We start from the raw sequence: 72089 nt of genomic DNA on the forward strand, positions 1-72089 counted from the left end.
CCATTATCACCAGGCGGCAGTAATGACCCAACACATGACATGAAATGACTTCAAAGTAATGTCCTCCCATTCCATGTGGAAGTGGTAAGGGTTTAGATTCTTACATTTAGAAGAAATTAATTTTAGTGTGCAGACCTCACAGCGAGGAGACCCGAGTTTAATCCCACCCTTCTCTGTGTGGAGTTTGCATGTTCTCCCCGTGCATGCGTGGGTTTTCTCCGGGTACTCCGGTTTCCTCCCACATTCCAAAAACATGCTAGGTTAATTAGCCACTCCAAATTGTCCATAGGTATGAATGTGAGTGTGAATGGTTGTTTGTCTATATGTGCCCTGTGATTGGCTGGCCACCAGTCCAGGGTGTGCCCCGCCTCTCGCCCGAAAACAGCTGGGATAGGCTCCAGCACCCTCTGCGACCCTCGTGAGGATAAGCGGTAGAAAATGAATGAATGGCTTTTGCACTTTTTTGTGGGGAACTGATATTTCCCTGAAACTTAACTATGTTCTACTGCTGATTACTAAAGAACAAAAGAAGGTAGGAACAAACTTTTTTTTACTGATGAAAGATGGGGGGGGGGGGGGGGGGGATTTCTGCACAGCGCCCGAGTAATTAGCGCGCAGGCCCCACAGCTTGGCGATTCCAAATTGTCCATAGGTATGAATGTGAGTGTGAATGGTTGTTTGTCTATATGTGCCCTGGGATTGGCTGGCCACCAGTCCAGGGTGGACCCGAAGACAGCTGGAATAGGCTCCAGCATCCCCAGATAAATAAATGGTAAATGGTAGAAACCCGAAGCGGTTCTTCTAGACTCTGAGTGCACTGACTGAGTGCACTGAGTTGGTTTATCGCCCCTCCAGTTACTGTTAGTCAGCGATATCGGACTATAAAATACAGAGAAATGTCCCAATTGTAGGCGCTTTGACAAGCGTGAGCTGGAAGGTGCTTGTCACTGCCATCCTTCCATAAAGAGATGTTTTTATGGTCTTTAGATGGAGCCAAGATGGAGGATTCTACATCCAAACTCCCCAGAAGACGATCAAACTTTTACAAGTATCACATATGAGATGTTTTCCTGTACTTTATATACTATATACTGTACATAAAAGGGAAAAACACAAATGTTTTTCCAGCGGATGAAGTACACACAGTACTTGACAAGAGTTTGACAACTTTTTAAACCGGTTCTTATTCTGTTCATCCTTTTAATGAGCGACCATTATTGACCAAAAAATACCCTCCAAAGGAATGAGTGGCTCGGGAGCCGTGAACCTTGCGGACGATACCAATGATGACACAGACCCGTATCCCTTTGTAAGTATCCAAGTGAATAATGGTCCTAAATCCCTCCTACCTCTCGGCTTCAATTTAACTGCTGCAGGCAAAATGAGTTTTTACTGCGGACCCTAAATCAGCGACTAAGCTGCTGTAGTCACCTCCTGATTATGTTAGCACTAAGTGCTGATAAGGAAGGAAAATAAGCACCATGAATGGGAAATGTGGCTCTGCAGTCAGCTTAGGCAATACGGCAGATGTTGCTATTGATTCAATAGCAAGTAAGTACAAGAGCGGTACTGCTGATACGCATACTGATACTTTTTACTGGACAATGTTTACCATCGTTGAATGATGTTACCTTTAATTTGTTGATCACGATTGTAAACAGAGTTGGATAAAGAGTTGAGATCAACTTATCCAACACATCCTGTGGTGTGAAAAAGTCTTGGCACCCTTCCTTGGTTCTTATTTTTTTTGCATGTTTGTCGCACTTAAATGTTTCAGATCATCAAACAAATATAATTATTAGTCAAGTAAGAGAGAAAATAAAACCAAAGCTACATGTGGAAAAGCGATTGCCCCCTAAAGCTAATAAGTGGTTGGGCCACCCTCAGCAGCAACAACTGCAATCAAGCATTGGTGATGACTTGCAATGAGTCTATTTTGGTCCACTCATCTTTGCAGAATTGTTGTCATTCAGCCACATTGGAGGCTTTTCCAGTCCTTAATGGGATTCAGGTCAGGACTTTGACTAGGCCACTCCAAGGTCTTCATTTGGTTTTTCTTCAGCCAATCAGAGATGGACTTGCTGGTGTGTTTTGGATCATTGTTGTGCTGCACAAGTTGGTTTTAGCTTGAGGTCACCAACAGATGGCCGGTCATTCTCATTCAGCAGAATTCATGCTTCCATTTATCACAGCAAGTCTTCCAGGTCCTGAAGCAGCAGAACAACCCCAGACCATCACACTACCACCACCATATTTTTCAGTTGGTACGGTATTTACCCTCAATTATCTCGCAGTTTTACACAATGCGGGCATAGATATAAATGGTGGTCATTATTCCATTGAGAACATTTCTTCAAATAACTAAGATTTAAAACTATGTATAATAAATACACAAGAGAATATATGTTGATTTTTTAAAAAGAAATCCAATAACAATTCTGATATGGACTCCTATTTCCAAATTATTACCTACATTTTTAAATGATCTGTCCAATGAATTCCAAAAACCGCTTTGTTCTTCGACGACGGCAAATCCTGTAAGCCCGCCATCAATTCTTGTGTGCCGGGATGGCACGGACGAGTTAACCGCCATCAGCGAGGAGTCAAACAGGAGCGTGAGGTCACGTGGAAGTAAGGCAAAGTAAGTCGGAGGAGGACGAGCCGGGATGATGATGAATCAATGGCAGCGGTGTGGAGGGATTATGTACATAAGAAGTGAGATTATTCTCTTGATGACTAAAAGTATGCGGGTCTGTCTGCTCGGTGGTAATAAATGAGGAAATCCAACTCGGAAGCAGACATCACATACTAATCAGTTTTACTTGAAAGACGACAAATACTGTATGTACAGTATACATAGGATGTACTTTTATATCCTGGACAATAGCCAAAACATTGTGGCAGCGGTATGGCGGACCGATTTGGACCGAGTACTAGCATGTGCAGTCCAAAACCGGCGCTTATGATAACGTGCGTCTGTAGTTCTCTTGATGACTTCCTGTTCCTGCTATCCTTCGCTGCCTCGTTTTTCAAATGTACAGTTTGAAGGGTTAAAAGCCGCACTTGACTTAGCATCTGCATTTCACTCGTGTGTTAAAGCTTTGCCTGAGGCGGGAACATGTTCGACTACTTCTTCTTCTTCTCACACACATACCTTTGGAGTCTGCACTAAACGCCCTGCGGCGAGTATTTGAGTCTACCTCCTAGAAAAACTCTTGAAAATACAAAAAGAATGAATTCCCTCAACACGGAGGAGTTAGTATGTTCTCTGTAGGCGGCATTATGAATTATCCTTACTGACCTTTTTTGAATTGGCTCATCGTTGTGCATTGTTTGATTTCCTTACTCAATCCATTCCATAGTTTGATTCCACATACTGAAATGCTATGGCTAGCATAACGTAGTCCTAGCATAGAAGTGTTTCAAATGTACTTCTTCCCTGAGATCATATTTCTCCTCTCTTGTAGAGAAGTATTGGATGACATTTTTAGCTCATTGCTTATTTTTAGCCTTATGCATTATTTTAGCTGTTTGAGGATGAACTACAGTAAACCTCGGATATATCGGACTCGGATATATCGGAAATTCGCTCACAACGGACAACAGATAAAAAAGAACCGATTTTTCTGTAATGCATTTCCAATAAAAATTCATTGCATGTATCGGATTTTTTATAACGGATTTCACCTATTTTGGACAACATTTCCAGTCCCGTTCCAATGCATTTCCATGAAATTTCCCTGGCATATATCGGATGGCCGCATTGTGGCGCTTAGATTCGCCGAATCGTGACAGGCCGCTATACGACATCATTTGCAGCGTTTGCAGCGTTGCCTGCGCGTCCAGGTACATTGGAAACATAGTCAAGGAAGTGCCTTTTTATAACGGATAAAATCCCATTTACGCATATACCGGATATAAATCCGATATATGCGTAAAACAGACATTTTCCGGTATACGCATATAACGGATTTCGCTTATATCGGACAAAACCAGTGGGAACAATTGAATCCGATATATCCGAGGTTTACTGTATATCAGCAAGTTGAAGTATTTGTGATTTTACAAATAAGGAGTTAGTATGTTGTCTGTAGGCGGCATTATGAATTATCCTTACTGGCCTTTTTTGCAGTACATTTAGCCAGTGAAGATTGCTTTTATAGTTATTAGCCCATATTTCCACACAATAAGTAAGATATGGTAGAACAATAAAGAGTGTGGAGTGATTTCTGATTGAGAACAAATTTTGCTTTGTTCAATATTGAAATATTTCTGTCCACCTTATGTTGTATATTTGTAATATGAGGTTTCCAGCTCATATTTTCATCTATTGGGATCCCCAGAAATGTATTTTCCTTCACCCTTTCCATGTCTAAAATGTCTTACTTGTTGTGTTTTAACCAGAATGTGAGTTCCAGTTTGGGAATTTTGCAGTTCCAGTTGGTGCAAATGAGGTCACCGGAAGCTTGCGTGGCGACGTCATGATTTCATCGATTATTTTACAAGATAATGAGACGTTTTACACAAATTGAAATGCAGTAGCATCATACTTGGATGACTTGGTTCGTGGGGAATACAAAACAATGTGTTTTATATTGTTTTTAGACTGTAATTGCACTCAATTACCGCCCCCCATCCCGCTTGGATTCACCCATCCATTTCCCGAAAAGAGTTGGATAACACAAATTATTTTGTCACTTAAACATGAGCAGACATGAGTTCACTGATACGAACATACGTAGATATTTGTGTTGTTGTCATACTCATGGCAACAGCTGCACACACACATACACACACATACACACACACACACACACACACACACACACACACACACGTGGACAGGCACATTTGGGATGCTGTTTCTTATGCATGAATGCCGCTCTTCAGTGTTGCTGCTTTAATAATCAGTTTTAATGAGCATCACTCATTTATTCCCTTTAGCAGGCCTCCCTTTCTCTCTCCCTGCGTCAGTCTGTTGCTCACTTTTGGCCGTTCTTATTTGTCCTTGTCTTCCTCTGTCATACATTGTTAGGTCATCACGTTTTATGCTAACTTTAGCCAGACCCTAAGCGCTTGTCTGTGTAGCATTATAGAGTGCGCATACAAGGAGTGGGTTTGCTAATAGCAGTTTCCCACCACAATTAGTCCAGGGGTGGGCAAACTACGGCCCGGGGGCCACATCCGGCCCGCCAAGTGTTTGAATACGGCCCGCCCGTTCTTTCCAAAGTATTTCATTTAAACTCAACATACAACCTGGCATCATGGCTTGAGCCAATCTTTTCATGGTTGAAGTAGCTGACTTATCAATTTTCGTTATTTGATCCTGAAAAAAGGGACACAAGCACATAATAATAATCATAATAACAATAATAATAACAATTAGAATAATAATTATCATTATTATTATTAACCAAATAATAATAATAATATTACAATTTAAATTATAAGGCACTTTACATCAAATAAATGATCTCAAAGTATATATATAGCAGACTCCATGACACTCAAAATATATAGTCTGATCCCCCCACGTCAATTTTCTTAAATCAATGCGGCCCCCGAGTCCAAAAGTTGGTATAGTCTATACTTCTGGATCGTGTTTGGGATCCAACACATAGTATAGTTTTTTAAAAAGATACATTGCCATTTATGATAAAGTTAGCAATACAAACCGGAACTCTTTCTATGCACTTAGTGTGTCCAACCACACTGGCGTAGACGGGCCATGGGCGGAATATATTAAAACACACTTTTCATGGGATGCACGAAATCTGAAGAGATACAGATGAATAGGTGCAGATTCTGGAGGAACTAGAAAGCTTTGTGTGCTGCTCTACAGGAGCCCACAACTCAATACAAAGTTATTATTATTTAAAAAGTGTAGAAAGCCCCCGCCAGCTCACGTGAGCCAGAGTACTGTTCCACGTAATCCTGTTTGGCATCAATATTTGTACTGGTTTGTGTTACTAAGTACTGGTGGCCAAATACGTGTACGGTATGTTTTGTTGTGGCACGGCGAGCAAATCAGTCATCAAGTGAGGTCTTTCAGAAGTGTGCAGCATGGTGAATGGCTTTGTCGTGTAGACAATCATCAAGAAGGTCAAACTATCCAGCAGGGTAAAGGTCACTTTGAAGACAATCGTTTATTTCTGTCTGAAGGGGAATGAGTATTGACAAAGAGACATTTTACTGTCATGCCGTGCAACGAGGCTTATTAAAATGTTATTTGGCTGAAATTCTATGACGTTTCTATTCGAGTTGGACAATACGGCACGTTTTGGTATGGAATCGAACATATCAGTGAACAATGTAACGATAATATTTACCACCTTATTGCCTTTCATTGCAGGCTATTGATTGAGCAAACAAACTTAGTAGAACTTATCTTTCGTATATTTGCTCTTTTTGTCCCTCAAGGTGCTCCTGTGACGCATACCATGCCTTTGAAAACAATATAACACATATTTGTGGGAAAACTTCATAATAACCCTGAAATCTCTATGCTAGGACTACGTTATGCTAGCCATAGCATTTCAGTATGTGGAATCAAACTATGGAATGGATTGAGTAAGGAAATCAAACAATGCACAACGATGAGCCAATTCAAGAAACAATACAAGCAGTTGATGTTTGCTAAATCCAAGGATGAAGAGTCTTGAACCAGTCATGATGTGCTATATATATCACTATATTGACACGCACTATGGTACACATTATGGCATTGGATGCTCATATCACAGAGTACTTCGGTACGAGGTACATTATTTAAAAAAAAAACAAACAAAAAAAAACAAAAAAAATCTTAAACTGTATTATGGAAAGCAGGAAGTGAACAAATGTAACAGTTATATTATATGTTTATAATGGAATATATATAACATATTTATATTATAATATAAATACATTATACAGTTACTATGGTACACATAATATCATTGTATGGTCATATCACCTCGTACATCGGTATGGGACAAAAAATTACAAAATTTAAAAATTCCCCGCCAAAAAAGAAATAAAAACCTTAAACTGTATTATGGAAAGCAGGAAGTGAACAAATGTAACAGTTAGTGATTGTAAAAGTACCAGATGGAGGGGTAGGATTTAATAAGCTTTGCTTCTTCCTACTCCTTTTGGACATGTGGAACTGGGAACTGATTATGGGATGCACTCAATTGGAATCTGATGCATGTTCAAATGAAATATAACCATTACCATTACATGACCATGACCATGACCATGACCAATACCATTACCATTACATTACCATTACATTACCATTACATTACCATGACCATGACCATGACCATTACCATTACCAATACCATTACCATTACCAATACCATGACCATGACCATGACCATGACCATGACCAATACCATTACCATTACATTACCATTACATTACCATGACCATGACCATGACCAATACCATTACCATTACCATTACCATGACCAATACCATTACCATTACCAATACCATGACCATGACCATGACCATGACCAATACCATTACCATTACCATTACATTACCATTACATTACCATGACCATGACCATGACCATGACCATTACCATTACCATTACCAATACCATTACCATTACCATGATCTCCAAAACGCCTGGACGACTGAGACTGGAGCCTGACGATACCAATTCCCAACATTATTATATGCAGGCGTTCCTAATGTTGTGGCCGGGCGGTGTATGCTGCACGCTGCGAGCGTCTGGTACGCCAAGAAGCCCGTCGCCCACACTGCGCTCTTCACACCGTATGCCTCCCGGTTGAATGCGGCTGGAGTGTCTTTATGGATGAAAGTGCAAAGTAATACAAAGACATTCTTTCTGCTCAGCTTGTCTGTCAGCTACGTTCTTCAGAGCTCAGACACTTTGGCTGCATTAAAGGGAACACGACAACTGGGAATTGACAAGGCATTTTGCAAGAGGGCTCTTCAACAAATTGAGTTTTCTTTCTGAACCTGGGCTGCGAGGATCTCAATTTTGAAGTCAGTCTTTATTTATATCAAAAAGTACGCTCACCCCTGGAGTATTACAACAAACTGTCTTTATATATTCGCTTTTTGGGGGGCTTCTTTTTCTCTCTTTAATGACAGGAATCACTTGTTGGATGACGTACGGTGGAAGCTGCTGCCGCCATCGCCACCAGACTTCAGTCCGGGTATGCCGGAGCCTATCCCAGCTGACTTCAGGCGTGAGGCACACCTTGGGCTGCTGGGTGGTCACTAGTTATGTTTTCAATATGCAGATATCATGTATAAAAGTGTTCTCTATAAGTGCCCTGTGATTGGCTGGCCGCCTCTCGTCCCAAGGCAGCTGGGATAGGCTCCAGCACCCCTCGTGAGGTAGAAAGGGTAAGAAAAGAAGTAATGTCCAGTTCAACTTTATTTATATAGCACATTTTATAAACAGAGTTTCCTCAGTGCTGCACAGACTAGTAAAATAAAAATAAATAAAATTATAATTAAATAATATAATATATAATAAAATATTAAAAACAAGAAGCAAAGCAATAAAAGTCTAAAAAATAAAATAAATTAAAAGAAAAAATGCCGCATTAAAAGCCAAAGAATAAAAGTGGCTTTTAAGACAACACGAGTTCCATAGCTTGGGGCCGACTCGGTCTCCCCTGGTCTTAAGTCTCGTCTTGGCATCACGATTTTGAGCTGGCCCTCGGATCTCAGTGACCGCGGGCCAGAGGTCCGAGATGTATTTTGGGGGGGGCAGCCCATTCAACGCCTTAAAAACAACCAATAAGATCTTAAACTAAATCCTAAAGCAACAGGCAACCAATGCAGGGAGGCAAGAATGGGGGTGATGTGCTCCCTCGGCATCCACGGTGGTATGGACCGCTTGGTCTGAAGCGCCCTAAGACCCTCCTGGTTCGTCATGCAACCCAATTGGCTGGCCAGGAATTTGCCTGATTAGTTTTCTCATTAGAGAAAGCATGCCTGCTAAAGTGGCGAGTGTGTGTAAGTGTGTGTAAGAGTGTGTGTAAGTGTGTGTAAGAGTGTGTGTAAGTGTGTGTAAGTGTGTGGACGTGAAAAGAAGTCATTTTTCCACCACAGGTATTTGTGTCGTTGTGTGTTAGGGGAAAGGGGATGTAATGTGTTTATAATCGACTGCAGCCTCGGCGGCTGAAGGAGTTGACTGGGGAGATCACAGCTGCTGCTGCTGCTGCTTCTGCTGTTCCTGCGCCGCGTGCGAGATAATGCGGCTCGGAGAAGAGCAGCTGTGTGCAGTATGTGTCGTTACCCATCAGGATGATTTCTCACCCGCTTATTGGCTTCCACCTTCAGGTGTCTTTATTGCATTGTGTGAGCGCATGGTACATGAAATTTCATAACACCTTGCCTGGCACGCGGAGACGTGTCGTGTATGTTCACAATGCAAACAGCCATCTTTAACATGATTAGCTCAAAGCGCCACAACCTCTCTTGAAAAACTTTCACGAGCACTCATAAAAAAAGTAGCGTATCTCGCAGACTATTAGTCCCGCCGAAGTACAAGGAGGCACAATGAAGACAAAAAACAGAAAAGTGGCACCGGACTTGAAGTTGCATTTTTGTGAAAGAAAGAAAGAAAGAAGAACAGACATTTCATCTCAAAAAGCAACTTAGTCATAACAAGCTAAATAGGTGTCCGTTGTGTAAGGCGAATATGGGGCATGTTAACGTAACACAGGGGTGTCAAACATGCGGCCCACTGCTGTTTTTTTATTGGCCCGCGCCGCATTCTAAAAATGGAATTTAACAAGAAAACTATTTTTAAAAACACTGCAACGGCAAAAATGTAGGAATCTGTGGTAATATCACAAGAACAAGTGGTCATTTTATGAGAATAATAATGGTAATGGTAATGGTAATGGTTTAATTTCATGTAAACATGTATCAAATTCCAATTGAGTGCATCCCATAATCAGTTCCCAGTTCCACATGTCCAAAAGGAGTAGGAAGAAGCAAAGCTTATTAAATCCTACCCCTCCATCTGGTACTTTTACAATCACTAACTGTTACATTTGTTCACTTCCTGTGTTCCTAATATAGTTTAAGTTTTTTTTTGTTTTAATTTAGATTTTTTTGTATTTTTTTTATTTTAATTTTTTTTTAAATAATTTTTTTGTTTTGGACCTTTGAACCCAGCTGCCTCAAGCAAGACCCAAGCAAAGCTTATTAAATCCTACCCCTCCATCTGGTACTTTTACAATCACTAACTGTTACATTTGTTCACTTCCTGCTTTCCATAATACAGTTTAAGTTTTTTTTTCTTTTTTTGGGGGGAATTTTTAAATTTTGTAATTTTTTGTCCCATACCGATGTACGAGGTGATATGACCATACAATGATATTATGTGTACCATAGTAACTGTATAATATATTTATATTATAATATAAATATATTATATATATTCCATTATATATATATTATATTATATATTCATAATAATATAATTTGTGCTTTTATAGTAGTAGAAAGTAGAAAGTGAATCAAAAGACCCGCTGTGGTGACTCCTTAATCAGGAAAAAGGCGAAAAGAAAGAAACCAAAATCCAGTTGAACTGTTTGTACTTAGCGTCGTAAGCTGAGTGGTGTCATCAAACAGTTCCACTCCTCTCCTATTCCACCTTTCTGACATTTTCCCCTTGTGGAAACTTTGCTATTGTTTGGGAGGAGACCATAATCATATTCCATGTCCTCTCTCTGACCTGATTAGTATTGACCCGTCTTTGGCTGATGATGTCAAAGGCAGCAGCTATGAGCTGGCCAATGGAATTTGCATTGCAGGGTACTGTGTCCCAAATAGAGGTCCGTACAGTGCGGACCACCAGCAAGGTTGAAATGTTAAGAAAAACCTCTGTTTAAAAAACAAAACAAAAAAAAATGTTGCCTGCAGCAGTTTGCGCAATCGGCGGATTGCACTCTGCCGATAATAAGGAGGCAGGACGTGGCAATGAAAGCCTTTAATTGTCAATTGGCATCATTTTTATGCTCAACAGAGAACAGACCGCAACAAAAAGTGATAATAAACACAAAGCCTCATCTCAATCGGACAAGAAGGTCCTATCTCTGATTGTGTGTAGTATTTGTACATACTACTACATTTGTACATAATAATGCGGCTTATACTCCACCACTGTCGTCCCACGCAACATCGCAGTTTGAATTTGACTCTATCATGGGTTTTTATGGAAATGAACAAAACAAACACACACACGTAACCATATCAACCATAAATTGTCGTGTATAAACCGCTAGTTTATTTATTGAACTTTGAACCCTGCGGTTTATAGTACAGCACTATGGCTCATTTATGGATAAATTCTAATCTTGTGACAGTTTTTACTTCAGAACTATTATCGTATTTTCCGGACTATAAGTCGCACTTTTTTTCATAGGTTGGCTGTTCCTGCGACTTATACTCCAGAGCGACTTATTAATGAAAAAACAGTTTATGTTACAAAAACACTGGATACCTTTTCTGTGTTATGTTTATGTTGTTTATTATGTTTATTTTTTGGTAAGCTAAATAAGCATTGTGTTAGCATATCTTACACTTATTCAACCTGTTCTCTATTCTTTTATTCATGTTAGAACTTGCCTTCTGAGATGACGTAATGTCTGTTTTGGTCAAGTAGTTTGGAAAATAAATTACCCTAAAAAAATGCGACTTATACTCCAGAGCGACTTATAGTCCAGAAAATACGGTAATTGTTTTCAATACATTGCCGCTCTTGAGTCTTTCTTTGACAGGAGCTAATCACAAGCTATCAGTACACTCGCAGTTTGCTAGTCAACCCATTAGAAATCCCAGGATGCCATTGTGTATCACAGTATTACAATATAACAGTCTGACTCGCCGTGTCATTTAACAAGTAACAGTAAAGTCATCACACAACAACCTAACACTTAAAGTATGCCTGACAAAATATACTAACATGTACCAATTTTAAGTGGTAAAACCGCTTTTAAAGTTTTCCCATACTGCATTGCGTAACTGAGTAACGTTTTTGGTTTGCTGCAATGACTTCAGCCTCCCTCTGGTGGACAGAACCACTGCATGGATATTGTGCGGAAAAAGCAATTCTATCTTTTTACAATTGATAGTCAACTATGAGTCGGTTCTAGAATCAGCTGTAATTGTTTCCAATATGCAATGATGAGCGTTTTGTTGATTACGGTCTTCCAATTTTCAGCCTATCAGTGAGCAGCCGACCTCCTCGCCGGCGATCACTTCCACCATTGAGCAGTCAGTCATGTTTGAAGCCGCTGCGGTTAGCAGGCTTTCATTTTGTGTACCGGCGCGCCGAGCGTATCCTCGTAGGACACATTATCATCTCGCTCTCATCCCGCCGCTTTTTGACAACAAATGAACTCCCAAGACGCTTGGAATGGAGAAGAAGAAACTGTGGTTTGTGTCTATTGATTTTAGCTAAGGGGGTCTGGAGGAATCAAGACCGGTCTTCTGGACAAATGCAGGGGATGCGAGGAAGGTAATTAATTACTTGTAATTATCCTGTGGGATGGTACAGCTTAAGTGACTTTGGTATCAATTATCAAAGTCGGAAAAACAAGCTACATTTTAAACATGTTGGCGTGTACTTTGGGAACAACTTTATACCTCGGTTACCTTTTCCCAAAACACTAAGAACAATGAACTCACAGAAAACAAGAAAGCAAAATAAAGGTCTACGTACTTGGGGACCAAACCCTAAAACTCGTGACATCAATGTTTATACTCTGTAGCGGATTTCAACTCCGCATTGTCATCCATCAGGTTTTCTTTCAAGATGAAACATCTTCTCTAAGGAACTACTTCATACTCCTTTCTTATCTGTTACCCCCCCCCCCCCCCCCCCCAAAAAAAAATGGACCTAAGATCTGTTCATGTATCTATCAGTTTTCTACTGCTTACCCTTAGTGGGGCAGATTATCCAAACATTTCACTTGGTGATACAAGCACCAAAATTGGCACAGATGACATTTAAGATACATATTTTAAGAAATGTACGATATCCAACATAAAATGTAATATGGCTGCCAATTTTCAAGATGGAGCAAATTTGAAAAACATGTACTTGTTGAAGTAGAACTCAAATAAACACAATATTTTTATGGTCAGAATACCAAATGAATGTATTATAATTTATTAAATCCAATAATGAATTCCAAATTCCAATATGGACACCATTTTTCAATATGGAGCCTGATACATAACTATAAATTGGTGTTTTTATCAGAAAAGTTGTATGCTTCTAAGCTACCTGGTCACAAAGTTTACTTGTCCTCTGCTAGTATGTATTTGTTACATTACCGTAACTTACAAATATTAATGTTGTTGGTTTGTATTACCTCATGAGAGTGATGTCATAGCACAACCAGGGCACACTGATGACATCACTGCGGCGGAACTCAGCATGGGGTTCAACGTCGGCTTGTAGTGTACTAAATGTAGTTGTTATAATTACTAACTGTTGTAGTATTAAATAGGCAACTTGGTATACATAAGTGTCCCAAATGCTATCTAATATGTACAGATTATCACAATGACATTATTTTTGTCATTTCGAACGACTATGAATAGTGGCCATCTAGAAAAATGGTGGCCATTTTGTATTTAAAGTTGGATATCGTACTTTTTTTGAAAAAGTAGGTTCTATTGCACAAGTGTGCCAATTTTGGTGCTTGTATCACCAAGTGAAAGATTGTTTCAGCAATATGCCCCACTACCTGTTCAGGGCCATTGTGAGCTGGAGCCTATCCCAGCTGAGTTTGGGTGCGAGGCGACGATGGACGCGCCAATCACAGGACACGTTTACATGAGCAGACATTCACTCCGTCTAACCTACAATGCTTGTTTATGGAACGTGGGATGAAGACATAGTACTGCATAGTACTACATAGTACGACATAGAAAACCCATGCAAGCACATAGAAGTCCACACAGATGGGATCCTGAGATTCAAACCCAAAACCACCTGGTAAACCACATTAGCTGTACTTATGACAAAGGCGAACATAGTGTACATGTCCACAGGTACGTATATCAATACATGCGTAGGACAGTACGTATATTGTACAACAGTACAAGTTGTGTATTGGCAGTGATGAATGCATGCAATATGCGTCCGTGCCAGAGGCTTCCCATCACGAGTGCATGAGAGCACACTTCAGCATGATTCATTAGCAGGAGGGGGCAGAGAAATGAAAATGTTATAAAACAAAAACACAATGCATGAAAAAATAGACGGAAAACTTTAGATAAAAATCTCCTTCAACCTCGGGTGCTCCGCCACTGGCACGGGGGCTCCAGGTGTTCTACGCAGGGTCTTATGCGGCCCCCCGTATTACGCTCTTTTGACAAAACTTCAAAGCGTCAGAGCATTAACTCTCTGTTATATATAACAGAGATATATATATATATATATCATATGTTTTGCTTTTTCTTTGGCTTTTCGGCAAACCTTTTTGAGTTATTGTGTACTTTTTCCATGGGTCATCGTTTCGACTGATTGTGCTAGGTGAGTGTGAGTATTGGAAAGGGGTATTGTATTGGAAAGGCCTCATTCATTCATTCATTCATTCATTCATTCATTCATTCATTCTTTCATTCATTCATTCATTCATTCAAATAATTTGATATTTTTATTGTTTTTTGTTTTTTTTTAGAAAAAAAATCTCTGACAAATTTCATATAATAGGGCAAAAGCAGGCTAAGAAGCAAGCCAATAATACTAGCCTAATACTAGCCTACTACTACTAGTAGTAGTAACCAGAAGAAGAATAATGATGATATTAATAATATAATAATGATTATGATACAATTACATACATTATGATACAAAAAATCTCTGACAAATTTCATATAATAGGGCAAAAGCAGGATAAGAAGCAAGCCAATAAGCAGGCTAATACTACTACTAATACTACTACTACTTGTAGTAGTAGTAGTAACCAGAATAAGATAAGATAGGATAAGATAAGATATGCCTTTATTGGTCCCTCAGTGGGTAAATTTGCATTGCACAGCAGCAAGAGTACAGAATCAGTTAAGCAGTACAAAAATACACAATATATTAAAAATAACCAATATAAACAACCCGAGTATTAACAAATCAACAGTTTTACCCAGATTTATATACAACTACAATATGCAGATAATATGAAAGGAGATGAAATATATGAGCAGTCAATCAGAATCAGAATCAGAATCAGAATCAGAATCAGAATCAGAATCAGAATCAGAAAAGGTTTATTGCCATGTATGATCAAACACATACTAGGAATTTGTTTTGGTATAGTAGGTGCAGACACATCTATTAAAAAAAGAATGAAAAATACAAAATATGAAAATACAAAATATACAGAATAACAGTATAAATATATGTACACAGTCTGTTTTTTGTTTGTTATTGCGGAAGTGCAGTCTGATTGTTTACACTACACTATCTATACACTATGAGATCTTGCTAGTCAGTTAATATGAGGCATTATAGAAATACTTCACATAGAACTTAATATATTGTATTTAGAGCCTTAATATTGCACATAGAGGTTGATCAGATATTACACAGTGGATGGGGTCTGGAGTAACTATACTGATACTATAATGATGATGAATAATAATGATATTAATAATATAATAATAATTATGATACAGGCGGCACGGTGGTCTAGGGGTTAGCGCACAGACCTCACAGCTAGGAGACCAGGGTTCGGTCCCACCCTCGGCCATCTCTGTGTGGAGTTTGCATGTTCTCCCCGTGCATGCGTGGGTTTTCTCCGGGTACTCCGGTTTCCTCCCACATTCCAAAAACATGCTAGGTTAATTAGCCACTCCAAATTGTCCATAGGTATGAATGTGAGTGTGAATGGTTGTTTGTCTATATGTGCCCTGTGATTGACTGGCGACCAGTCCAGGGTGTACCCCGCCTTACGCCCGAAGACAGCTGGGATAGGCTCCAGCAACCCCCGCGACCCTCGTGAGGAAAAAGCGGTAGAAAATGAATGAATGAATGAATAATTATGATACAATTGATCATTGCATCACCAGGAGACTAAGCCCCCCTGTTTTCGGAACCTTGTGACGCCCCTAATAGGACCCAACAACACAATAGAGTTTTCTTTATGAAAGAGTGCCAGAAGGTGCCTTCATGCGTCTGATAGCATCAGTGAGGGTCAAAGGAAGATTTGAAAGGATCATCTTTGGTGAGCCGATGACATCACACACATCACAGTAATACCAACTATGGATGTGTGTGTGTGTGTGTGTGTGTCTGCTCACTTGTGTGTTGATCCGTGACTGTAAGTGATCTGACTTCTCTTGGCTTGGCTGCCATTGTGATAAGATGTTGTGTGTGTGTGTGTGTGTGTGTGTGTGCGTGTGTGTGTGTGTGTGTGTGTGTGTGTCCCTTGAGGCAGATATGCCGGATACGCTGTGATTCCAGGTAGGTGGTGTGGCCCAAAGCCAGTCCTATTAACAGCTTGTCATACACACTCACATCTACCTGTGCACGCACGCACACACACACACACACACACACACTAATCTGTCCCCTGACACCAATGCACACAGTAACACAAGCGTGATGTGTGACACATTACGCCGAATAGGGAAAAAAAATCCAAATATCAAAATAAAGGCGGCATTATGTTTTGTTTTATTTTTGTCAATAAGTCACATCCTATTGCATGTTTTTTTTTTCCCTCCAGATGTTCGCACATCCTGATATTATGGAATGATTGCGTGGTAATTTGTTGTGTGTAGTTGACAGCGCGTCACACACACACACACACACACACACACACATTTATTCAAAGCAACAGAGCGCAGCAAGCGATTTGACTCCCTGAGGTCCAGTTTGAGCAGACTCCTGCTTCCAGAGGTCATTCCAACACACACACGCACTTATCTGCTAATACAAGAAATTAATTCCAGACATGACATCTATTGACACGTACACGTGACCTTCCAGCATCCAGCATGAAAGGGCTGTTGCATGTTAAATACTGTAATATCATACTAAGATTATATTTTATATTTAACATGAATTACAAACTGACTTAGTGGATTTGTTTTGGATTCCATTTTCACGTCTTTTTTTTTTTTAGGCCTCTAGCTCTACACAGCAAAATCTTAATACATTGTAAAACCTATATTGCAATTGTATCAAATCAAAATGACTAATAATCTGTCACGTTTGCACTTGAGGGCTTTGCGATGCGACCCCAGGATGCAGAGAACAGGACCAAAAGTGCAGATCAAAGGTTGTTTTTAATGAAGTAATGGCAGTGGAAGTTATTAAGTTTGATTTTATTTTACTTTTTTATTTTATTATTGTTATTATTAAGTTATACAGTAAACCTCAGATATATCGGACTCGGATATATCGGAAATTCGCTCACAACGGACAGATAAAAAAGAACCGATTTTTCTGTAATGCATTTCCAATAAAAATTCATTGCATATATCGGATTTTTTATAACGGATTTCGCCTATTTCGGACAAAATCTCCAGTCCCGTTCCAATGCATTTCCATGAAATTTCCCTGGCATATATCGGATGGCCGCATCGTTATGCTAATCTTGTTGATGTCACTGGCTATTGTCTTTCTCCTGGCTCCAGATTTAGGACAAATATAAAAGTGAGTGACGTCAATAATACTAGCACAGCAGTGAATGAGATCTTAACCTCACTATTGGAAATAACGTAGGCCTGACGGGCGTAACAGGGCCTAGCTTAATTAACAATTTGTTATGCTCAGAGTCCAATAAAGTTCAATTCTCATGACCTTACGTCTCTTTTCATTGCCCAGTCCAGGTACATTGGAAACATAGTCAAGGAAGTGCCTTTTTAGAACGGATAAAATCCCATTTACGCATATACCGGATATAAATCCCATATATGCGTAAAACGGACATTTTCCGGTATACGCATATAACGGATTTCGCTTATATCGGACAAAACCAGTGGGAACAATTGAATCGGATATATCCGAGGTTTACTGTAGTATCTTTTCATACAAATCTGTGTTTCTCCCTTTTTTAGTCGGGAGCTTGCCTGTGGTGGGAGCTAGCTGCTGACGACTAAAGAACAGGAGAAACTTTTTGTTCCCGATTATAGAACCATAGAACACAATGGTCCAAAATGGCCGCTCCAGAAGAGGTTGTCCGGGATTGAATGACTGAGGCAAGAAAAAAAACTCCTTCTTGAGAGGAACCCTCAAATGGAACTGGGAAATGTTACCTACAGCATTGGAAAGTGAATAAAAGCTTCATGGTGGTGTCAGTTTGACACTGTAACTGACTGTTTTTATCTTGAGCTCAACAAACCAATTTCCGTGAATTGAATACTTCAACATAGGAATTTACCCCGTAGTGCAAATTCTGTTTGCATTGTCCTCGACCTTTGACACATACTGTACTCCAACTAAAGTCATGGTTCGCAGATGATACGTCCATCATGACACATTTGGAAGAAGCTGTTGGAGCTCCAGGCACAAAGTGTCTGAAACGAGCAGGATCAAGCGACACAACAAAGAGAAAGCGAGAAAGGCTTTATCTCCACTTTTCCTCCGCAGATGACAGGAGTGAAATAATTATTATCATAACACAAACAATAATCTGTCTTCCCCGTGCCTTCTCCCCGATGTCGTCTTCCTAGCTCCAGGCAGATAATACACTGGACTGCCTGAGATACATTGGAATATTTCTTTGGCAGGAAATCACATTAGCGGCTATTAAAAAGTAATTATTTGTACATAAATTCCCAGCAAGTTTGAGCCTAGACTTGGCAGATGCCTCGGAATGTGTGTGTGTGCGTGTGTGTGCGTGTGTGTGTGCGTGTGTGTGTGTTTGTGTGTGTGTGTGTGTCAGTCGGGGGATTCAATGCTGAGCCACTTACAGTGTGAGGCACTGCAGTGTTTATTAAAAAAACAAAAGAAAAACAGACGACCTCTCCATCATAAACGATGGATGCATAATACACGCATGCAGGAGGGGACTTGAACGTTCTGATGAAAATCAGATTGTGGAAAAGGAAAAAAAAAAACGTCTGCATTAAATTCCTATAGTTAGCCCCCAAATATTTAACAACTCGACACAAACGGGTTCCACTGAATAGTTTTTATATTTAAGATAATAGTAAACAAGTAAGAATACTTTCTTCTTCTGAATTATCATCATTATTAATGTATTTAATGCTTTATCATACATAAAATGATTAGTAGTTAAACTTGGCCAAATCACTATCATTCACCAACAACAAATATAACCAATGCATCTTACGTCGGGTGTAGCTTACGTACTCGAAGCAGGAAGAAGGCGGGAAATAATACTTTTGGTACGTTTGAGTGTTGGCGCTCAGCTGGGGAACTCGCTGGATATGGTCCCTTTCAAAATAAGAACATATACATTTTGTGTACATTGTTGTTATTACCACAGGGAATTTGAAGTGCTACATTACACACAATTAATAATAATAATTTTACATTAGGGATGTCCGATATTGGCTTCTTTTTGCCAAAAAATTCATTCATTTTCTACCGCTTATTCGGGGTGCTGGAGCCTATCCCAGCCGTCTTCGGGCGAGATGCGGGGTACACCCTGGACTGGTGGCCAGCCAATCCCAGGGCACATATAGACAAACAACCATTCACACTCACATTCATACCTATGGACAATTTGGAGTGGCTAATTAACCTAGCATGTTTTTGGAATGTGGGAGGAAACCGGAGTACCCGGAGAAAACCCACAGGGAGAACACGCAAACTCCACACAGAGATGGCAGAGGGTGGAATTGAATTGATACTCCGGTATGTGTGAGGCCTGCATGCTAACCACCCGACCACCGTGCAGCCTGGTACCAATGTTGGAAATTTTTACATTTTTATGTTTTTAGCCTTCACATTTCACACATTTCAATTTCACATTGCAAACTCCACACAGAGATGGCCGAGGGTGGAATTGAACTCGGGTCTCCAAGCTGTGTGGCCCGAGCGCTAACCACTTGTCAGCCATGCAGCCCTTGCCAAAAATGATATGGGTAATGATATATTGTCCAACTCGATTTCCAATACCGATATGAGCCAATACCGATATGAGCCAATACCGATATGAGCCAATACCGATATCAGCCAATACTGATATCAACCAATACCGATATGAGCCAATACCGATATCAGCCAATACCGATATCAGCCAATACCGATATGAGCCAATACCGATATCAGCCAATACCGATATCAGCCAATACCGATATGAGCCAATACCGATATCAGCCAATACCGATATGAGCCAATACCGATATGAGCCAATACCGATATCAGCCAATACCGATATCAGCCAATACCGATATCAGCCAATACCGATATGAGCCAATACCGATATCAGCCAATACCGATATCAGCCAATACCGATATCAGCCAATACCGATATGTGTAGCATGACGTATCTCCTGTGATAGAATGAACACATATGAGTTGTATGCAGCATTAAAAAGAAATACCGGTTTTCATGATCGCGAAAAAAAATCAGATACAGGTATCAACAGATAAGGATTGTTATGCTAATATCGGGCGGATGGGCCATCCCTATTCCACATGCAGGAGTCGTGTATTAATCGATGAAAATGAAGTCAGAGGCCCGGTTGTGGTGAGACCGCAATAAAGACACCATCTCTAAGCAACAAGTAGACAGGAAGTTGACGCAGTCTTTGCTGTTGATCTCGAGTCTGTTGTCAGCACCGGGCCAAGTTGGCATCACGGGGCCCTGGGAGAGGCCGTGTATGCTGGACCAGAACTGAATTCCAATGTGTGGAAAGCCGCTAGTCCTGCACCGCCAATACGGCGTCCAGCGAGATGCAGCCTTCCAATTATATCTGCTCATGTGGCACCGGGCGCCGCCACCGTGTGAGGGGGTCGGTCGTGCTGATTGGACATCGGGGATGGACAGGGTGACTAAGGCCCTCACACGGGGACGTACACACAGATGGGTGGATGGACGTGGACAGATGTGCATCAACCGCTGGGGTCCCTCCTGGGACAGGCAGGGGCACCGGCGCCTGGATCTCATTTGTCGACTGGCCAGCGAGGTCTTTAGTTCACAGGGTGGATGGCATGGAGCCTCGTTTCCTGTCTTATTTATAAAGGTAACTGAGAAAAGCTGCGGCGTACAATCAGCTTGTCTACGTGGGTCATGACCTTAAAAAAAAGCTCTTGGAGGACGCACAAAGTTCAGATGATGTTCTAAATCATTGATTCTCAACCTGTGGGTCGCAAGTCTTTCCAACCACTGCAGCCTGACCACTTTACAAACTCCTTTGGTAATTTTTCCTGCCGTCGTTGGGGACTTTTCCAGCATTTGGGGTAGACCTGATCCACGTTTTTTTAGGCTTCCTATCTAATGATGCAAACAAAGTATTAATAATAATAATACATTTTATTTGTATAGCGTTTTTCAAAATACTCAAAGACACTTTACAGAAGAATGGAGTTGAATAAAAGCAAGTAAACAGAGTAAAAGATACATTAAAATCCAACATTGGAAAATCCAACTGGGAAGGTCAGGGCAAGCACGGAGTGAATGGGGCAAAGAGTTCCAGAGGGTGGGGGGCAGCCATGGAGAAGGCTCTGTCTCCCCAGGTTGGGAACTTGGTCTTCCAGGGGAGTGCCAGGAGGTTGGAGTCTAAGGAGGGATTGTGTGGATGGAGCAGGTCTGGGAGATATGGGGGGGTCAGATCGTGGAGGTTTTGAAGGACGGGGGTAATGTGTTGACGGGAGCGGGTGGAGGTGAGGTTGTGAATATATTGTAGTTTGTTGAGGGTTTTGGAAGGTGTACCGTAGGGAATACTGTTGCAGTAGTCCATCCTGGTTGGGATGAATGCATGGATCAGGGATTCAGCGGCAGAGAATGGAAGTGATGGACGGAGTCGGGCTATGTTCTTAAGATGGAAGAATGCAGTCCGGGTTAACTGTTTGATGTGGGGTCCAAATGAAAGGGTTGGGTTCAAATGAAAGGGTGGGGTCCAGGAGGATACCAAGGTTGCGGATGAGCAGGGATGGAGTGAGGGTGGTGCTGTCAAATTGAAGATAGAAGTTATGGGTGGGTGTTGGGATGTTTTTGGGACCCATGATGTTAATATCTGTTTTGTCACTATTAAGTTTAAGAAAATTTTGTTCCATCCAAGTTTTGATATCAGCTAAGCAGTTGAGGGTGGAGTAGATGTTGGAGTTGATGGAGGTGGTGGAAATGTATAGTTGAATATCATCGGTGTAGCTGTGGAAATTGAGGCCATGTCTACAGATGATATTGCCAAGTGGAAGGATGTAGAGCAGGGGTGCTCACACTTTTTCAGCATGCGAGCTACTTTTAAAATGACCGAGTCAAAATGATCTACCCACTACAAAAATGCAAAACATCTATTTATTTTCAAATGTATTGAGGATTATTTGTACGTACAATGTATGTTGATGTACCTTACATAACCAAATGAGCCAATATTGCAAAACACACATAATTAACTATTAACATTTTTTGTAATTACCTGAGTTTACTTTGATGACTTGCACGGAATTGAACCAGCCAGGGATGCATAGTCCGGACAGTAGCTGCTGATAGCCAGCCTCAAGCACACTTCCAAATGTTTATCAGTCATGGATAATATCCGTATCATAATATCCGTATAATATTCCATATCCGTATGGAAGTGATATGTTTTTTGCCTTTTTACTTGGTCCAGTTTTTGCCTTTTTACTTGGTCCAGCTCCTTCACTCATTTTAGTGACCATAAACTTTAGCGAGAGCTTAAAATCTGACGCAATTCGCCGACTAGCTTAGCACTTTGCATCGTTGTTTACGCATGAGCGGTGACCTAAAGGTCAAAATTCAGTTGTCATCTGACTGGTTGTCCTGTATGTCAATCAAGTAACGGGGATGGATGATAGGCTGACATCGTAAGTTCTGCTGCACTTAGAGACGTTGTTTGATTTGATTGGTCGCCCGAAGGGCAACATTCAGTTGTCATCTGAATGGCTGCCCTGTATATCAATCAAGTGACGGCATTGATGCTGGGATGATATTTTTTTAATGTCACGCCGCGATCGACCAGCGATCGACCAGTACCACCTCCGCGATCGACCGGTAGATCGCGATCGACTTAATGAGCACCCCTGATGTAGAGGATGAAGAGAAGAGGACCTTTTTGTTTTCCACGGTGTGGCCAACAATATTGTTTGGTTTATGTAACACCTCAGTGAGTCAGGTCCCTACTCCAATAAAAGAGCACAGCAGTCTGGGAACAGTGAGGGGGAACTACCACGATCCGAATATCCAAAACTATTCTTGCGGGTGGTGAGAGTTGAGTGGCAGCCAGCTATGAGGTGCATTATTGTGGTGGTGAAATGAACAAAACCGTTTGTTTCAGTGAACCGGTCATTCCGGTTCATTCAGTAAAAAGATTCGGTCATTTCGGTCAATTGTACAAAACCTGTACAAAATGTGCATTTCAGAATATTCATTCAGAAAATTAAGAATATAAATTTCCATGTCTTGTTGACAGAGTAGCCTGCGGTGTGTTTGAAAGGTTACACGGTCATTTTCCAATCGGCCATGACTTTACAAATGTGCTATTTGAGTCAGCAATCAGCAACTTTCATCCATACGTCCCATTGTCACTACCTTATGCAGCAATACATGAACATTTTGTCCATACAGCAGGTTGGCTTGTTTTGGCCCGCAGAGCAATCTTTGGATCACATTACTGCAGAGGCCTCCGCATCTGTTGGGGTCAAAGAGTCGGCGCAGTCACTCGTGGTGCCAACGCACTGCAGAGAGGCATCGCCGACATCCTCTAAAACGACACTGTGAGCAGAGTGAAGCTGCACTCATCGTCACTATCCAAGGGCTGTGCAAAGTCCGGCACAGGGGCCACTTGCCGAGCGCGGCTTGTTTGTTATTAGCCCGTCGTCTATTCTACAAAATAAAATTCAACGTGTCATGTCATAAATCCTTATATCTGCCCAATATTTATTTTTTTATATATTTACATTTTTCATGGGCGGCACGGCGGTCGAGTGGTTAGCGTGCAGACCTCACAGCTAGGAGACCAGGGTTCAATTCCACCCTCGGCCATCTCTGTGTGGAGTTTGCATGTTCTCCCCGTGCATGCGTGGGTTTTCTCCGGGTACTCCGGTTTCCTCCCACATTCCAAAAACATGCTAGGTTAATTGGCACCATAGTCCAATGATGCTCATCTACCTGTACCGCTCTGAATGAGTGCCTGTCAATCATGCTCAAGTCCCACAGCTGGACACAAAGCGGAGACAAAACATCTCATCGCCTTCCGATTATCACCAGACGGCAGTAATGACCCAACACATGACATGAAATGACTTCAAAGTAATGTCCTCCCATTCCATGTGGAAGTGGTAAGGGTTTAGATTCTTACATTTAGAAGAAATTAATTTTAGTGTGCAGACCTCACAGCTAGGAGACCAGGGTTCAATTCCACCCTCTGCCATCTCTGTGTGGAGTTTGCATGTTCTCCCCGTGCATGCGTGGGTTTTCTCCGGGTACTCCGGTTTCCTCCCACATTCCAAAAACATGCTAGGTTAATTAGCCACTCCAAATTGTCCATAGGTATGAATGTGAGTGTGAATGGTTGTTTGTCTATATGTGCCCTGGGATTGGCTGGCCACCAGTCCAGGGTGGACCCCGCCTCTCGCCCCAAGACAGCTGGGATAGGCTCCAGCACCCCCTTGTGAGGAAAAGCGGTAGAAAATGAATGAATATTTTTCATCCAAATAGTAATCATGACTAAATGTGTTGCTGATGGTTGTTTACAGTATCCGAGTGACACTGTAAGTTTGTTTTCATTCCAAAAGACCAAGGTTTAACACTACAATGGACAAAGCAAGTACAGAGACGCCCACCCGGAGTTCTGTTTTCCGCGGTGAGCAATTCACTGATGACGGCTATGAATCACACCTTTACAAAAAGCATTTGGCTTGAAAGTACGGCATCAATACATTTAGAGAAATGACACTATCCCTGATGTGGTACACAGGAAAAAGACAAAAAGAACGACGTCAAAGTTGCCACAGACCAGACTAAGTCATGCTTTGTTTACATATTGTATTCTTAATACATTTGCGCACACAGTTTAGTTTGAAACGTGAAAATTGTAAATTCATATTTGTAAATAAATAGTTATTTTGGTATAAAACAACCCTTTTGTGCACGGTGGACGTGTGGTTAGCGTTCAGGCCTCACAGCTAGAAGACCCAAGTTCAATTCCACCCTCGGCCATCTCTGTGTGGAGTTTGCATGTTCTCCCCGTGCATGCGTGGCTTTTCTCCCGGTACTCCGGTTTCCTCCCACACTCCAAATTGTCCATAGGTATGAATGTGAGTGTGAATGGTTGTTTGTCTATATGTGCCCTGCCTCTCGCCCGAAGATGGCTTGGATAGGCTCCAGCACCCCGCGATCCTCGTGAAGGAATGAATGAATGAAAGTATGTATCTTTTCACAAAAAGCTGCTTTTCTCCCAATTTTAGTCAGGAACTGATATTTTCCTGAAACTGTTCTATTGCTGATAGCTAAGGAACAAAAAACGCTATAAAGAAAATTTTATTTTCTGATGAAAGACGGTAGTCTAATCCTTCTTTTGCTACGATCAATAGGTATATAGCCATAAAAGACATTATTATGTGCATTTAAGATCCATGCTAAATCCATGCTAAATGTAATTTCTTGTACTTTATGAAATGGTCTTAAAATATTGATCGGTAGTACATATAGCAGATATTCACCTACATCGGACTGACTTCCTTCAATTTGTGGAAATCTGTGAAAATGTTTGGGCACCCTATATCCCAGCAGACTTTGGGTGAGACATTCCGGGTTAGGGTCAGGGTTAGGGTTAGGGTTAGGGTTAGAGTTAGGGTTAGGGTTAGGGTTAGGGTTAGAGTTAGGTTAGGATTAGGGTTAGGGATAGGGCTAGGGCTAAGGCTAGGGCTAGGGCTAGGGCTAGGGCTAGTGCTAGGGCTAGGGCTAGGGTTAGAGTTAGGTTAGGGTTAGGGTTAGGGTTAGGGTGACCTAACCCTGGTGACTGGTCACCAGGCCATCACAGTGCAAAAACAACCATCGTCTTACTCTTGCCAACCATTAATATCACGTTGTCAAGGTAGGTCTCCTTGGAATCTTTGCCATTTGAATTTCTAATTCTAATGCAATGCACAAACACACACACACACACACACTTTCTTCTCATGCTCCTGAAAGCCATCTTAGCTAATTCCTCTGGCAGTTTGCATGCAAGGCTCTCCCAGAGTTCCTCATCATTTGTGACTGTGGTCCATTTGTGCATTGCAGACAGAGAAGGATGCTTAGTAATACTTTTCACTCATTATTCATTCCTTCCCTCTGTGGAAAGAAATCTCATTACACAAGCCTTCAGAACCTCCCGCAGCTTAAAATGGACTTGAGTTAGAATCACAACATGGCACCATGCTATCCGCTTGATTCGTACGACTCCATACAGGCGTGCCAGATCATCGGTGCATCATGTGGATCATATTCTGCCATGTGGTGGAGAGAAGTACTGTATCTGGACTGGGGTGTCTAGCTCAGCTCAAACTACTAGTAGAAGAAGAACGATATGAAGATACGTTCAATGGAAGGTGATCAGAGAGCCTCAGACCACATTCGCTTCATATCGAAATAAAAGATAAGATGTCATCCTTCTACTTTCTATTGCAGTGTCCTTAATTGACATTGACGTTCCTAAGCAATGCTTAATTATTATGACGCTAATCTTCACTAGGGTTGTTGGTATGCTGGAGCCTATCCCAGCTGTCTTTGTTTGAGAGGTGGGGGTACACCCCGGACTGGTGGCCAGCCAATGGTAGGGCACATATAGACAAACAACCATTCACACTCACAATTTGGAGTGGCTAATTAACCTAGCATGTTTTTGGAATGTGGGAGGAAACCGGAGTACCCGGAGAAAAGCCACGCATGCACGGAGAGAACATGCAAACTGGAATCAAACTCAGGTCTCCTAGCTGTGAGGCCTGCACGATAACCACTCTACCGCCGTGCAGAACCCCCCCTCCATCTTTCATCAGTAAAAAAAGTTTTTTCCTACCTTCTTTTATTCTTTAGTAATCAGCAGTAGAACATAGTTAAGTTTCAGGGAAATATCAGTTCCCCACAAAAAAATTGCAAAAACCATTCATTCATTCATTTTCTACCGCTTATCCTCACGAGGGTCGCGGGGGGTGCTGGAGCCTATCCCAGCTGTCTTGGGGAGAGAGGCGGGGTCCACCCTGGACTGGTGGCCAGCCAATCCCAGGGCACATATAGACAAACAACCATTCACACTCACATTCATACCTATGGACAATTTGGAGTGGCTAATTAACCTAGCATGTTTTTGGAATGTGGGAGGAAACCGGAGTACCCGGAGAAAACCCACGCATGCACGGGGAGAACATGCAAACTCCACACAGAGATAGCCGAGGGTGGAATTGAACCCTGGTCTCCTTGCTGTGAGGTCTGCACACTAAAATTAATTTCTTCTAAATGTAAGAATCTAAAACCTTACCACTTCCACATGGAATGGGAGGACATTACTTTGAAGTCATTTCATGTCATGTGTTGGGTCATTACTGCCGCCTGGTGATAATGGGAAGGCGATGAGATGTTTTGTCTCCGCTTTGTGTCCAGCTGTGGGACTTGAGCATGATTGACAGGCACTCATTCAGAGCGGTAAAGGTAGATGGACATCATTGGACTATGGTGCCCTTTGAACCCACACATTGCGAGTCAGGAAGTGAGAGAGGAAAACTGCAGAGAGAGATAGATAGAGAGAGAGAGAGAGAGAGAGAGAGAGAGGAGGAAGGCAGGAGGCTTACTCGGAGGCAGGTCTAATATAAATGCACTAAGGCAAGAGGATCTCATGAGTTCCCTGTAAATCCCATTTAATTGACCAGAGCCCCAAAGTAGACCAGCCAACCGACTCCCTCGCTCCGCCAGCACTTAGCTCCGCCTTCCTTCTTTGGAATCGCTCTTTCATACCTCAACACTGCAGAGCTCTTAAATAATAAACAATAAACATATTGGATGTCAAATCATTCTAATGCCAAAAATGCAGGTATTGAAATATTCTATCAACATAGACATAATATTCTTGTGTCTGAAACCCTTGAGAATGAATATGAAACCACACATTTGTGACCCTTATACACGCTCATGCATCAAATAAATACATAAAAAGTGTTCTTGCATATTTTCCTTCAATATGACACACATGCATTCACGTGTGTGTGTGTGTGTGTGTGTGTGTGTGTGTGTGTGTGTGTGTGTGAACAGGATTTTGCATTGCGGTTCTGCTTAAATGAGATTGTGTTTTGATGGAGGAAGTGATTCATTAATATTCATAAAGACAGAAAAACATCAGCAGAACACTTGACACTGCCCTCACTGGAAAGACGGGTGTTGGTGTCGCTGTGTGTGTTAGTGTGTGTTAGTGTGTGTTTGTGTGTGTGTGTGTGTGTGTCTTCACTGTATGCTGCTGCAAGTCTGAGAATAACATTGCATATATTTTAGTGTTTATTGATTATGGAACACATCCTGATTGTTGGCACGGGGTGACGGTTTGGTCTAAAGCAGGGGTGTCCAAACTTTTTCCAGGGAGGGCCACATGGTAATGGTAATGGTAATGGTAATGGTAATGGTTTTATTTCATTTGAACATGCATCAGATTCCAATTGAATGCATCCCATAATCAGTTCCCAGTTCCACATGTCCAAAAGGAGTAGGAAGAAGCAAAGCTTATTAAATCCTACCCCTCCATCTGGTACTTTTACAATCACTAACTGTTACATTTGTTCACTTCCTGCTTTCTTAATTTAATTTAATTTAATTTAATTTAATTTAATTTAATTTAATTTAATTTAATTTAATTTAATTTAATTTAATTTAATTTAATTTAATTTAATTTAATTTAATTTAATTTAATTTAATTTAATTTAATTTATTCATTCATTCATTTTCTACCGCTTTTTCCTCACGAGGGTCGCGGGGGTGCTGGAGCCTATCCCAGCTGTCTTCGGGCGAGAGGCGGGGTACACCCTGGACTGGTGGCCAGCCAATCACAGGGCACATATAGACAAACAACCATTCACACTCACATTCATACCTATGGACAATTTGGAGTGGCTAATTAACCTAGCATGTTTTTGGAATGTGGGAGGAAACCGGAGTACCCGGAGAAAACCCACGCATGCACGGGGAGAACATGCAAACTCCACACAGAGATGGCAGGGGGTGGGAATTGAACCCTGGTCTCCTAGCTGTGAGGTCTGTGCGCTAACCACTAGACTGCCGTGCCGCCACTAATTTAATTTAATTTAATTTAATTTAATTTAATTTAATTTAATTTAATTTAATTTAATTTAATTTAATTTAATTTAATTTAATTTAATTTAATTTAATTTAATTTAATTTAATTTAATTTAATTTAATTTAATTTAATTTTTTAGTCCCGTACCGAAGTACTAGGTGATATGAGCATCCAATGCCATAATGTGTACCATAGTGCGTGTCAATATAGTGATATATATAGCACATCATGACTGGTTCAAGACTCTTCATCCTTGGATTTAGCAAACATCAACTGCTTGTATTGTTTCTTGAATTGGCTCATCGTTGTGCATTGTTTGATTTCCTTACTCAATCCATTCCATAGTTTGATTCCACATACTGAAATGCTATGGCTAGCATAACGTAGTCCTAGCATAGAAGTGTTTCAAATGTACTTCTTCCCTGAGATCATATTTCTCCTCTCTTGTAGAGAAGTATTGGATGACATTTTTAGCTCATTGATTATTTTTAGCCTTATGCATTATTATGTATTATTGTTATGCATTATTATATAGTGAAGAATGAAAGGATGAAAGAGACACTTTGATATTTTATAACGCTAAGATGCTAAGGGACAATTATTATTATTATTTTTATTTTAGTTGTTTTGTTTGTTTGCTTCTTTGTTTTATTTTACAATTTAATTCTCCCTTATTATGTTCTCTCATGTCAGCTTTGTGTGTGTGTGTGTGTGTGTGTGTGTGTGTGTGTGTGTGTGTAGGACACATAGAGGAGAGTGGGTGCACACCTGCACAGTATGAACTGTCCACAGGAAGGGAAGGAAGATCAGTGATGCACAGCTGTCCTCTGACACAGACACACACATACACACAAACACACACACACACACACAGACACACAAACACACAAGCATCCATACAGGAAGGAGGCTGAAGTGAAGACGAAGAAAAAGGGATGAGCAGATGAGAAAAGCACAGTGTGGAATACAGAGGAACATCCCGGAATGTGTGTGTGTGTGTGTGTGTGTGTTTGTGTGTGTGTGTGGGTTCATTTGTCATGCAAGTCGGTGTGGGTCAGCTGTCAGCGGATTCTGACATCCCACTGTCAAGGAGTGGCGATGGAAAAGCTGACATACACACATATACACACATATACACACATATACACACATATACACACATATACACACATATACACACATATACACACACATATACACACACATATACACATATACACACATATACACACATATACACACATATACACACATATACACACACATATACACATATACACACATATACACACACATATACACACATATACATGCTACAGAGTGCTGAAATCCAAGCTTGTCAAGTGGTCAAGTTTTATGATTTGTCATATTTCTTTAACTATTTTAATGTAAATGTACACAGCCCCCCCCCCCCCCCCCCCCCCATGGTTAATTGGTTCCACACCCGGCTGCCATAAAGCTCATGATTCCGTGTTAATAAATGCAATATTTCTGTCACGCCCTGTGTGGGTTCCTGTGTGACAGTTTATTTGTGTTACCTTCCTGGGCTTTGGTTTGGTTTTTGGACACTCTTATTTTGTATTTAACTTCCTCTTTTGCCCTGTCTTCCTTGGTTGCCATAGTCACCCACACCTGTCCCTAATTTCTGTGTGTATTTAGTTCAGGTGTGTGCTTCTCCCTGCTTGGGGTCATTGTTGTTTGTCCGTCTGCTACTTAAGTTGCTTTTCCTTCTGCTGCATATTTTTATAGCTCAAATAAATATTGTTTACCTGCATTTGGTCCTGCTCTCTGCATCCTGGGGTCGAACCCTAAAGCATTGAAGCCGAACCCTGACAATTTCCTTAGTTTCAAACCACGGAACAAGACGCAATCTCAATGCCTCATGGAAAAAACATCACAGAAGCATGAAGACATAACCGTGTAATGTAAGAATTGTACTACATGTATGACAGGGGTGCTCACACTTTTTCAGCATGCGAGCTACTTTTAAAATGACCGAGTCAAAATGATCTACCCACTACAAAAATGCAAAACATCTATTTATTTTCAAATGTATTGAGGATTATTTGTACGTACAATGTATGTTGATGTACCTTACATAACCAAATGAGCCAATATTGCAAAACACACATAATTAACTATTAACATTTTTTGTAATTACCTGAGTTTACTTTGATGACTTGCACTGAATTGAACCAGCCAGGGATGCATAGTCCGGACAGTAGCTGCTGATAGCCAGCCTCAAGCACACTTCCAAATGTTTATCAGTCATGGATAATATCCGTATCATAATATCCGTATAATATTCCATATCCGTATGGAAGTGATATGTTTTTTGCCTTTTTACTTGGTCCAGTTTTTGCCTTTTTACTTGGTCCAGCTCCTTCACTCATTTTAGTGACCATAAACTTTAGCGAGGGCTTTAAAATCTGACGCAATTCGCCGACTAGCTTAGCACTTTGCATCGTTGTTTACGCATGAGCGGTGACCTAAAGGTCAAAATTCAGTTGTCATCTGACTGGTTGTCCTGTATGTCAATCAAGTAACGGGGATGGATGATAGGCTGACATCGTAAGTTCTGCTGCACTTAGAGACGTTGTTTGATTTGATTGGTCGCCCGAAGGGCAACATTCAGTTGTCATCTGAATGGCTGCCCTGTATATCAATCAAGTGACGGCATTGATGCTGGGATGATATTTTTTTAATGTCACGCCGCGATCGACCAGCGATCGACCAGTACCACCTCCGCAATCGACCGGTAGATCGCGATCGACTTAATGAGCACCCCTGATGTATGCTGTACCTATGACCTGTTTTATCACACCCAATCCAATTCACTTTATTTGTATAGCACATTTTATAAACAGAGTTTCCAAAGTGCTACATAGACTAGTCAAATAAAAAGTACAAATAAAATACAATAAATAAAGGTACAAGTTGAATTTAATCCAAAACTAAAAATGAGAAATGAAATAGTAAAATAGATATTAAAATATTAAAAACAAGAAGCAAAGCAGTAAAAGTATAAAAAATAAAACCAATTAAAAGAAAAAGAAAAAACAACTCACTCTGAGTTAAAAGCCAGAGAATAAAAGTGGGTTTCAAAATTGTAAACACATAAACCATTACCCACTTTCTGGGGGGAAAACTGCAATATTTATGAAGAAAAACTACAATATTTGGGTTAGGCTTAGGAAACTATGGAATGGATTGAGTAAGGAAATCAAACAATGCACAACGATGAGCCAATTCGAGAAACAATACAAGCATACAACAACAATACAACAATACAAGCTCCTTTATGATCTACAGCAGAGGTAGGGAACCTATGGCTCGGGAGCCAGGTAGGGCTCTTTTGATGACTGTATCTGGCTCTCAAGCATTTACCCCAATAAAAATGTATGTTTGCTAACATTTTAAAGTAAACATCACGGAAATGACTGTTAAAAATAATATTCAAAATCAACAACTTTCTTATGCATTTTAATTCGTCCATCTATTTTCTACTGCAATACGGCCGACCATATCCATCTTTCTTGATGATATTTTCCAGGTCAAACACCAAAACTGGATTATTACTGGGTAATGCGGTAGTCTACCTCGGTCATTGAGATGTCAACATGTAAATATAAACTTTCCTCCTTTAGTCAAATAGTCACCTAGCTAAAGCTGCAGAACCAAGCCTTCTGGCAAAGATGGCCAAAAGAATGAAATACATGTACGGAGTACGGTGCAAAACCATGCAGCAGCAGAAGTTGTATTAATGGCAACAAGTATTTGATTTATTATTGGACACTGCGCTGCTCACGAAAGTGTGCTGGCCACACCCCATTGTCGTGGGGTAGTGTGCCTCCTGGTCTACGTAATTAGAGCCCATTATATCTAAAACTGTTGGTCTTACATAAAAATGCACACATTTTATTGCATTCAATGTTTAAAAAAATGTATATGGCTCTCACAGATACACATTTTAAAATATCTGGCCTTCATGGCTCTCTTAGCCAAAAAGGTTCCCGACCCCTGATCTACAGTGATACAGTAATAACCATCCAAACTATGAACATGTTCCAAATGAACCTGCACCAATCTTCTTTAGCGTACACTGCCGGTCAAACGTTACCACGGTGTTTCCCGAAGCGTTTTTTTTATGCCGACAGAGGAGGTAGTAAGTACCCCAGAACTTGGACCACCTGTACGAATTATTGCAGCAACTGCCACAGCTTGATCAACCTTGCTTTCTTTAAATTGTCGACCCTTTTTGTGGTTGTTTTCTACCATTCTGAAATAAACATTACTTTTTTAACTTCTGGCATTTAATTGGACTTGGATGACTTGAATTTGAAAAAATAACTGGGAAAATTGGGGTGTTGGAAAACCTTTGACCGGTAATGTATGCTGGACCGGAGGAATACAACAATGTATGACTTTGACCTTTGCCTCACCAAATTTAACATTGCTGTGGTCAGCACACACACACACACACACACACACGTATAGAGTGTAGGTATCCCAGCTCACCGAGGCTCAAGGTTGAAGGCTTGAAAAGCAAAGCAACTGTCAAGCTATTATACAGAAATATGCATTATTTTACACATATCTTGGCCAGTGAAGACACACACACACACACACGTTCTCACAGGCATGTGAACACACAAAGACGGTACACAATCATGCCACAACGCTGACATTTACTGACACAAGCGAGCAAGGACACGAAAAATTGACCCTTCCTCCTTGCACACCACGCCTCCCAGTCAGGTCAAGCTTTAACGATGCTGAAGAAGAGAGTGAGATCCAGCCAGAAACGGCGTGGCGGAAGACTAAATTGATGCAAAATATGGCTCCGCCAAACGAAGATGAGGTCATTGGTTTTTCATGTGAAGAAGAGGGGGCGAGGCATGTAAATTGTGACGGCAGCTCGTTTTTAAGAGGGAAATTGTGCATAAATTCAGGCAGATGATTGGCAGCAGAGGGCATGGCGGGAAAGGAGAAGAAAGAGAGAAAGAAGGCAAACAGGAAGGACAAGCGAGGGTGAGATTTTGTAAACATCTCAATATTTTATTGGGCGTGGAGGATTTGGCAAAAGATTCGCATCGGAAACAGGAACTTTTTCAAAACTACTATCGTCTTTCAAACATTCAATTATTGATCTGGGCTCATGCGCTTCGCCCCATAAGCGAACGAAGCATTGTTGGCACATCGTGTTGGCATCATTTGGCAGAGACATGGAGTGAAAACAGACGTTACCAGAATCTCCGATGGAGACCAAATGGTCACCAATGTTGGCCGCTGTAATGGCAAAATAAATATGAAGTAAATTAGCTTTACATTTCAAGCAATTACAGACATTTTCTAATTGTTTGAACTCTCTTCTTTTTATTGACTTTATATTTTCACTTGATTTTTGTCACATTCCAACTTTTTCATCATTTCATTTTCTACCGCTTTTTCCTCACGAGGGTTGCGGGGGGTGCTGGAGCCTATCCCAGCTGTCTTGGGGCAAGAGGCGGGGTCCACCCTGGACTGGTGGCCAGTCAATCCCAGGGCACATATAGACAAACAACCATTCACACTCACATTCATACCTATGGACAATTTGGAGTGGCTAATTAACTTAGCATGTTTTCGGAATGTGGGAGGAACCCGGAGTACCCGGAGAAAACCCACGCATGCACGGGGAGGACATGCAAACTCCACACATAGATGGCCAAGGGTGGAATCGAACCCTGTTCTTCCTAGCTGTGAGGTCTGCGCGCTAACCACTAGGCCGCCGTGCCGCCCATTCCAGCTTTTTCCGCAACCTAATTTTCCCAAAAATTTTTATAAAGTTTTGATACTAACCGTAACCTTAACACTAACTAAAATGACATTTTCCCTCATAATATTTTATTCTCAGAAAATGACAACTTGTTGTTATACTACTGCAGATTCTCAAATTTTTGTGTGTTTTTAAAAAAAAAAAAAATTCACGTTAAATTACTGTCACTAGCGGGCTTCACCCCCTTGTGACTGCTCTCTTAGTTTCCTTCTTTGCCTCTGTTCCAGTTTCCATGCCCTTATTTTGGTAACCACTTCCTTTGTTGTTCTCTTCCGTTTTCCTTACCCCTGCTCTTTTCACACAGCTGCTTCTAATTTCATCATCCCTATTTAGTTCAGGTGTGTGCTCTTTCTGTTGTGGCTTCGTTGGGAATTGTCTTTGCTTTGTAGTGGCTGTTGTGTTGCTGTGTGCTGCTGCCATTTTTGCATTAAACTACCTTTTATTTGCACTTTTGGTCCTGCTCTCTGCATCCTGGGGTCGCATCGCGACACCGCCAAGCGTCACCGTGACAATTACATTTAAAACAGCAGTGAGCTGCTTAACGGTCCCCGGGCCACACTTTGGACACCCATGTGAAAGTCCATCTCTTCAATTTCAAGCTCTTTCAAAGCTTTGAAAAATAAAACGACTACCAAATACAACTTGGTTTCTGTGGGCAATCTTTGATAGAATAGTTGCCACAACACCACACGTTCATATCCTTGCCCCTGTATATACCCCTGGTTTATACCCCTGTATATACCCCTGGTTTATACCCCTGTATATACCCCTGGTTTATACCCCTGTATACGTATACCCCTGGTTTAATTTGGGTTTATACCCCTGTATATACCCCTGTTTATGCCCCTGTATATACCCCTGGTTTATACCCCTGTATATACCCCTGGTTTATACCCCTGTATATACCCCTGGTTTATACCCCTGGTTTATACCCCTGTATATACCCCTGGTTTATACCCCTGGTTTATACCCCTGGTTTATACCCCTGGTTTATACCCCTGGTTTATACCCCTGTATATACCCCTGGTTTATGCCCCTGTACATACCCCTGGTTTATACCCCTGTACATACCCCTGGTTTATACCCCTGGTTTATACCCCTGTATATACCCCTGGTTTATACCCCTGTATATACCCCTGGTTTATACCCCTGTATATACCCCTGGTTTATACCCCTGTATATACCCCTGGTTTATGCCCCTGTATATACCCCTGGTTTATGCCCCTGTATATACCCCTGGTTTATGCCCCTGTATATACCCCTGGTTTATACCCCTGTATATACCCCTGGTTTATACCCCTGTATATACCCCGGGTTTATGCCCCTGTATAGACCCCTGGTTTATGCCCCTGTATATACCCCTGGTTTATGCCTCTGTATATACCCCTGGTTTATACCCCTGTATATACCCCTGGTTTATACCCCTGTATATACCCCTGGTTTATACCCCTGTATATACCCCTGGTTTATACCCCTGTTTATACCCCTGGTATATGCCCCTGTATATACCCCTGGTTTATACCCCTGTATATACCCCTGGTTTATACCCCTGGTTTATACCCCTGGTTTATACCCCTGGTTTATACCCCTGTATATACCCCTGGTTTATACCCCTGTATATACCCCTGGTTTATACCCCTGTATATACCCCTGTATATACCCCTGGTTTATGCCCCTGTATATACCCCTGGTTTATGCCCCTGGTTTATACCCCTGTATATACCCCTGGTTTATACCCCTGTATATACCCCTGGTTTATGCCCCTGTATATACCCCTGGTTTATGCCCCTGTATATACCCCTGGTTTATACCCCTGTATATACCCCTGGTTTATACCCCTGTATATACCCCTGGTTTATACTCCTGTATATACCCCTGGTTTATGCCCCTGTATATACCCCTGGTTTATGCCCCTGTATATACCCCTGGTTTATATCCCTGGTTTATACCCCTGTATATACCCCTGGTTTATACCCCTGTATATACCCCTGGTTTATACCCCTTTATATACCCCTGGTTTATGCCCCTGTATATACCCCTGGTTTATGCCCCTGTATATACCCCTGGTTTATGCCCCTGTATATACCCCTGGTTTATACCCCTGTATATACCCCTGGTTTATACCCCTGTATATACCCCTGGTTTATACCCCTGTATAGACCCCTGGTTTATGCCCCTGTATATACCCCTGGTTTATGCCTCTGTATATACCCCTGGTTTATACCCCTGTATATACCCCTGGTTTATACCCCTGCATATACCCCTGGTTTATACCCCTGCATATACCCCTGGTTTATACCCCTGTATATACCCCTGGTTTATACCCCTGGTTTATACCCCTGTATATACCCCTGGTTTATACCCCTGTATATACCCCTGGTTTATACCCCTGTATATACCCCTGTATATACCCCTGGTTTATACCCCTGTATATACCCCTGGTTTATACCCCTGTATATACCCCGGGTTTATGCCCCTGTATATACCCCTGGTTTATGCCTCTGTATATACCCCTGGTTTATGCCCCTGTATATACCCCTGGTTTATGCCTCTGTATATACCCCTGGTTTATGCCCCTGTATATACCCCTGGTTTATGCCCCTGTATATACCCCTGGTTTATGCCCCTGTATATACCCCTGGTTTATACCCCTGTATATACCCCTGGTTTATACCCCTGTATATACCCCTGGTTTATACCCCTGTATATACCCCTGGTTTATGCCCCTGTATATACCCCTGGTTTATACCCCTGGTTTATGCCCCTGGTTTATACCCCTGGTTTATGCCCCTGTATATACCCCTGGTTTATACCCCTGTATATACCCCTGGTTTATACCCCTGTATATACCCCTGGTTTATACCCCTGTATATACCCCTGTATATACCCCTGGTTTATGCCCCTGTATATACCCCTGGTTTATACCCCTGGTTTATACCCCTGTATATACCCCTGGTTTATACCCCTGTATATACCCCTGGTTTATGCCCCTGTATATACCCCTGGTTTATACCCCTGTATATACCCCTGGTTTATACCCCTGTATATACCCCTGGTTTATGCCCCTGTATATACCCCTGGTTTATGCCCCTGGTTTATACCCCTGTATATACCCCTGGTTTATACCCCTGTATATACCCCGGGTTTATGCCCCTGTATAGACCCCTGGTTTATGCCCCTGTATATACCCCTGGTTTATACCTCTGTATATACCCCTGGTTTATACCCCTGTATATACCCCTGGTTTATACCCCTGTATATACCCCTGGTTTATGCCCCTGTATATACCCCTGGTTTATACCCCTGGTTTATACCCCTGTATATACCCCTGTATATACCCCTGGTTTATACCCCTGGTTTATACCCCTGTATATACCCCTGGTTTATGCCCCAGTATATACCCCTGGTTTATGCCCCTGTATATACCCCTGGTTTATACCCCTGTATATGCCCCTGTATATACCCCTGGTTTATGCCCCTGTATATACCCCTGGTTTATACCCCTGGTTTATACCCCTGTATATACCCCTGGTTTATACCCCTGTATATACCCCTGGTTTATACCCCTGTATATACCCCTGTATATACCCCTGGTTTATACCCCTGTATATACCCCTGGTTTATACCCCTGTATATACCCCTGGTTTATACCCCTGTATATACCCCTGGTTTATACCCCTGTATATGCCCCTGTATATACCCCTGTATATACCCCTGGTTTATACCCCTGTATATACCCCTGGTTTATACCCCTGTATATACCCCTGTATATACCCCTGGTTTATACCCCTGTATATACCCCTGGCTTATACCCCTGTTAGCGTTTCTCTTTGATCCGTGTGTGATGCACGGCCGTATAGGTTCCTATAGTCAACACAAGTCGTGTCCACAGCAGGCTGGTATTGAAATATTTGCCTCCTTTCATTTGTTATTTCCCGGCCGTGTGAACACTGTGCACCACGCTGTGACCAATGAGGCTCTCCTACTGCACAACATTCAGCACAGACGCTAATGAACATGCTGTTTCTCAACATTGATTCAATGCATGCATTTCTTTTATTACCCTAGAACACTGTTTCCAAATTAAAATCACATTCATAAGATAATAATACATGTAAAAAATGATGATTTATCACCCGCTTGACATTGCATGACATTGCATTTGATGATATTTATGCAAAGTTCTTGGCAGGGGACGGCGGTATGTGATCCAGTTTTAAGTAAAGATGTAACGCCGAGGTGAAGCCTTGGGAGAGGTTGAGGTCACGGAGTACGACACCAGAAAAAGAAGGACAAACAGAAAGTGTTCCCGGGTAATGAGAACACAACTGTATGTTTGTTTTGTCACCATGGTAACAGTGGACACACACTGGGGAGGAAGATTGGAGGACGACAGCCCGAAGCACACGGATGGGAGCCATTGGAGAGCGGTCGGTACCGACCGGACAAATAAGGGTCCGCTTTCTGGTTTTTCTTTCTGTTATTCTGTTTTCTTTGCATCACATGTTAGCATGTACGCAGAAATATAGCGTCTGTTAGCATGTATGAGCAGCCTAATGAGGTGTTGAAGCCTACGTTAGTTACATCATTGGTATCATTGCACTGTAGTTACGTGTTTGGTACGACACATCAGGATGTGGTACACTGAATCCATCCCAAATGGGTCCAGTCTGGCCATGATGGATGATACTGTCACAGGCTAGCTAGAGTTGGCTACGTCAATGAGTTGATGTTTTTGTGCTCTCTGTGACTTTAGCAGCTCGGGCTAAATATTGTCTGCGAAGCTGCAAACTTTCATGTCTGTTGGAAAAGTTTGTTGCCAGACTGGACTGACCTTTTGTTGGACAAAAGCTTGTTTGTGAGGATGGACCAAGTTACACTGTCAACCGTCAAGGTGGGCAGCAGCCCACTGGAGCCGTGAAATGACTGTGGAAAAGGTTCCGTCTTTGCCATGACTGTAAGCTTTCAACAGAATTGAAAGGAATTTGAGCCATTATCATGTGGGGGGGGGGGGGGGGCAAATGATGACCTGACGTCTTCATATCTCATGGGTTTGTGTTCTTGCATAAGCGGCCATGCAGCACATGGTGGTGCTTATGAAGTATTGTGGTTTGGTCGTTCAGAGGTTTTTTTTTCCATTGGGACTCATGGCTACCAGTAGCACATACTGGGACTCATGGCTACCAGTAGCACATACTGGGACTCATGGCTACCAGTAGCACATACTGGGACTCATGGCTACCAGTAGCGCATACTGGGACTCATGGCTACCAGTAGCGCATACTGGGACTCATGGCTACCAGTAGCGCATACTGGGACTCATGGCTACCAGTAGCGCATACTGGGACTCATGGCTACCAGTAGCGCATACTGGGACTCATGGCTACCAGTAGCGCATACTGGGACTCATGGCTACCAGTAGCGCATACTGGGACTCATGGCTACCAGTAGCACACACCAACATTTCCAACTCCATTTATGATATTTCTTCCATTCAATTACATGAATTTATTCCCATTCATTCATTCATTCATGCATTCATGCGTTCATGCGTTCATGCGTTCATGCGTTCATTCATTAATTCGTTCATTTATTCATGCATTCATGCATTCATTCATTCATGCATTCATGCGGTCCTGTTTGTCACTCTTGTTCTTATAGGAAAACCTTTCCTGACAGAGCTAATCTGTTTAGCATGTAAGGGCATTTAGAGCAACAATACTATCTGCCCCAATGGCTGGACAGGACAAAAAAAGGAAGTAACCATACTTTCAAATGGGTAAGCGTGGGAAAGTGAAGATGTACGTATGTGCGTATTCGATGCTGTGACACTAACATATTGTATGTTTGTTGTGAACTCTACTGCCAGTCTTTCATTGAGGCTGAACGGCCTTGGGTTTCTCTTATGTATGTTGAAGGTTGAAACCTGGAACAGGATGAAAAGAAGGCATTGGAGAGCAGTAAGCACCCTGTTCCTGTACATGAGTCCATTGTGCACACGTGCACACCAACCACAGTTCTTGGCAGCCTTGGGCATGCAGGACACGCTCGCGTTGAAAACACTTGGCCCAAACAGCTCCTATGAAAAGTAATAAAGACACGAGGGAGTCAATTCAACCATTTCTCCACAGTCGGGGCCCAAAGTTGGGAGAACGACACAAGTATTGGTTTCCACAAAGTTTGGTTTTAGACTACGTTTGCCTTTGGAAGATGCATTGGATGCAGTGGTTGTGAGGAGTCTCTACTGAGGTTGTTTTGGAGGTTGGTACCATTTTTTATGAATGGCTGTGCTCTTAGGCAACATTGTGAGTGAGCCCACCAGCTTGGCTGAGAAGGAACCCCAGACATGAACGGTCGCAGATTTTACTGTTGGTATGACCCATGACTGATGGTAGCACTCGATGCCCCAAACAATTCAAAACGTGGATTCATAATAGGAAATGATGGAATGATTTTAGCCCGGTCTTCAGGAGTCCAGTTCCTGTATCTTTTGCAGATACCAGATTGTCCCCGATTGACACCAGGTCATCTTCCATCGCCATCACTGTGTGTGGCGATACACTCACACCTGCCTGCTATCACCCCTGAGCAAGTGTTGCACTGGTGGTGCTCCCATCCTGCTGTTAAATCAACTTTCAGAGACTGTTCAGATGCTCGTTGGACTTTCTTGGGCACCCAGAAACTTTCTTCACAACAATTGAGCGTCTCTCCTTGAAGTTCTTAATGATCTGATGAAAAGTTGGTTTAGATTTCGATCTTACAGGCAGCAATATCCATGCCTGTGAAGCCCTTTTTTTTTTTACTAAGCAATGACAACTGTGACTGTGAAAATAAGGTTAAAAGAGGAAAAACAAAGATTGTGGTCCTGACCACCCATGACAGATTTTAAGCACCACTCCACTTTTTGATGCTTCTAGTCCGTTATTGACAGTCAATCAGGATGACGGCGTCAGACTGTTTGTTCTTGTTAACACTCTCACCTATGTTAACCAGAGAATGTCAGCTGGTCCATTTGTGACAGGACTGAAATGCAGTAGTATTTTTTTTTTTTAATTATCGCGCTTCATAGCATTCTGTAATATCTGCAAATTTGTATGATAAAAATTGAGGCAGCAGACTGTAAAAAATTTTTTGAAAAGTTTGGTCATGTGTGTTATTGTTTTATACCCACTTCAGTTTTTATATTATTTGGAGTTTTCTCTCAACTCACAAGCTGGCAACGTGTCACATCTACAGTACGTGTCTTTTTCTCTATGGAGCACACAATGTCTCTGCTTGCCACTTCTTTCCTGCAATTATGCTATTGGTCTTTGTTACATTACACACCACACACACCACACACACACACACACAGGTTGTTTGTGTCTTGTGTTTTCCACCCTCCTATTTAGCTCCTCATTATTTTTCTCCCTCCGTTGGGCTCTCTCCGCTCGGTAGCGCTCACGCTGGGCTTGCCTGCAGCCCCTGTCTCGCTCTCAGCCTGTTTTTATCGCTTCCCTCCTTCGATCTGTTGATCCTCTCCTCTGCTTGTTTTTCTGGCCACCACTACCACCCCCCCACCCTGACAAAATGCATCAGCTCTCTTCTTTATCCGCTTTACTCCTCTTTCTTCCACTTCTCCTATTTTTACTCAGACGCCGATCATTTTTCATTTCTTCGTCCGGTTGCTGGGATTCCGCACACACGATGCTCCTTCATGGAAAGAACAATAGTCATCAAAAAGTTCCAAGTCCTCTTTCCTGCAATTGACTCAAAAAGTAGAATTTAGATTTCGATTTAAAGGTGAGTGATCACACAGATTAGAGCAGGGATCGGGAACCTTTTTGGCTACGAGAGCCATGAAGACCAGATATTTTAAAATGTGTATCTGTGAGAGCCATATACATTTTTTTAAACATTGAATGCAATAAAATGTGTGCATTTTTATGTAAGACCAACAGTTTTAGATATAATGGGCTCTAATTACGTAGACCAGGCACACTACCCCACGCCAATGGGGTGTGGCCAGCACACTTTCGTGAGCAGCGCAGTGTCCAATAATAAATCTAATACTTGTTGCCATTAATACAACTTCTGCTGCTGCATGGTTTTGCACCATACTCCGTACATGTATTTCATTCTTTTGGCCATCTTTGCCAGAAGGCTTGGTTCTGCAGCTTTAGCTAGGTGACTATTTGACTAAAGGAGGAAAGTTTATATTTACATGTTGACATCTCAATGACCGAGGTAGACTACCGCATTACCCAGTAATAATGGAGTTTTGGTGTTTGACCTGGAAAATATCATCAAGAAAGATGGATATGGTCGGCCGTATTGCAGTAGAAAATAGATGGACGGATTAAAATGCATAAGAAAGTTGTTGATTTTGAATATTATTTTTAACAGTGATTTCCGTGATGTTTACTTTAAAATGTTAGCAAAAATGCATTTTTATTGTGGTAAGAAATGCTTGAGAGCCAGATACAGTCATCAAAAGAGCCCTACCTGGCTCCCGAGCCATAGGTTCCCTACCTCTGGATTAGACTGTGACAAGCTGCCATCAATTGACCACACATTTTACAGACTTTTTCGTTGTCACGGTAACAACGGATGAGGGAAGTCATGGACCTTTCCATGACTAATTGTGTTCAGGGTAACAGATGATTGGTCAGTCAGTCAGTCAGTCAGTCAGTCACGGGGCAAATATAACCAAACACCCATTCCCACTCACATTCCCGCCCAATGGCAACTTAGTCTCCAATGTTTTGGGCTGTGGGAGGGAAAACCCAGAACCGCCTGGCTATGCGAACCAACCGCATGATCCATCGTGTCGGACTGATCCTCATCCTGATCAGATCAGGTCATATTTAGTCTCGGTCAAGTCCTACGCTGCCATTGTAGCATCAACCGCACGGCAGCACTAAGCTCCTCCCAGTTGATTGATCATCATTCTCACCATGAGTACCTGTGACCCCCCCGGTGCCCATCTGGCCCACGCTGCAATGCATCTCCAGCCAGTTGGAAGCCAGACCCAAAGCTGGCTGGCAAGTTGAAAAGAAGCTGCGGTGATAAGTGTGTTTCATTTCAGGCCTTATTGATCAGCGCAGCTAATAATAGCCATTTATTAACCTCTTTGTGTGGTCAGAGGGGAATGTAGGCAATATGGCGTAAATGTGTACACAACAATGCTGCACGTTGTTTATGCCGCATGTCTGCTTGACACATTAACAGGATGTCACTCAGCGACGTGGCTCGTCCAACATTATTTTATCTCACACGGCGGTTTAAAGACACAAAAAAAGAAAATCAATACGGGGATGAATGCCCCGGCTGCTGCGGTTTTGAAGAGCATTCTCACGTTTGTACCAATGTCCAATAAAGATATACTGCATCATGACCGTGTCTGTGGAATTCCACTGCTGTTGTGACATATTGTGATATGTAGTGCGGCGCTTTGCTCGATAGGTTAGAAAACAACAGGCCTTTCTTAGTCTGGCAATGGGGAAATGTTGGTTTTACACCTGCAAAGGCGTCATGGCAGAACACAACAATAAGAGTAAAATAAGAAGCAAAATCCCATGATGCTGTGAAACCATGGACAGTGGCTCCAGTGTTCCGGCATCTTCTACTTCCTTGGTGGTTCCTGGATTGCTCCTGCATATCCCAACTAGTGGTGTATCGGTCATGAACGAACTGGTCAAAAGAACTGGTCTTTTCTGTGAACGGTCCAAACGAGGTCACCGCCATGATGCTGTGAAGCCATGGACAGTGGCTCCGGTGTTCCGGTATCTTCTACTTCCTTGGTGGTTCCTTGATTGCTCCTGCATATCCCAACTAGTGGTGTATCGGTCATGAACGAACTGGTCAAAAGAACTGGTCTTTTCTGTGAACGGACCGAACGAGGTCACCGCCATGATGCTGTGAAGCCATGGACAGTGGCTCCGGTGTTCCGGCATCTTCTACTTCCTTGGTGGTTCCTTGATTGCTCCTGCATATCCCAACTAGTGGAGTATCGGTCATGAACGAACTGGTCAAAAGAACTGGTCTTTTCTGTGAACAGACCGAACGAGGTCACCGCCATGATGCTGTGAAGCCATGGACAGTGGCTCCAGTGTTCCGGCATCTTCTACTTCCTTGGTGGTTCCTTGATTGCTCCTGCATATCCCAACTAGTGGTGTATCGGTCATGAACGAACTGGTCAAAAGAACTAGTCTTTTCTGTGAACGGACCGCACGAGGTCACCGCCCCTAAAATACCCGTCAGTTCGTTCAGTTGCAAATGCTTTGTTTTTTTGATTGTCTGGAGAGTCGGTTCACTGTTCCTTTTGCAGGGCAGGACTATCTGCGTGCTTGCCGGTCTTATCCTATCGTCATGCCTCACTCTGTGGGTGGGGTTCGCTGACTGAAAGGCCGAGACCGAGACACCGGTTTTCTTTTGACCGGTTCGCTCATGACCGAGACACCACTATAGGGAAGATCACAGGGTAACGACCAATCGACCGAAATGAACAGATCTTTTTACTGAATGACCCGCAATGATCCGGTTCACTGAAATGAACGGTTTTGCCCACTACTGATCCCAACCTTGTCCTTTCATCCGAGTGGTGACGCAACCAGATAACTGACAATAACTTGCAATTGTTTGTTTCCCAACCTGTGAAAACGATCCTTTTTTGAGTTGCACTGAGTTCCTTGGACTTTCCCATCGTTCGATATCGGTTCATCCAATAAGTGCTGTCAAACCAATGATTTGATGCCGCCAAAGAGAAACCATGAGCTGGACCCAGTCATGGTCACAAACGAGAGGTTAATAGGGCTTGGCATGTCAAGTTAAAAGACCTGAACCTCCTGAACCTTCAGCTTTTCAGCTTTTCAGATTTTGGTGAATGTTTGTGATTCTTTCTCCGAACCCGAAGAAATCTTCACAAGGATGAATATTTTGAAATTGTTGCTGAGATGGTATTTCCATGGTTGGAATTGTTGCATTGTTGCGGTACATTGATAATAAAATCAATCTTGGCTAAAGTTTGGTCTTGTCTTGATTGATGGTTCCATGACAGGAATGGCAGGGTTTTACAGATGCGAACTTTCATTTTATGAAAGTCATTATTGATGTTCTGGTTGCAAAAGACTAACGAACTTTGGAAAACCACTAAGTTGTTAATTGTTACCTTTTTAAAGCGCCTGGAACAGCCTCTGTTTTACTTCTCACACAGCGGTTATCGTTATGGGGCTAAATTACACTAATTATGTTTCATATGTAAACATCCTGTGGTGTCCAATCATCACGACCGTTATCACTGATGTGACCGTTTATTTTAATTTTTTTAATCTTTTTACTATGTACCATGTCAGCCAAAACAACAACATTTGTGCACATGATGCTGAGCGCATGAACACCTTTGTGTTTATTATTATTCGTGTTTTGGGACGTGAAGCGTAACGTGCGTGACCGAGGTCAAACTCGAGGGAAGTGACGTGACATGTACGCCATGGCATCAAATTAAGACAGACGATGGTGTTGGCTCGTGCTTAGCATGGAATTTGTTATATTCACGATGTTTAATTAATTTTTCTTCAATCTAGCTCCCTAATTAGCATCTGTGAACTATTCATTGGAGCTAGAGGACATAAAGCCTACAGCCTTGATACGCCGTGGCTATAATTGCTTTTACAGTGGATCAGTGAAAGATGATGGTTCTTTGGACTGCAAGAGCCTTTGCTTTTATGCATGAAGTCCGTATTCCTACTTAGCATTTAAAGACATCCCGAGAAGAGAAAAGTTGAAATATCAATCCAGTCCTGCTACGACATACAAGCATCGCTGCCGATTGTGCTGCCTTCTTTTGTCTGTTTCGCCCGGGGTCAAGGCTTCCGAGAGGTGAAACAGCTCTTCAAAAATTCCAACTGCCTCCTTCTTCTGTGGCGGTCTCATATTTGTCTTGCCATTTCAATGCGAGGCATTCTCTGCTGAAGGAGAGCGCCAACACGCCTCTCAGAGAGACCTTGAGCATGAAAGACGGCAGCGCGCCGTACATGTGCGTGCGTGAAATTCAATTGGGTGCAGTTCAACGTTTAGTTCCTTTCATTTCACCCACTTTCCTCACATGACGGCCGCTAATTGTATAACCAAGGTAACGTGGGTACGCATTAATTAAGTGTGATCGTTATTACAGCAGCTTTATTAGGTCGCCTCTGTCACCTCCCCAATAAGGTGAGCGGCAGCTCATAACGGAAAGCATGTGATGTTCCGTCTTCTCAGGACGCATCCACTTGATCAAAAGACGCTTTTGTTTTCAGCAATAATTTATGATTTATGCACAACTTTTGTCCATCTGGCTTCTTAGCTTCTGTTATTATATGATTGATCCATTTATACCACTTATCCTCTTCCGGGTGGCTTGGAGCCAACGGCAGACTCCACTCTGGACTGGTTGCCAGTCAGTTATTAGCCATGATAAATGTGGCGCTGGGTGGGAACCAATCCCACGCTAGATGCCCTGAAATCGGCTTTGTGAACCGCTGCCGTACCACTGAGGAGCGCTAGTTTAAAGACCCGGCCGCCTGCTGTTTGGCAACTGTGTTATTTTGCTAGCATGCTATAGGATGCAATATGTCAAATGTTGCCATGCTGCTCCGGCAGAATCTGTGCTGCTCCGGCAGAATCTGACAGGATTGAAAATGTTTAAGTTTAATGTTTAATATCCTGGAAAAATACAGAAAACTATTAAAGTGGGATGGTACCAAGAAAGAAAGGCAAATACTTTTGTGTTATGGGGGGATTGACAGTCCTGATCCAATATGAATATTGGATATTGAAAATTGTAGGCATATATACATTTTAATATGCATATATGATTAAAAAAACATATACAGTGGTGTGAAAATGTCCCAATTTTTGCATGTGTATCACACTTAAATGTTTCAGATCGTCAAACAAATGGTTACAAAGCCGTTTCAATAACTTTGGGACTCCAGCAAACCACAGTGAGAGCTGTTATGCACAAATGGTGAAAACAACGAAACAGTGGCGAACCTTCCCGGGAGTGGCCGCCCAACCAAAATGACCCCCAGAGTGCAGCAACAACTCAAGGTCACAAAAGACCCCACAACAACATCCAAAGAAGTGCAGGCCTCACTTGCCTCTGTTAAGGTCCGTGTTCATGACTCCACTAGAAGAAAGACACAGAGCAAAAATAACCTGCATGGCAGATACCCAATCATTTAATTAGTTTAGTTTTTTAGGGACGACCACACACCATCGGGTCATAACTTCATCCTTTGTTTCTGTACCGCACGTCCAACTCCAGGAAATGTTGCTCGTTTCTACTGCTCATGTTGCTGCTGCTCAGTGTGAGTCTCCAGGAGTCGTTCACCACGTGTGCTGAGAGCCGTTTCACATGAATGACTCTGCAGTAAAGTCACGTCGCTGCCTTGCGGTTTTCCTAGCAAACATCCAAATGACCCGAGCGACCAATCAGTTTAGTGACATTAGCAGGGCCATTAAGCTAGCGGCGCCGCACACACGCCTTGTGTGTTTTTACTCAGACGTGCTGCAAACGACCCCGACTGCGCAACACGCTGCGGCATGGCTTCCCCCAGGGGGTGCTTGACCGAGACACGGCAAACGCGTGTTATGGCAACCCATCGTTTGTCCTCAAGACACTGAACCCCAGGAATAGATGCTACGTCAATCTATTTACAGTGGTTTCATTTCACGTATGCTATTGCCGTTGCGTATGGAGAGATACATGGAGGCTCCTCACAATGCAGCATACCGTGTGTGTGTGTGTGTGTGTGTGTGTGTGTGTGTGTGTGTGCACTATTCTCAAACACACATACACCACAAACACACCCTGACATTTACCAGAACCGTAGTTCCCAATCTTCCTTCAGCGTCTGGCCTTTTTCATCTGCTTTCATCCCCAACAACACTTCCCACTTTTTCTCATGAGGGTCGCTGGAGCCTATCCCAGCTGTCTTTGGGCGAGAGGCGGGGCACACTCTGGACTGGTGGCCAGCCAATCCCAGGGCACATGTAGACAAACAACCATTCACACTCACATTCATACCTATGGACAATTTGGAGTGGCTAATTAACCTAGCATGTTTTTGGAATGTGGGAGGAAACCGGAGTACCCGGAGAAAACCCACACATGCAAACTCAACACAGAGATGGCTGAGGCTGGAATTGAACCCTGGTCTCCGAGCTGTGAGGCCTGTGCATTCACCACTCGTCCGCCGTGCCGCCATCACTTCACATATCATTCCCATATTTTTTGGTTTTGGTTTCTTAAAAACTTCATTTTGATGTGTAAACGCCAGAAGAGTGTGGCCTGCACAGCCACACTGAGGATCGATATCGTTATCGATATCAGGTCTCCCAAGCAGCCGTGCGCCAAAGAAAAGGAAAGCCATCACCATGAAAGTGACCAAAAAAAAACAAGATACACCGTTCTTTGGGTCTCAACCTCTTGACTCTTGCGACTGTCATTAAGAAGGGTGAATAAATGCTAATGAATGTTAGCGGGGGTCATGGATTCCATGCGCTGTTACAAGGAGAAATTTCCATTCTACTCCCATTTTGTAACGCTTCCATTTACTTCTCGGATTTAATCTTCATTCATTTTTGACTGCTTGTCCTCACGAGGGTCGTGGGGGATGCTGGAGCCCTGGACTGGTGGCCAGCCAATCCCAGGGCACATATAGACAAACAACCATTCACACTCACATTCATACCTATGGACAATTTGGAGTCGCTAATTAGCCTAGCATGTTTTTGGAATGTGGGAGGAAACCGGAGTACCCGGAGAAAACCCACGCATGCACGGGGAGAACATGCAAACTCCACACAGAGATGGCCGAGTGGAATTGAACTCGGGTCTCCAGGCTGCGAGGCATGCAATGCCGTGCATCCGTATTTAATGTTTTTATTTCGTAATCTTGTATGTATTCCGTGTAAAGTGTCAGTGAGCTAGCAGTTGATTTAAGTATAATTCCAGTATCGGTACCAACTTTTACTCCCACCCCAGTCTTGGAATGTAACTCGGAATCGTCACCATTGGGCCACCTTTAGTTTGGTAAAGCATGCTACCAAATGGTGAATGCACCCGGCATTCATATCCGTGGTATTTACCTGCCATTTTTACCAGCGACCTTGTCAAACTTATCATATTCTTAAGTGCTGACACACAGCTGCAGATACCCGCAGGAGAATCCCTTTTAAATATTAAATATCTGAGAAGTTGGAGTTGGCAATTTTCCGTAATTTGGGTCACCGCTTGCCAGTTGAGAAGCACTGTTCTACACGGTGTTCTCATCACAAGATGTGATGATGCTGGAAGGCTGGGGAATACTTCTCATGGAATACTTCTCATGGAATACTACGTGTGGCTTGGAGGGGAGGAGAGGGGTGCTAGTATCGAAGTATTCCAAGAAAACCGATTGCGTGCGTTTACAGTACAGTACTGTCATATGATTGTTGATCTAAGGGCACAATGACAATTTTGACTCCATCTGACAGGACAGACTGAAAAATGTCGGAAAGATCATCATCATCATCATCATCATCATCATCATCCACTATCGGTTTCTATGTCAGCTTGTGCAGTTGGCCATGATGCAGTTTCCTGCTGCGTATTTCTTGCGTGATATGCAGCCATCACTTTTAATGAGCGCAAACAAAGCACGTAAAGACAAGCAGGGAGCCAAGGTGTCATCTTGTGTCTTTTGTCTTTAATGCTATTTCCTGCCATCTTGTGCCTTTGTGTGCATAGCCACGACAATACACCCTAACAATACAGTGGTCATCATTCCAACCAGACCATTTTAAAATGTAATAAAAATTATTTTTTTGTTTTTATTTTGTTGAAATAGAGTTTCCTGACAAAGTCAAAAAGCCTTGATGCAATAAACAAATGTCATGTGATTCTTTTTATGCATTAAAATGTAAAACACAAGAGGAGGGTTAAGAAAAAGGGCGTTCAAACTGTTGGTTTTGAACTTCTGTGTTTTCATAACATCATAAAGGAAAAAAATCGTCTTCCTCTTAAACATGATACCACGTTGACCCGGCTCTGGCTAGATGAGCCTGCCTTGTGTGCACGGCCACCACTTAGATACCACAAGGTAAGCCATACCTGCATTAGACCCATGAAGGGAACTCTCAGGTCTAAAGCCGAAAAAGCAGAGTACAAATTAGAGTACAAATGGACACAAGAGCATAAAAAGTGCCAAATCAAAGTAAGTCATATACAACATTTACGGCTGTGTACACGTTGATCAAACCACAGGTTTATTGCACGGTTTATTGCACGGTTATTTTTTGATTTTTGGAGGAAGGACTTGCGATATCCGTCCTGTATCGTCCCGTCAAGGGGTGGGAGTCTGTCTTGGTTGTTGTTAAAAAAAAAACAAATATTAAAAAGTAGGCTTCACTACACAAAAGACACTATTTGAATGAAAATAATACTGAATATATTATTTGTTCAGGCAGGCGTGGACAAAATAGCACCGTGGAAGAAAGGAAAAACCACAATGGCCTCCGAAACAACTTGAAACTGAAAAATGTAACAAATAAAATACATGAATTTCCCTAAATTAAAAAGCCACAAAGACTGTAGGAGACAAATCCGGAGCTTTTTGGCGAGTCACATCAGTTCGATGTTTAGGGAAGCAAAAATCAAGCATCCTCACCTTTAGCGGTGCTGGAGCCTATCCCAGCCGCTTTTGGACGAGAGGCGGGGTACACCCTGGACCGGTCCCCAGCCAATCCCAGGGCACATATAGACAAACAACCATTCACACTCACATTCATACCTATGTACAATTTGGAGTGGCTAATTAACCTAGCATGTTTTTGGAATGTGGGAGGAAACCGGAGTACCCGGAGAAAACCAACATGCAGAGAACATGCAAACTCCACACAGAGATGGCCCAGGGTGGAATTGAACACGGGTCTCGTAGTGGTGAGGCCTGCACGGTAACCACTCATCCACCGTGCAGCCCTAAAGAACAACATACCGTATCCAAATTCCTTGCCATTATTACTACCAATATGTTTGACTGTTTCATCACTGCGCCCATTTAATACTTTAATATTTTCAATACTAATTATGGTCTTTTATAACCATCATAGCACCCTTGTCACCTCGCTCCGCCTGTTTTCTTTTCTCTTCTTTTCTATCCCCTCCTGCTCTGGTCCAAATTTGCATAATAAAAACATATAAAAATAATATTCGGGGGCTAGTTTATTGCAAATGTTTATCCAAAAGGAGGCAGGAAATGAAATCTTTACTGCTACTTACTTACTACTACTACTACTACTACTTCACTGCTGTACATTACCCAGCACGTTTTGTCCAAAATGTGTCCGGGCTATGGCTCATTTCCGAGTGAACTTACATGTAGGGAAGGTAGAACACCTCCGGGAGGAAGAAAGGAAAGTTGTCGGAAGAACGTGGCCATGGAAAGACGTGGGATACCTTGAAGGAGCAGCTCGGTTAAAGAAGACAAAGCGTTATTGCGGCTCGGTTACGCCGGGACGAGTGGGGTCCGTCTTTTACACACACAAGTACACACTGGGGGGCAGAGTGTGGGCCTCTGCTGGCACCGTGGTCTTTTGTCTCTGTAAATTAAAACCATTAATAACCAACTGGGACAAGAGGGACGGGGGGGGGCATGATGGAGGGCAGGATGAAGAGGGATGGAAGAGAGAGGAAGTGGGGCTTTAAAGAAAGATTGATCATCGGGGGGGGGGATGACTTAAGTGTAAATTGTCTTGACAAAAGATCCTCTGCTGCGTCTTCCTGTGTATGAAAAGAGAATAGTAGTCCCTCGTTTATCACGGCTGTTTGGACAGTGATACATGAATTTTCGGGAAGTAGGATTCCTTTTTTTTATAAATGCAATATTTTATTATTGCATATTTTGAAACTACGTGAACCCTAATGGCACAGTACAACCAAGTAGAATGTCTTGCGACTATACATACATTACTATACAGAGTACTTATGAATATGAATGAATGTAGTAGACATTCAATAAAATCCAAATATCCAAATAAGGAACAAGAAGCGGGATATAACTTTCCCACTTTTGGACAGATTTAGTAGAGATACTCAATTATTTTAGACCACCATTAAATGTACACACAAAGTACACACAAACTACACAAGCTCTGCAACTATTCTGTCCAGTGGACAGTCATCAATGTTATCATAATCATTATTATATTATTAATTTCTATTATTATTACTATTATCATTATTGTTCTTCTGATTATTACTACTACTAGTAGTAGTAGTAGTAGTAGTAAGCTAGTATTAGCCTGCTTGTTGGCTTGCTTATTAGCCTGCTTTTGCCCTATTATGAAATTTGTCAATTTTTTTTTGTAAAAAAAAAAAAACATTTTTTTTTTTTAAATCAATAAAAAATCTCAAATTATTTAGGAGGGGCTTAAGAACATTTTAGGCCTAATGACGCCCCTGGTAGTACTCAGTTTAACTCATTCAATCCCAGCCATTTTTCATGATTTGACTGTAATGTTGTGACGTTCACGAACGAACAGGTTCTTTTGAACGATTCATTAAAAGGATGAAGAGTCTTGAACCAGTCATGATGTGCTATATATATCACTATATTGACACGCACTATGGTACACATTATGGCATTGGATGCTCATATCACCGAGTACTTCGGTACGAGGTACATTATTAAAAAAAACAAAAAAACAAACAAAAAAAACTTAAACTGTATTATGGAAAGCAGGAAGTGAACAAATGTAACAGTTAGTGATTGTAAAAGTACCAGATGGAGGGGTAGGATTTAATAAGCTTTGCTTCTTCCTACTCCTTTTGGACATGTGGAACTGGGAACTGATTATGGGATGCACTCAATTGGAATCTGATGCATGTTCAAATGAAATAAAACCATTACCATTAGCATTACCATTACCATTATCATTACCATAATCAGTATTTCAGAATAATTCAAACTCACATTGGTGGGATATCGAAATTCATTCCTCCCAGTGATATTATTATTATTATTATTATTATTATTATTATTTCCAAGATAAACCGAGTTAAGGCCAGGCTGGCTTCTTAAAACCAAATAAATATAAAAATAAGCCAAATTAAGCAGTTTTTTGAACAGCTCTTTGAAAGGAACGGCTCACCAAGATCTGGCTCCCCTCAAAGAGCCAAAAATCCAATCTGGATTGAGCGCGAGGGCGCGTATCTGCTACGCGTATCTGCTACTATCTGCTACTATCTGCTACTATCTGCTACTATCTGCTACTATCTGCTACTATCTGCTACTACTATCACATCTGTACCACTGAAAACGTACAATGTAAACATGACAACTGAGAAAGACGGACCACAAATACGTGAACATACCACCTATTCATTCACGGTACGTTAACGGACGGAACACAGACAAAGAACGCCATCGACATTCCCGTGCGACTAATATGTTTTTTTTCATTGTGCAATTTTTGGCTGCTGCGTCTGAGCGACCTATGCACCGGAAAATGTGCTATATTGTACAGGTATACCTAATAAAGCGTCCCATGAGCGTACAGTAGGCATACCGATGTGTTTGCATTTGGTTCCTTCCAGCAAAAACTACATCCACCCATCAAGGTTAGCCAAATTGCCTAGCAACCGTTAGCTCGCCACATCAATAGTCAACCTCCCTCCGCCCTCCTGTCTGTTCTTCACGTGTTCATTTATGTTCATTGAAATCTGCCATATAGTTCAGCGGTTTTGTAAGAGTCTCCAGCCTTGAGTCTGCTCGGTGAGTGTTTCTATCAACACACACACACACGCACACACACACGCACACACACACACACACGCACACACATAAAGTGAAATGAGTTTGGTGCTAACAAAAGGATGTTACAGAGTGTCAAAGCAATATCTGTCTCTCTTCGCTGTGGCCTACGTCTTCATTTTCAGCTCAAGGACGAGCAAACAAGGCGGAAGAAGCGAATCAGGCGGCGATGGAGGGAAGCTGAAGTGAAGGAAAAAGAAGAAGAAAAGGGAAAAGGAGAGCGATGGCAACTCGAGAGTTTTTATACAACGTTCAACTGATGGTTCGCTAATTTGCAGGGCTGTCCAAAGTGCAGCCCCAGGGACGGGGGGGGGGGGCTCATTGGCTCATTCTGAAAATATGATTTAACAAGACAAACCAAAAAAATGAACAGCAGAAATCGAAAAATCCATTTTACAAGAATAAAGTCCAAATATTTTTTAATAGTTGTGTGATGGTCCGCAGAGGCTGGCTCACCTGATGCTGGTTGCTCGTCTCCCCATTGAGGTTGACCGGCTGAGGTGGAAACAATTTTTATTTTTCTGATGAAAGACGGGAGTCTAATCTTTCTTTTGGTACGGTCCATGTTTATTTACTGAAACCAGGGTTCAATTCCACCCTGGAGTTTGCATGTTCTCCCCGTGCATGCGTGGGTTTTCTCCGGGTACTCCGGTTTCCTCCCACATTCCAAAAACATGCTAGGTTAATTAGCCACTCCAAATTGTCCATAGGTATGAATGTGAGTGTGAATGGTTGTTTGTCTATATGTGCCCTGTGATTGGCTGGCCACCAGTCCATGGTGGACCCCGCCTCTCTCACCCGAAGGGCAATTTAATACAGTAAACCTCGGATATATCGGACTCGGATATATCGGAAATTCGCTCACAATGGACAGATAAAAAGAACCGATTTTTCTGTAATGCATTTCCAATAAAAATTCATTGCATATATCGGATTTTTTTATAACGGATTTCGCCTATTTCGGACAAAATCTCCAGTCCCGTTCCAATGCATTTCCATGAAATTTCCCTGGCATATATCGGATGGCCGCATCGTTATGCTAATCTTGTTGATGTCACTGGCTATTGTCTTTCTCCTGGCTCCAGATTTAGGACAAATCTAAAAGTGAGTGACGTCAATAATACTAGCACAGCAGTGAATGAGATCTTAACCTCACTATTGGAAATAACGTAGGCCTGACGGGCGTAACAGGGCCTAGCTTAATTAACAATTTGTTATGCTCAGAGTCCAATAAAGTTCAATTCTCATGACCTTACGTCTCTTTTCATTGCCCAGTCCAGGTACATTGGAAACATAGTCAAGGAAGTGCCTTTTTATAACGGATAAAATCCCATTTACGCATATACCGGATATAAATCCCATATATGCGTAAAACGGACATTTTCCGGTATACGCATATAACGGATTTCGCTTATATCGGACAAAACCAGTGGGAACAATTGAATCCGATATATCCGAGGTTTACTGTACGGTACATTTTTTCACTTCCCTTGTGTGCATATTGGGAAGTGAATGCATGGGTTGTTTCACTGCTAGCTGCATCGTTCATATTAGCACACATCGGTTTGATGCGTCTTTGTTTAGCAGTGACAACACAAACTTTTGTGTGTGTGTGTGTGTGTGTGTGTGTGTGTATGAGTTTTGCGGTCATTAAATTCTGGTAGCGTTCTCATCCTCGCGATGCCTTCCTGATTGCGGCACTCAGCTGTTTCATTAGGCCTAATTTAATTAACATTATTGCCATTCTGCCAACAGCGACATAGTCACTCAAAAAGCTGTTGTCATAATGTGTGTGTGTTTTGTGTGTGTGTGTTTTGTGTGTGCGCATTTGAAAGTTGCACATTTGAAGGAGATAATGAGCATTCGGAGATACACACTTAGCATTGTAGCTTTGTGTTGATTTACCCGTGTCATCTACCCGTGTCATCTACCCGTGTCATCTACTCGTGTCATCTACTCGTGTCATCTACCCATGTCATCTACCCGTGTCATCTACTCGTGTCATCTACCCGTGTCATCTACCCGTTTCATCTACCCGTGTCCATCTACCTGTGTCATCTACCCGTGTCATCTACCCGTGTCATCTACCCGTGTCATCTACCCGTGTCATCTACCCGTGTCATCTACCTGTGTCCATCTACCCGTGTCATCTACCCGTTTCATCTACCGGTGTCATCTACCGGTGTCATCTACCCATTTCATCTACCGGTGTCATCTACCCGTTTCATCTACTCGTGTCCATCTACCCATGTCATCTACTCATGTCATCTACCCGTGTCAACTACCCGTCTCATCTACTCATGTCATCTACCTGTGTCATCTACCCGTGTCATCTACCCGTGTCATCTACCTGTGTCCATCTACCTGTGTCCATCTACCCGTGTCATCTACCCGTTTCATCTACCGGTGTCATCTACCCATTTCATCTACCGGTGTCATCTACCCGTTTCATCTACTCGTGTCCATCTACCCATGTCATCTACTCATGTCATCTACCCGTGTCAACTACCCGTCTCATCTACTCATGTCATCTACCTGTGTCATCTACCCGTCTCATCTACTCATGTCATCTACCTGTGTCATCTACCCGTGTCAACTACCCGTGTCATCTACCGGTGTCATCTACCGGTGTCATCTACCCGTTTCATCTACCGGTGTCATCTACCGGTGTCATCTACCGGTGTCATCTACCCGTGTAATCTACTCATGTCATCTACCCGTGTCATCTACCCGTGTCATCTACCCGTGTCATCTACCCGTTTGATCTACCCGTGTCATCTACCCGTGTCATCTACCCGTTTCATCTACCGGTGTCATCTACCCGTTTCATCTACCTGTTTCATCTACCCATGTCATCTACCCGTGTCATCTACCCGTGTCATCTACCCATGTCATCTACCCGTGTCATCTACCCGTTTCATCTACCCGTGTCATCTACCCGTGTCATCTACCCGTGTCATCTACCCGTTTCATCTACCCGTGTCATCTACCCGTATAATCTACTCATGTCATCTACCCATGTCATCTACCCGTGTCATCTACCTGTTTCATCTACCCATGTCATCTACCCATGTCATCTACGCGTGTCATCTACGCGTGTCATCTACCCGTTTCATCTACTTGTGTCCATCTACCCGTGTCATCTACCCATGTCATCTACCCGTTTCATCTACCCGTTTTATCTACCGGTGTCATCTACCCGTTTCATCTACTCATGTCCATCTACCCATGTAATCTACTCGTGTCATCCACCCGTCATCTACCCGTGTCATCTACCCGTTTCATCTACTCGTGTCCATCTACCCGTGTCATCTACTCATGTCATCTACCCGTGTCATCTACCCTTTTCATCTACTCGTGTCCATCTACCCGTGTCAACTACCCGTGTCATCTGCCCGTGTCATCTACCTGTTTCATCTACCCATGTCATCTACCCGTGTCATCTACGCGTGTCATCTACCCGTGTCATCTACCCGTGTCATCTACCCATCTCATCTACTCTTCTCATCTACCCGTTTCAGCTACCCGTGTCATCTACCCGTGTCATCTACCCGTGTCATCTACCTGTGTCATCTACCGGTGTCATCTACCGGTGTCATTTACTCGTGTCATCTACCCGTGTCATCTACCCGTGTCATCTACCCGTGTCGTTTACTCGTGTCATCTACCCGTGTCATCTACCCGTTTCATCTACCCGCGTCATCTACCCGTGTCATCTACCCGTTTCATCTACCCGTGTCATCTACCCGTGTCATCTACCCGTGTCGTTTACTCGTGTCATCTACCCGTGTCATCTACCCGTTTCATCTACCCGCGTCATCTACCCGTGTCATCTACCTGTGTCATCTACCCGTGTCATCTACCTGTGTCATCTACCCGTGTCATTTACCCGTGTCATCTACCCGTGTCCACTTGCCAAGGTGAATGCCCCAGCAGGACATGACGAGTGTATACATGTGAATGTACCCGTGTTTATTGAGTGTGCGTGTGTACCACCAAGCTAAGAATCAAGCATTCATGACACGCGTGCTGATGACCCGACCTGGTGTGTCCTACTGAAATGTAGTCAGAAGGTAATTAAACAGGCTCAGTCTGCTCTTCATCAAGGGCTCTTCACTGCGGGGCCAAATTAACCTTTGACCCGCAATCCCACCCCGCCCCCCCACACACGAAGCCGTACGGATTCACGCATACAAACATTTCCATGTATGGATACTTCAAAGACGTACGTAGTATGACTTTTATGGAGACCTGATGGACAGATGTTTGGTAAAACATCGTTTTAGCCGCAGCTGTTTCACCGTGTGATGTCGACTCCAGATGCCGTCTGCTTCAGTGGAAGCTGTTTGTCGCCTGTGGAGGTGAAACACAGCAGACCAGGAGGAGGTCAAGGAGGTACAGGGAGGAAAAAAGGGGGACGTTGGCACCAAAAGCTTGCAGCTGATCATTGAAGGAGGAGAACAGGTGGGCCTTTGTGGTCTCCAAGGGGGCAACTCACAAAAGCTTTGACAGTTTTGGTGTTGCTTATGTTGTGCCGTAGTTATTTTGACCATTTGGCTAAATATTTTATTTTATTTTATTTTATTTTATTTTATTTTATTTTATTTTTTTATTTTTTTTAATTTTATTTTATTTTATTTAATAATATTTAATAATATTTAATAATATTTAATAATATTTATAATTTATAATTTAATATAATATGGTTACATTTGTGCCAAAGGGAAAGTTATACTTGAAACATATCTTGAAACAAGAGCCTTTTTTCTCCCTTTTCTAGTTGGGAGCTGATATTTCCCTGAAACTGACCTATGTTCTACTGCTGATTACTAACGATCAGAAAAAGGTAGAAATAACCTTTTTTTGATGAAAGATGAGAATCTAATCATTCATTCATTCATTCATTTTCTGCCGCTGATCGAGTCGAGTGGTTAGTGTGCAGACCTCACAGCTAGGAGACCAGGGTTCAATTCCACCCTACCCGTGCATGCGTGGGTTTTCTCTTTTCTGATTCGTTTATGACTCACATCTCTAATGTATAGCAACACTGGCACTAGCTAAACACGAGCTAGCCAGCTTGAGCCGTACACACACACACACACACACACACACACATACACACACACTCGCCCATCTCCAGTCCCTCACTCATCCCTTTTGTTTACTGAAGAATATGGAAGGTAAATGTCAGGTGTCATCTCGTCCTCTTTGATTCTTTCTCTCTTTTCCTGCCATTTTTATATTCTATATATATATCTATATGTCTCCTCGTTGCACTCTTTCACTTTATTTGCAGACAGTATTTCATGTCCTCCGTAACATTTGCATAATTTCTCATTTTTCTTTATGTTTAAACGTAACTATTGGATGTAACTACTTCATGATTGAAATGTTTTGTTTTCTGTTATTAATACACTAGTCTAGGAATGTTTGGACTCCAGCTTCTAAAGAGTTAAAAGTGGCTAAATCTTAGATATTTTGATCATATGAACTACTACAAGATCTTTAATGGTATCGTTTAACATCAAAATGGGATCTGTTTATGGAACTGATTTAGGCTATTTTGCTTCAAAATACCCATTAGATTAGAGACCAGGGTTCAATTCCACCCTCGGCCATCTCTGTGTGGAGTTTGCATGTTGCATGACCGAGTGGTTAGCACGCAGGCCCCACAGCTAGGAGACCCGAGTTCAATTCCAGTTTGCATGTTCTCCCCGTGCATGCGTGGGTTTTCTCCGGGTACTCCGGTTTCCTCCCACATTCCAAAAACATGCTAGGTTAATTAGCCACTCCAAATTGTCCATAGGTATGAATGTGAGTGTGAATGGTTGTTTGTCTATATGTGCCCTGGGATTGACTGGCCACCAGTCCAGGGTGGACCCCGCCTCTCGCCCCAAGACATCTGGGATAGGCTCCAGCACCCCCGCGACCCTCGTGAGGAAAAGCGGTAGAAAATGAATGAATGAATGAATGCTTCAAAATACCGATTAGGTTAGATTCTTGGGCTGGACGAGTGGTTAGCACGCTAGGAGACCCGAGTTCAATTCCACCCTCTGCGTGGAGTTTGCATGTTTTCCCCGTGCATGCGTGGGTTTTCTCCGGGTACTCCGGTTTCCTCCCACATTCCAAAAACATGCTAGGTTAATTAGCCACTCCAAATTGTCCATAGGTATGAATGTGAGTGTGAATGGTTGTTTGTCTAGTATATGTGCCCTGGGATTGGCTGGCCACCAGTCCAGGGTGTACCCCGCCTCTTGCCCGAAGACAGCTGGGATAGGCTCCAGCAACCCCCGCGACCCTCATGAGGAAAAAGCGGTAGAAAATGAATGAATGAATGAATGCTTCAAAATAATATTTATATTTTGAAAATATTGAAGATGCACTTCAATACAATTGAATATCTTCTGAAAAACAAGTTAAAGTATGACTTAAAACAGCAGAGTTCTCTTTATTCAGCATCTGAGTGACACTTTTTTTCCTTGCTTCTTCTACTCAGCAGCAGAACATCCCTGAGAACATTCCAACATTCCACCAGTAGTCAGCAAGTGGAGATGTACTCCATCTTCCTCCTTCCATCTTTTCTCCATAGCTGCTATGTCCTGGTGGAATCCTTCCGTGCCCATCACTTACTTGTCCGCGTTTCAATGAAAAGCATGTGAAAACGTACGTATATCTTCAGCGACATATTGCAGCCAAGGGCTTTGTAGGACTTGTGGAGGTTTTCCACCAGCTGCTTATAATGATCTGCCTGCTATTTTCCAAGGAAGTCCATTTCTTCTACCGTTTGTGACATTTCTCTACTTCTCAGATAAAACTGTCTGGTTGGATGGATGGATGATGGATGGATGATGTCATCGTGTGTCCTTCTCCATACCTCCATCACATCTCGTTTCATTTCCTTCTTTCCTTCACATGGAATTAGCTTTCCATTCTTTGTCCGGGCTAATGCTTTGAGTACCACTTTGCATATTTCTTTTTATTTCAAAGAAATCCTACATCACTCATCACATCGCATTACCTCCATTTGATGCGGAGGACTCATCTTGGAGGAAGAGCTGGCAGATGATCCGCTGCTCATGCCAGCATCCAAAGTAACTCTGGGGGTCACAACGGAAAGATGGAATCGTCTTGCTTTTCCCTCCTTGTATACACCAAAGCATGATTGCAGTCCTTTTTTTGTTAATACTTGGGTTGTTTAACCCTTGTATTATGTTACGGGTCAATTAGACCCGTTTCAGTTTTTGTGTTGACCAAAGTACTGGTTATCCTTTCTTTTTCTTCATGAAATTTTGTGACTTTTCCTCATCTAGGGTCATTAACACAAAAACTGAAACAGGTCAAATTGACCCGTAACATAATGCAAGGGTTAACTACCATGATGCTAGCATGATTTGTTAACAAATCATGCTAGTTAACCTTGTTAACCTTAACTGAAACGGGTCGAATTGACCCGCAACATAATACAAGGGTTAACAAATCATGCTAGTTAACCTTGTTAACCTTAACTGAAACGGGTCAAATTGACCCGCAACATAATACAAGGGTTATATTGTTTATTTTTCTATATTGTGTATTTTGTACTGCTTAACTGACTCTGTACTCTTGCTGCTGTGCAATACAAATTTCCCCACTGCGGGACGAATAAAGGCATATCTTAATCTTAATCTTAATATCTTAATCTTAATCTTAATCTTCATATTCAAATGGAATGGAATGGAATGGCCTTTATTGTCATCATACAAGATGTACAACGAGATCGGAGAGCTTCTCCTTTCAGTGCAATAGTCAAGTTAAAAAAGTATACAAAAAGTAGAGTAAAAAAAAAGACAGTTTAACAAGATATATACAAGATATATACAAGATATCCAAAATATATACACGTAATAAATGTCCACTTTTAAAGGAGTCGTTCTTGTACAAAAACCTTCTGGTGAGCCATGAAGTAGTCCTTGAAACGCGGGTGTTGACCTGCTACTGCAGCAATTAAGAGTTCAACAACATAATTCTCCCAACCCCAGCCATGAGTGTGGCCATCAATATGTAAAAAAAAAAAACGCATCTACAAGCTGAAGCAGCAGGACTCCGTGAGAGCTTCCCATCAAGACTTGTGGGAGAACGCTGGAAAAAAAGCCAAGATGCAAAAAAAGGCATCGGTTGATGAAGACTACACCGGTTAGTAGAAAGCTTTGTTGGATACGATACGGTGTAATAGCTCAGTGCTTTGGAAGCCTAGTCACTTTACATACACACACTCACATAGCACAATCAGAATTGCGCAACACTGACGCTCACGTTCGGTCTCGTTCATCAGTCCAGTTCTGTAACCAAACGAGGTTCCCTGAAACGTGTTGCCCCTAAGAAGTCCTACCTGGTTATATGGAGGTTCAAACATGGCTCCCTCGCTCTTCTTAGATTATATTGCCTTAACAGGGCATGGAGTCAGCCATGACATGTCCGACATGTCCTCCCATTCTGTGTGGAAGTGGTACATATTTGTTTTCTTACTTTGGCCTTCTTCCCCTCTCTGTTTGAAACACTTTCTTAGATTTAGAACAAATATATTAGAGGCTAGCTTGTTGACTCGGTAGCATGCTATATGCTATGAGGGAGGGACTATGCAGTGGTCTGGTAGCCGTTAGTGTTGGGCAATGTGGGGTAAACAAAGGTGACTATAGGGGGGTTATTTCATGTCCACATCGCTCTAATAATGGTAAAAAAATATATATATTTAGAAAGTCATAAACAGCTCTAACTATGAAAATATTCAGTTTAAAAATACCGAATCCTAATTTGCTGAAGTACACTTATTAAGGTCGGGTCCGGAACAAATCTGTTCATTAATTGAGCGTTGGCTCAGTGGACCAGACTTGATGTGGTCGACTCAGGCATTGATGGAGTCGGCTTTATCGGCTTTATTTGCCAATAAACATTTCAATCTTTTACCAAGTTCATCATTAATTAATCAAGCGAACCATTTTAGGAATTCATTTTTGTCAACAAATTAAATTTTTGATCGAGTTAGATACAAATGAGAATGAGGTCATGCATATTTGCGATGGAAGCTTTACTTTCATAAGAAATCAACAATTTAAAGCTTTTAGATTTACATATAAAATGAAAAAAATCAACTGGAAAACCCCAAATTCCACACTTCCTGTTTTTGCACCACCATGGAACTGGTCTCTCGTCTGATCTGCTCATTAAAGTCTTACTTTTCCCTCCCGTGCGATGAGTCATGGCGTGAGGAATGAAGGCGAGTGTGCATTTTCCAACTAATTGGGAATCAGTGACCTGGTGTGGCCGAGCTAATAAATGCCACATTAAGGACGTTAATGCGAGTTGACAGAAACCAGTGTTGAACATTCAGACCGTGATCACTGTCACACTGACCCGGAGGCTTCGCGCCTCAACACATACACGCGTCCAAGCGCACGCCGTGACGCACGCCAACCATGCAGGCTTTTACATGGATCACTGCGCCGTTATCTGCCATGACAACATCTTTACATTTCATTTGCTTGCTGTTATTTGACACAGCACTTCAATTCACGTACGGGTTTTATTTGTTTTGTTTTATTTTTGTTATTAATTACTTACAGTGAGGATAAATGGATGGATGGATTACTTACAGTTGTGGCTGAGCAGTCGCTACTAAAATGAAACTTGTTTCCCAGCTGGGCATGCCCAGAACACCTTACCGGGAAGGCGTCCGGACCAGATCCCCGAGCCACCTCAACTGGTTCCTCTCGATCCAGTCTACTCTGAGCCCCTCCCGGATGACTGAGCTCCTCACCTTATCTCTGAGGGCGAGTCCAGCTGCTATACGGAGGAAACACATTTCAGTCGCTTGTATCCGCCATCTTGTTCTTTCGGTCACGACCCAAAGCGCATGACCATAGGTGAGGGTGGGAACATAGACCGACCGGTAAATTTGAGAGCTTTGCTTGGATAAATCCCAGCTATTTTACTAAATTCAACCCCTTCAGTACCGGCCATTTTGGACCATTTGGACTCATTTTTCAAGGCTTACACAATTTTTGTTCTGTGTCTATATCAGGGGTCGGGAACCTTTTTGGCTAAGAGAGCCATGAAGGCCAGATATTTTAAAATGTGTATCTGTGAGAGCCATATACATTTTTTTAAACATTGAATGCAATAAAATGTGTGCATTTTTATGTAAGACCAACAGTTTTAGATATAATGGGCTCTAATTACGTAGACCAGGCACACTACCCCACGCCAAGGGGGTGTGGCCAGCACACTTTCGTGAGCAGCGCAGTGTCTAATAATAAATCAAATACTTGTTGCCATTAATACAACTTCTGCTGCTGCATGGTTTTGCACCATACTCCGTACATGTATTTCATTCTTTTGGCCATCTTTGTCAGAAGGCTTGGTTCTGCAGCTTTAGCTAGGTGACTATTTGACTAAAGGAGGAAAGTTTATATTTACATGTTGACATCTCAATGACCGAGGTAGACTACCGCATTACCCAGTAATAATCCAGTTTTGGTGTTTGACCTGGAAAATATCATCAAGAAAGATGGATATGGTCGGCCGTATTGCAGTAGAAAATAGATGGACGAATTAAAATGCATAAGAAAGTTGTTGATTTTGAATATTATTTTTAACAGTCATTTCTGTGATGTTTACTTTAAAATGTTAGCAAACATACATTTTTATTGTGGTAAGAAACGCTTGAGAGCCAGATACAGTCATCAAAAGAGCCCTACCTGGCTCCCGAGCCATAGGTTCCCTACCTCTGGTCTATATGAACATGGAATCTACCAAAAGAAAGATTGGACTCTTGTCTTTCATCAGGAAAAAAAAGTGTGTTTCTCCCTTTTTCCATTCTTTAGTAATCAGCAGTAGAACATAGGTCAGTTACAGGAAAATATCAGTTCCCGACTAAAACAAGGAGAAAAACAGCATTTAGGGAAAAGCGACATTTCAAGCATAACCTGAACTTGATATACTTGAACATAACTTGATATCTGAACAACTGCACCACAATATGAAATACTCAAAAAAGGCTTGTTTTACATCAAAATAAACGTATTATTTCCAAATGTAACAACAATATTTGGAACTAAACTGTTCGTGTATGCGTGTATGCGTGTGCACGCGTGTGCATCTGTCAAACGTTCCCATAGTGTGTAACCGTCTGCATGCTACGAGTCTGCCTACTCTCTTATTACTCTTATTGGCCAGCTCTTACCACATGCACTTCTGCCACCTTGTGGCCGTTTGTATGAAACGTCACCTCTTATTGTGTCTTTGCGTCTTTTTGTCTCTTGTGCAAAAAATATAAAAGACGTATCGATGCGTCTTTGGGAGCCAATGTTCGGGTTAAAAAAAACTTGGTCTTTTTTCTGTGGTCATTCTGATCCAATCAGAGCAACAAGATAAGTAAACAACTATTGTCCTGATCCTCCTCTCCGGAGCCCCTGAACACACCTCATTACCAGGAAGGCTGATCCCATGATCCCTCCAGTCCCCGTTCCGGTGTAACGTTTGAAATAGTAATTCATGAGATCACGACGCAGTCTTCCCAACTTCAGGGGGTTTCTAACACGTCTACGATGTCTACGTTCCACACTCACCTTCTGACGGTAAAGCCCGACAAAAAAAAAATATATACATTTGACTGACCAAACAAAACGCTTTGTTATCCTCCATCTGTGTGCTAACAGAGGTGCGGTGTGTTCAAGTGCATCTCACACACATCAGCGCCGTTCCAAAGTTCCTGGCAACAATTAAAGCAGACAGATGAGACTTGAACTGACCTTTCTAATTGAAAGCTTTTCTTCCTTTGCTGACGGAGGAGAAGCCTTTTCATCACGGATATTTCTCTGCTGCACACCAGACAAAATAACGGCCTTGAATAAACGCTTCAGCCTGATACATTCACTGTCCATGCGGCCCTCTCTCAAACACGCACCTACTGAAAGCCCAGATGAACAAGCAGAGCCAAAAGTGGACTTTAGTCTTTGCCAAATGGAACCCATTCAATATTCCTGCTATTAAAACTCAACGTCTTCTTTTCAAACGTGAGAGCCATGCGTACCAAGTGTGGCTGTAGAGCTGGGACTTTCATTTCCCGATCGGAATTGCGCTCAAAATTAAGATGAAGACCATTTTGCTACCATGACAACAAGGGTTGGGCATCGAGCATCGATTGGAAGCGGTTCTGACATTCTGATTCACCTGGAATGGTTCATTTTTTTAACTTGCAGTGCCCACGTTGACCAGAAGCATAACACCAAACAACCATGGATAGTGTGCGATGCCGCTCGTTAGTTTGCCTGAAATTGTAGGAAAAAAATGAGGATTGTGCAAAAGAGGATCCACCACTGAGAGAATGAAACACCTCCGAACAGAGAGTACCCCGTTTAGGACGCACTTACTCTCTCTTTCTTCATTTATTTCAGACATGCATACTATGTTACATTATTCTTTCTCACATATACACTTACAATATCTATTTATATATATATATATATATACGTATATACATACACACATATCTACATACATATATATATACACATATACACATACACATACATGCATACACACAACACCTCATTACTACACATGTCTGAAAAGGAGCAGGAAGAAGCAAAGCTTATTAAATCCTACCCCTTCTCCACGCCATAGCAGTTACCAATTCAATAAGTTGTTTTTGTTTTTGTTTTTGTTTTTTTCACACATATAATCACAGAATCTTACATAAGACAAACAACAAAAGAAGAGCGGGAACATCGGACACCCCAACAAAACCCCAGGACATTGCTGAAGCACACCACCAACCCCGCCAGTCAACCCACCTGGCCCCGACCCTGGCCCACTTCACCCCTACGCCAGACTTCTTTCAAATTTAATTTAATTTAATTTTTTGTCCCATACCGAAGTACTCGGTGATATGAGCATCCAATGCCATAATGTGTACCATAGTGCGTGTCAATATAGTGATATATATAGCACATCATGACTGGTTCAAGACTCTTCATCCTTGGATTTAGCAAACATCAACTGCTTGTATTGTTTCTTGAATTGGCTCATCGTTGTGCATTGTTTGATTTCCTTACTCAATCCATTCCATAGTTTGATTCCACATACTGAAATGCTATGGCTAGCATAACGTAGTCCTAGCATAGAAGTGTTTCAAATGTACTTCTTCCCTGAGATCATATTTCTCCTCTCTTGTAGAGAAGTATTGGATGACATTTTTAGATAATTTGTTATTTTTAGCCTTATGTATTATTTTAGCTGTTTGAAGATGAACTATATATTAGCAAGTTGAAGTATTTGTGATTTTAGAAATAAGGAGGGGTCGGGAACCTTTTTGGCTAAGAGAGCCATGAAGACCAGATATTTTAAAATGTGTATCTGTGAGAGCCATATACATTTTTTTAAACATTGAATGCAATAAAATGTGTGCATTTTTATGTAAGACCAACAGTTTTAGATATAATGGGCTCTAATTACGTAGACCAGGCACACTACCCCACGCCAAGGGGGTGTGGCCAGCACACTTTCGTGAGCAGCGCAGTGTCTAATAATAAATCAAATACTTGTTGCCATTAATACAACTTCTGCTGCTGCATGGTTTTGCACCATACTCCGTACATGTATTTCATTCTTTTGGCCATCTTCGTCAGAAGGCTTGGTTCTGCAGCTTTAGCTAGGTGACTATTTGACTAAAGGAGGAAAGTTTATATTTACATGTTGACATCTCAATGACCGAGGTAGACTACCGCATTACCCAGTAATAATCCAGTTTTGGTGTTTGACCTGGAAAATATCATCAAGAAAGATGGATATGGTCGGCCATATTGCAGTAGAAAATAGATGGACGGATTAAAATGCATAAGAAAGTTGTTGATTTTGAATATTATTTTAACAGTCATTTCTGTGATGTTTACTTTAAAATGTTAGCAAAAATGCATTTTTATTGTGGTAAGAAATGCTTGAGAGCCAGATACAGTCATCAAAAGAGCCCTACCTGGCTCCCGAGCCATAGGTTCCCTACCTCTGAGTTAGTATGTTCTCTGTAGGCGGCATTATGAATTATCCTTACTGACCTTGTTTGCAGTATATTTAGCCAGTGAAGATTACTTTTATAGTTATTATCCCATATTTCCACACAATAAGTAAGATATGGTAGAAGCAGAGAGCAATAAAGAGTGTGGAGTGATTTCTGATCGAGAACAAGTTTTGCTTTGTTGCCGACGCAAGCGGATGAAAATAAATCTCGGGCAGTTTTGATCAAAGCCATCAGTCAGTCCGTCTTGTGAAGCGCTTGGCTGAGTTAACATGGAAGCAGCAAATCGGCGTCGCCCTACGGCACTGTTCAATCGTGTGCAACCAGGAAGTCCAAAAGTTGATTTGGTTATGTTAAATTGATCGCCCGGAGTCAGTCATTTTTTTTTTTCTTAAAATTGGGAATAACATGAATATTGGAACGCTGCTCTATAATGAGGCTCCCAAGTCTTATATTCATCTTATATTCCAACATGCGGTATGTGAGCACTGAGTTGTACCTTGGCTTTAAAAGACAATATTAATGTCTTCCGTGACGAAGATGGACGCGGTGCCAGCTGCATATCATTATGGTTTACATCTGCATAAATCTAAATAAAGACCTAAATTGAGCTCTCATCCAACCAACAGGTCCGACTTCAGTCCTGACCTCCCTCCCCCTGGAACCCGATAGCCTGCTGCTCTTTTGCATACATGAATGATAATTGTAAATATGCAGCAAATAGGCAAAGCGGGCCACAGATGATTGATCTGATGATTGATTGGTGTTGTCTCTGCTGGCGTCTCCCACTCGTGTGCCACCATTCCCATGACAACAGTGCATGATGGCGAGGGCTACCGGCGGATCCCCGCATATTTACCGTTCATCGTTCATCCATGCATTCGTTTTTGATGCCGCGTATCCTCATTAGGGTGGCAGGGGCATGCTGGAGCCTATCCCAGCTGTCTTTGGGCGAGAGGCCGGGGACACCCTGGCCCTGCCCGGCGCTCGCCCCCAAAAGCGCCACGCTGCCGAGACTTTTTTTTGAGACACATTTTGTAAAACTTCTATCTTGAAGACGGGATGTCCCACACAGGGCTGGATGCTGGATGCTGGATGCTGGATGCTGGATGCTGGATGCTGGATGCTGGATGCTGGATGCTTGATGCTTGATGCTGGATGCTGGATGCTGGATGCTTGATGCTTGATGCTTGATGCTGGATGCTGGATGCTGGATGCTTGATGCTTGATGCTTGATGCTGGATGCTGGATGCTGGATGCTGGATGCTGGATGCTGGATGCTGGATGCTGGATGCTGAATGCTGAATGCTGGATGCTGGATGCTGGATGCTTGATGCTGGATGCTGGATGCTGGATGCTGGATGCTGGATGCTGGATGCTGAATGCTGAATGCTGAATGCTGGATGCTGGATGCTGGATGCTGGATGCTGGATGCTGGATGCTGGATGCTTGATGCTGGATGCTGGATGCTGGATGCTTGATGCTTGATGCTGGATGCTGGATGCTGGATGCTGGATGCTTGATGCTTGATGCTTGATGCTGGATGCTGGATGCTGGATGCTGGATGCTGGATGCTGGATGCTGGATGCTGGATGTTGGATGCTGAATGCTGGATGCTGGATGCTGGATGCTGGATGCTTGATGCTGGATGCTGATACCGATCAGTGGCCGATTGATCGGAGCACCCATAATATTTTGTGGTAAAAGTACACTGAGAACACAGCTGGACACTAACTATATACTATACTATATACTATACTAAGATATACTATACTAACTAAACTAACTATATTGTACACAAACTGGGGAATGCACGCACACTGATGTGAAACTCATTCATTCATTTTCTACCGCTTTTTCCTCACGAGGGTCAAGGGGGTGCTGGAGCCTATCCCAGCTGTCTTCGGGTGAGCCAGCCAATCCCAGGGCACATATAGACAAACAACCATTCACACTCACATTCATACCTATGGACAATTTGGAGTCGCCAATTAACGTAACATGTTTTTGGAATGTGTTAGTGTTCTTACAAAGAACACTAAACTCATCACACACCAACTTAACGCTCAAAAGGTATAATTATGAAACCAGCTCAACCGAATCATTCATTCATTTTCTACCACTTATTCTCACGAGGGTCGCAGGGGGAGCTGGAGCCTATCCCAGCTGTCTTCAGGCGAGAGGCGGGGTCCACCCTGGACTGGTGGCCAGCCAATCCCAGGGCACATATAGACAAACAACCATTCACACTCACATTCATACCTATGGACAATTTGGAGTGGCTAATTAACCTAGCATGTTTTTGGAATGTGGGAGGAAACCGGAGTACCCGGAGAAAATCCACGCATGCACGGGGAGAACATGCAAACTCCACACAGAGATGGCCGAGGGTGGAATTGAACCCTGGTCTCCTAGCTGTGGGGTCTGCGCGCTAACCACTCGACCACCGTGCCACCCCGATGTAAAACTGTGGTGGAAATTTTAACGGAAAACACGCTAACCAAGGTTCCACTGTTTACGTTATTAATGAGTACATCTGGTTTGTACTTTTTACCCAAATAATGCAAGATGTGTTCATACGCATGGCAGTATTTTATACGACTGCGTTTATTCGTACTGTATGTCATGGTCTACATGCCCACGCATGTGCATGACAGCTAAACACACATGAAAACATGTGCCTGGCATACTGATGCTTTCAATCTGCTCAGGCTTTTCTTTGCAGGGTGGACCACTCACACACACACACACACACACACACACACACACACTCACACACCCACAGTGTGCATCTCTTTCTCTCCCAAGCCAGAGGAGAAGTTGCTGGTGTCCTGACAGTAGTGGGGGGGGGGCACAGAGGTGAGTGGGAGTTGATTGAGTTTGCTCAGCGACAGCCCATGGGACTGGAGACAATATTACCGGAGACACACACGCTCGCCTGCACACGCACACACATGCACACACACACGCACCTGAAAAGTGGGCAGCTCCC

This window comes from Doryrhamphus excisus, chromosome 6 (assembly GCF_030265055.1).
Source record: "Doryrhamphus excisus isolate RoL2022-K1 chromosome 6, RoL_Dexc_1.0, whole genome shotgun sequence".
Classification (NCBI taxonomy): domain Eukaryota; kingdom Metazoa; phylum Chordata; class Actinopteri; order Syngnathiformes; family Syngnathidae; genus Doryrhamphus; species Doryrhamphus excisus.